The sequence below is a fragment of the Mixophyes fleayi genome, chromosome 10 (genome assembly GCF_038048845.1).
Source record: "Mixophyes fleayi isolate aMixFle1 chromosome 10, aMixFle1.hap1, whole genome shotgun sequence".
NCBI lineage: Eukaryota > Metazoa > Chordata > Amphibia > Anura > Limnodynastidae > Mixophyes > Mixophyes fleayi.
The window spans coordinates 45,583,845-45,655,933 of NC_134411.1; the positions used below are offsets into that span (position 1 = coordinate 45,583,845).

General features: G+C 41.9%; 1 protein-coding gene across 3 annotated transcripts; it reads right to left on the reverse strand.

The window, feature by feature from the left end:
• Positions 1-5,243: 5,243 nt before the first annotated feature.
• DPP3 (dipeptidyl peptidase 3) lies at positions 5,244-59,404 on the reverse strand. Of its 3 annotated transcripts, none has more exons than XM_075188659.1 (18): positions 59,321-59,404; positions 54,039-54,321; positions 51,923-52,012; positions 51,684-51,821; positions 43,630-43,704; positions 43,429-43,522; positions 43,199-43,332; positions 42,375-42,505; positions 42,104-42,162; positions 40,184-40,378; positions 33,000-33,112; positions 23,952-24,044; positions 23,646-23,708; positions 16,702-16,826; positions 11,301-11,421; positions 10,772-10,951; positions 10,486-10,648; positions 5,244-5,753 (listed from the first exon to the last, which is right to left on the reverse strand). In XM_075188659.1, exons 2-18 carry the CDS (start codon positions 54,309-54,311, stop codon positions 5,599-5,601), a joined length of 2,202 nt encoding a protein of 733 aa, XP_075044760.1. In that variant the 5' UTR covers positions 54,312-54,321; positions 59,321-59,404; the 3' UTR covers positions 5,244-5,598. The 3 variants fall into 3 exon arrangements, with proteins under 3 accessions (XP_075044760.1, XP_075044761.1, XP_075044759.1); XM_075188660.1 differs by lacking the exon at positions 59,321-59,404 and adding an exon at positions 57,185-57,256; XM_075188658.1 differs by lacking the exon at positions 59,321-59,404 and adding an exon at positions 54,767-54,890.
• Between the last annotated feature and the right edge of the window lie 12,685 nt (positions 59,405-72,089).

Sequence of the window (72,089 nt, forward strand, 5' to 3'; positions counted from 1 at the left end):
TAGCTAAAATAGCAAAATATAAGTGCTTGTGAATAAAAGTGATAAAGAGATTATAAAATCGCTGGATGCACTCTTTGTATAGATCAGTGGATGCCAAACTTTCTCAGTTCGAGGCACCCTTAGGGTCTCCATAATTTTTTCAAGGCACCCCTAAGCCAAAATAATTACTAAGTAGTCCCCTGCTTTGCTTACCACCAGCCCTTTCCGTGGCACTCCTGTGAAATCGCTGAGACACCCCATGGAGCCACAGCACACAGTTTGGGAACCACTGGTATAGATCCTTTATAACTGATATGACTGAAGGTAATTGCCTATATTAGAAAAGCTGGATACTATTATGATGGTACAATTGCTATAGGATTGACCCTATGCTGCCATAATTCCACTCACAATCTAATCTTGGATTGAGAACGGAAGTATGGTCTCCCATCTATAATCATACCCTATGATACTCACTGGATTTCACAAGGCAGACATAGCCTAACCACAATGAGTCTAATAATCTATCTTGTTCTCCTCTAAATCTGTAGATAGTCATATCAGTTATAGAGGATCTATATAAAGAGTGCATCCAGCGATTTTATAATCACTTCTTTACTTTTATTCACAAGCACTTATATTTCGCTATTTTTATCTATGTTTGCTTTTAATTAAGTTTATAAAGGTTATATTTTAATTCTTTGACATCCAGTCAACAATAATTATATATGATTGTTAATTCCAGGGAGATTAAGTGCATCTACTGTGTAACCAACCATCTAGTTTCTTTTTTCACATATGTCTTGTAATTGCGATCAGGATAGGGTAAGACAAACAAGTACGTGTTTTATAGATCTTTAGAGTAAAGTGGTGGTTTATTTTTGTAAGACGGAGGAATGGAGTGGAGTTAATGGGGGAAAAGTACATTTGGGAGTTAGGTAAGGTGGAGGAGGGGGGGGGGGTGCCTTAATCAGGTGTTCCCAGGTATTGGAGAGTGATGTGTGTGGAACCACCACCTGGTATTGAGGTACAGTGTTATTCAAAAGATCAGTACTATATTCCATGGAGGAAATGTACCAGATATGGTTGAGCAGCTCAGCCTTTAAGGGGGTGTGGGCTATTTCCATGCTCGGGCAATGAGCAATTTGGATGCCTGGCATATGTATGCTATTAAGCGATTGGTGGGTTTGCTAAAACCGGGAATTGATTGGTAAAGTAAAATCTTTAGGTGTTTTGAGGACTCTTATGCCAGTTGCCTGGTGGACAATATCCAGGGTGAATGCACAGCAGACCTGAATAATGATACATTCCCACCATATATGTAAGAAAGTACCCTGAGCACCAGAATGCCACCAAAATCGATCCAATACCGAGGGGTACATACATTGAAGTTTATCTGGTACAATGTACCAAAGTGTATACATTTTGTAACAATTTTCTTGAATACCTGCATTAATGGAGAACTTAGCTGACTCTGCTCGGATGATGGACCACTCTTCGCTGTCAAGGGCTATCCTGAGATAATGTTCCTACGCCACTTCATGAGGCGCAAAGGTTTGGTTAGGTGAGGTAGTGAGCATTTATGTGGTACATGACAGATATGATATTACGCTCCAAGGATGAGAATATACGTACTCGTTTAATTTGGGATTGTATGAAACTTTGAATATGTAGGTATTGGAAGGGTGTGGCAGGAGGAGGATGGCATTTGACCCGGATCTCTTCGTATGACACAGGGGCCAATTTTCCCTATAATGCTTATTTTATTAAGTAGCGCAGAGAATATGTATTCACATCAGTCTCTGCCCATTTGAAGCTTACAATTTTAATTTCCTTACACACACACGGTTCCATTTTGTCAGAAGCCAATTAATCTACCCGTATGTCTTCGGACTGTGGGAGGAAAGCGGAGTACCTGGAGAAAACCAATGTAAAAACAGCGAGAACGTAAAAACTCCACCCACAGAAGAAACAGATCATTGGATGAAATTGTGACCACATTTTACCTTTAGTGAATGGTTTTCTTGCACATTGAGATATAGATATATATCGATCTATATATATATATATATTTTTATTTTTAAGAATGTGAGTGTAATGCGCACATCATTCTGAGAAGTTAGTTGTAATACAGAACTTCACAATATGGTCACTCATATTTGAAATTTGAGGAGTCTCCACCTATTCCTCATTTTTGATTACAGATAGATTGTAAGCTTGTGGACAGGGTTCTCTTACCTCTCTGTCTGTATGTATTACCCAGTATTGTTTTATTAATGTTTGTTCCCAATTGTAAAGTGCTACGGAATTTGCTGGCACTATATAAATAGATGTTGATGATGATGATTTTTGCTTATATTTGTGTACTCACCCTTGTGATCTGAAGATCATCACCAATTGAAATATATTGAACATTTATTTTTATATAGCGGCACTAGTTCCGCAGTGCTGTACAAAACGCATTTACATCAGTCCCTGCCCTCAATAGAACTTACAGTCTAAATCCATCGCATGCACGCACACGAAGGTCAATTTGATAGCAGCCAATTAACCTACCAGTATGTTTTTTTGGATTGTGGGAGGAAACTGGTGTGCCCAGAGGAAACCCACACAAAGACAGAGAGAACATATAAACTCCACACAGATAAGAGCATGGTCGGGATTCAAATTCATGACCCCAGGGCTGTGAGGCAGAAGTCCTAACTACTAAGCCACTGTGCTGCCCATGAATATTTACTGTACTTGTCTAAATTTTTATATAGCTGTATATCTGTTTGGCTATTACTTGATCATACAGTTTACTGTCCCAAAGTTGTCAGTCTACAATAATTCTTAACAGGCACATTTCAAGTATTGAGAAGAATATTTGTGTTGTATGACTTGTTATACTGAGTAAAAATAAATTCTTGTTAAATCTCTTTCTCCCCAGGTTCATTGTGCTCCACCTCCAAGAAGGCAGAACACTGGAAAATAATGCTTTTACAATCTATATCTTCCTCCTACTACATTTACCACTAGCACAATAAGTTGAAGGATAAGGAAAGTAGAACAGAGTATGAGCATTCCCAAGTGGGTTGATCTGTGTCAGCCAACAGCCATATAGAAAGGGATTTAACAGTAATCAAAAAACATATGATGAGATGTCGCAAAGCCACCCCTGTCCAGGAGGGGAGAAATGCCTAAATAAATAAAGAACAGTTAGTTTAATAAGCAAGTCAGTCAATGCAACTGGAAGAGCCAGAGAGCTGCTGGTGCCACAAGCCCGCATTCCTTGATGCAGTAGAGTACAAGATGTGATTTAATCACAGCACCAACAGATCGATTTCTGGACACCCCACAGGATATCTAAATCAAGGGGAACCAAGCAACCACTCACTAGAGTCTAGGAGCTGGATAATTAGTAAAAGCCACCTCTCCACCGCTATAATATTGACTGGTGAGGTGCTCCTCCTATTGCAGAATCCAAGTCAGCTCCACCATGGCCAGGGAGCTGCAGGTACAATAGTTTAGGAAAACTACAGAAGTGGCATTTACTCTTTAGACCCTGACTGCTTGGCCCTTGAGAAGAAAAGTCTAGATGCTCAGAGCAAAATAAGGATAGTAGTCTCTGCTACAGTCTATGTCCTCTTTCACAGAATGGTAGCTTATGCAAACTGCTCCCCAGCCCTGAAGGCTAGTTCCTTGGTAACCACCTTCCAAGAAGCAACTGAGAAGACATCCCAACTTATAGATGATCTATACACTGCCCCATGAAGGCAAGAACCCTTGGAATGAAAAGGATGAGACATCCAAGAGATCTGTTCCACAAGCTAAGAAGTGCAATTTGGATAGAGTGCAGTAGCTTTCAGAGTAAAGACTGTTATATATTTCCCATAAGACTCCATGTCACCGTGCCAGAAATAACCTTTACAATGGTGGATATACTTCTTCTCCCAGGGCATAAGCAGTACCGAATGGTGGTGCATGGGGTAGACAGAAAAGGAGAAATTAAAAGTTGGAGGAAGCAGATGTTGTCCTGTGTCACAACATAGCCCCAGACAACCATAGAAGTTGACAGCACCAGGGAAAACTTTGGTCTGTTGCAAATCAAAATAGATTTCAAAGATCTACATGGTAGACTCAAAATATTAAAGTTCTAGTTTCTTTTAACAGGTGTTAACCAGATGTTGCAGTTAATGGACAATCATGATCCCCTGATGATAAAGAGCCTCCACGGAAGCCATTAACTTGGTGAAGATGCCACAGAACAGATGAAAGTCCAAAGGGGACACTTGAAAATGCAAGTGCAATTTAGAGGAATTGATAATCCTCCCAAACAAGGATGTGTCCATTCCATTATGTTCAGGTATGCCAGATACAGCTCCTTCTAAGACATGCCATTTTACAACCCCTCCAGGAGTTGCTCTGTCCATGGGGCAAGGGCTGGCCTAACTGTAGAACTGTAGGCCTAACTGTAGAACTCATGGGAAGAGAAGTATATATATTTTTTTTAAAGCCACTCGATCCTGTTGTCTAAGAGGTCTGAGTAGAATGCTTCCTCATGGAGAGGAATGGTAGTCCTTCTATATAGGAAGGTCCACTGCCAATACATTTTCTCACAGGTTTCAGGTTACCCTGTAAATTTCAGAAACAGACATCCACAGCCAGAGAATATGGTACATCTATAAACAATCATACAGGAACCAGAGATCTACAAAAATATATATGAACAGTTATAACAATGCATAAATATAACATGCATATATAAGCAAAAATAGACTTGATCAAGGTCCTCACAGGTTCAGAGATGGAAGGGGCATGCAATAAAAATTATGTTGGGGACAGGAGGTGGTGGTGGTAGACAAGGGGGGTATTTTTCTGAGCTGTATCTCAGTAGAGATGCTGCCAAGTATTGTCTGGAAGATGCATTAAAGTTTTTCTTAAAATTAAACAGTGGAATTGGAAAAAAAACACCAAAAAACAAAGTACAAGAGGGTAATAGAGAACTATTCAGCATTGTCCCAGCACTTCTACTTTTTACAGAGTGGAAAATATTAATATAATCCACTAACTGTGTCCCTGTACTTCAAAAACTGAAAAAACAAACAAAAAACACAAAAAACAGATTTACTCCAATGTGTGAGAAATACTTTGTTTAAAATCTACCACATGGTAAAGCCGAGAAAGCATTCTACCAATTACATAGCAATTTATGGAGGATTACTTCCCCAAAGATATAATACATAAATATTCTATAGAAGAATTTAACAATTGTTGGAGACAGATTTGGTAAAATGATTTTTAATTTTTTCCCATACAGCCAGGTTTAGACCTCATCTCATCCTTGAGAGCCACAGGAATAAGCAACATAATGTGCTATGTGGACACTTTCCTGCGGACATTCATGGATCGTTAAGGTTTGCTGCCCACCATCCTGAAAGGGATTCTTCAGATCAGTACTCGTCTTCTTGACACTTCTGCTTTAACTCATCGCTCTTTAACCATTGCAAATGATTACGCTAAAACCTGCACATCTCGCTTATTGCCCCTAATCCATGCTGAAAATCTGCAGACTATTGCTTTATGTACCATTCAACAGCATGGCCCTGGAATATGTTGCCTAATATTCTTGCAATTCATCTACTGTCGTGTCCCCCCCCAAAAGTTGGCATCTGCATAGCTCAGATCCAGCATTTCCCGCTCCAGCTCCTCTTCATCGCAAGGAAATCTCTCTAGGACAGATTGGATAAGACCTGAGGGATTGCTGTCATAACGCAAAACTTCCACATTATCCCCTGTGAAGAAAAACAGGATTAGGGTTAACACACACGTCAATTTGTACTGATCTACTGTAAATACTAAGGGATATATTAATAACATTCTAACTTAGTTTCTATAATGATACTAGTAAGTCTGTTCACATAGCTCACCATTATCCTATGTGATAATCCTCTGGCAATACAACAACTTGGGGCATGGACCAGCTGCAATGGTGTGTGACATCTTTGAAGCATGGTATTACACCACTGTGGGTGTGTCCAGGAAGGATAAAAATATAACAGATCAGGCAAAGAGGTGTCAGATATACCACCCAAAGTTTGCGCATAGCCTGTACAAAGGAATAGCACAAAACTATATCTAAATTTTTTTGGGGGCGGTCATAGTCCCAATAACAGCAAAAGTGTATTACTTCAGTTACATCTATTGTTATTCTTGGACATGGTTGGTGGCTATTCTGTGCTTTCAATACCTTAGTCTACATTATGGCTGGCCAACCAAGTTATCAGATGTGTCCTGCCAGACTATTAATGTGCCCTCAGCTTTCCCAAGTTGTGCTCTTTCATAAAACAGAGAATTTTTAAAATGTATATGTCAAGCATTTAGAATGTGCATGCAGCAAACCACATTTAAAAAGTTTTACAGATCTGGTTTTGGGGTTATGTTAGAACTGCCCCTTAAAAAGGAGAGTTCTTTGTAACGGCCATGTTGGTTACATATTATTTTACTAAAAACTTAATAAAAACCTTTTAAGTTATAAAAAAAAAAGGGAGAGTTCTACCGAAAATCTGCTTAATGTGAAAATAATTTAGTTTTGCCAAGCTCTCTTATGTCCGATAAATGTTTAATTGAAACTATAGTCCCCTGAGGATTTTGTCCCAAAAGCCCTCCCTCCCTCCTGCCCTATATGTAGCAAACACTACAGGAAGAAGCCCTAAGTTATGTTTACCCTGCAAGGAAGACTCTGAGGGCCTCTCCTGTAGAAATCTATTCCCCACTATGCCTGGCTAATTCTCTGTCAGTTGCCAGACTGCTTCCTCTTCAAACCAAGGATGACACCTTTTTCTTTTTCAGTGGCAACACACTTTAGTCCCCTTAACCATACATGAGCCACAGCTATAGGTTGTTGAGCAGTAGTAGCACCATCACTACATTAAGTTGTCCTCAGTTTTGATTATATAGTAAACCTCTAATCAGGCACTAGGAAGTGGCAAAAATGTGTAAAACACGCTCTCTCACAAAGCCTTACTGCAGCTGTAAATGGGGTAGTGTTTTTCCCACACAATATCAGCACAGAAATTCAGACTCTCTCAAGCAATCCATTGAGAAAGTCTGCATGTCAGCAGAGGAAACGCATTAGCCAGTAGATTCCAATTTATGTGTGGATCCGTAAGACTGCTCTCCAAGCCCTTCACCTCACAAAGTGGAAACCTGTATTACTAGGAACTCTTCTCAGCTGTTGGTAAGTGTTTTGCGCTGTATGTATTTTGACTCTCAGTTTTAATTAACAAAGCCAGGACTTAGAGTCAGGTAAATCACAAAAATCTATTGAAATAAAAAGAAAAACTACAAGTCAAAGATAAAGAAACTGATGGGTACTTCCTGTATTGACATTATGTTAAATCCTTTTCTTGGCGACACCTAAACAAAATCCTCTTTTGGAATGGTTCTCTTTCAGTGAATACTTTTGTGAACGTCCCAAAAGTCAAAGAACAAAGAGGGTGAGAAAATTAATAAAAGGTTAAAATAAACCATAAACACAAAGAGGAGGAGAGATGACCACATGACTACCTGACATCTATTTCGCTGATGCCATAGTGAACAGTTCCTAAGCGGTGAAAACCCCCAAAGTTGACTGAGCCCTCTAGAACAGTGCTCCTCAACCAGTGTGCCACGAGATGTTGCTGCAGAGCAATGCCTCCAACAGGAGAAGAAGCACAAGATTTATGGCAGTACATGAGTCACACTATGGTTAACTGGAAGACGTTGCCTTGAGGAAATAATTTTACCATTTTTTTTCTTTGTAAAATATTTTAGTGAAATAAAGATTTCATTTTCATTATTATTGTTACAGGGGTGGCACTTACGAATGCATCACGTACGTGTGACGTTCCCGCAAGCGGCAATTCCTGCTTTTTTATTGTATATTTTTGCTTTTGGTGTGCCGCAGAATTCTGGGAAGGGCTTAGGTGTGCCGAGGGTGAGAAAAGGTTGCTAGAGTACATGTCATAGCCCTCTACAAAACATGTAATTCATGAGGACAGCTTTTGAGGATCGGAAAGAAGCTGTATGTGAGAGAGTAGTGGAGAGCCCGTACTGGGTCCAAGGTATGGAACAACTTCTCTCATTCATTAAATGAGTGTGGACAAAACTATGGCAGGACAAACGTGAAACAAGTCCATAATCATTTTGGGAAAAAAGTAGATATTACATGGAATATTAAAAACTGTGCCTTGCAGGACAAGGGTCTTAATTCTGAAACCTTATGCACTGAGCAGATAGCCAGGAGTGAATTTCAGATTGCGCAAGACTCAAGTGATAGAGGAGTTGCAGCATCAAAAGGACAAGCTAGAAGGCCAATATCTGTCCTTCTTGCAGAAAACTGAGGATTGCATCATAAGATTGTAAGGAAAACTGGTAACTGTCACCACTATAGGAATGTTCTCCAGATGCGGTCATGGTCCATAATAGTAAACAATTTCTTGCCTTCAGTGGAGTTTTCACAACTTAGTATACTTCGTTTTCCAAAGTTGAGATCCAAATAAAGATTGAAAGTGATTTTTCACTAAGAGACAGCAGTACTGCTCATAATGGCTTCAGAATGTTTATGGGAAAATGAGACTACTGCTGAAACAGGTCAGCTTATGAATCATCACTCTCCAATCTCGGAGACTTGCTTTTATTGTGAAGACTGTCCAGATCTGTGAAGATACCCTCCTGGAATGATTAGCAGACCAGAGTGACTTAATGTTGGATTGCATGAGGAAACAGAGCTCAGGATGACAACTAGGTGATATCTTCCATTCTTCTTCTTGATCACAAAAACATATGAATAGTATTTCCTCAAATTCTTTACAGGGTAACTGGTGCAATGAGTTGTTTTAGGAATTCCTGTAAGTAGTGATGAAAAGCCTGGGCTCTTAGGGGGTTCCGGCTGACCAAAACACAAATCTTCTTGGGGATGTGGGTCATAATTGAAAGGAAATTTGGAAATCTCACAGTACTACATTGAACACAAAGGGAACTTTGATGTAATGGAGCCATTCCCATGGAAACAAAAAAAAAAAAAAGACTGTCTGCCCTGACCCACTGACATTCTTGGGGGGGAATTAAAGTTAATTGGGAGTATTCACTGGTATCCCGAGACCTCTTCTGAAATTTATGTTTAGGCTCCCAGAACTGTAATTGTGGCTTTGGTTGGAGAATACTGCTTGGTTCTGAAAGGAATAGAAGGGCCTGGAAGACTACGAAAGGTTTATTGACAACTATTGAAATCAGTACAGGAATGTTTGACAGCAGATTGGAAGGTACTTTTCCCAAATATTACATTCTTCCCATAGCAACATTTGTGAGGGAGAAAGGGGGGGGCTTGAACCTTCATTTTAAGGTGCTACAGCATCTTCTTACAACAATCCTCACATTTCCTGGAGTGGTGGATGAGGCAGAGGTATCCTCAACCTCTGAAGAAGGGTTTGTGAAATAGTGGCCTCAATAGAGAATATATCACTAATCGAATGAAACTCTTCCTCAATATCTTAGGAAGTGGGGCATGGTCTGACCTTGGTTTTTTTTCGTCTGTGATTGCAGTTTCTGTGAATCAGAAGTAAATCTTAAATCTAAGGCAGATAAAGCGTTGACAGATGACAACGGTCATAGACACCAATGTGTAGGGAAGAGTTAACAGAGGAAAAAGCTCTCTGGAGATAATACCACTTAGTAACAACCTGCAACATGAGTGTCTAACGGAGGACATTGAAGGAAGTGAGCTACTATCAAAAGAAGGTGTATCTAATTCTTGGCATGATGAGGGATGTACTAATGCTCACAGATAGGAAATTGAGGCCTAATGCTCCAGTAATTAATAGAGAATTATCAGGTGATTTAATGGCAAAGTAAACACCTGCAGGCTGTCTCTCAATGCTTCTAGAACCTGGATGTTGTACAGATGACCAAGGAGTTCGATTGTAGCTGCTTACAAGGTCTCAAACCAGAGTGGAGGAGTATACGAGAAAGTGCAGGCACAGAAACAAGGATTAGGTGTAGGAAGGCAGATATCAAAACAGAGTCCAATGTCTGAAACAAGGCAGGAAAAAGAGTCTGAGCAGCTGTCCCAGCATACCACTATTATCAGGTACAGAGGAATGCAGCAGGGGAAATGGTCCCCTGTAAGCAAGGGATGCTGCAATAGTCTGAAGAGGGGTTGAAGAAATTTGGATGCTCTTCTAGATGTAGCTTACAAAACAGGTAGTAAATAGAGTATGGGGCCTAAGGAAATGGCACATGACATGCTCTAGAAAATGTACAAAAAAAATAAAATAAATAAAATAAACCAACCAACTAGCAAAAATCTACATTTCAGAGTCTCTTCCTCTCTGAAAGGATATGTAGCACTGTACATATAACATTGTTACATACCAAACAGATCTAAATGCATCAGTCTTGACCTTTATCTCATTCTATTTTTTAGGCTAACACTGACCTCTTGTTATCCCAAGTGCTCTATGTATATGCTGTCATAGGATTGCTCACCTGTCACTTGTGTATTTATCTGTACAAACGATTTGCGTTCCTCTTTTCTCAGTATCACAATGTCACGCAGGGTGAGAAACTTATATGGTTCAGAGTCTGTGACTTTAGAGTATCCTTCATACATCTCACGAGCCCTTTCCACATCTGCTGTGGATTTATATACCTGTGGAAACAGAAATATCAATGTAGGAAAGGGATGGACTAATGCTTCAAAATAGGAGAACAATTAGTTGAAGGCAGAGATCATACAAAGATCCACTGGTACTATAATCCTTATTAAAAATACCTGCAAACGCTGCAAAAAGCGCTGGATTGCTGGTCGACCCACACTCATAATCTTGTTCCTGTCTAGTGTCACCTGTGCATCAGGACGTCCGTCAGTCCCAACTTTTTGTGTGACAGTGACAAAGTTTTCTTCAGCCTCTAGGAGGACTCGGAGAATGACAAAACGAGCCTGCATGTGAGCCTGTGTAAGAGGTAAAGTAGGTTAATACTATGCCCATTTTCCCTTGTTTGACAAATGTCAGGGCTTATATTAAAGTGCTTAAAAACTTATTTATATGCAGATTTCTTACTCAAGAGTTATGTATATTTATTTAGCTACCCCACACAAAAGGAGAAAGCCTGCAATTCTTGTAAGCAAATTCAGGCCAAGCATCATTTCTAGCAGCTAGTCAGCTAAAATAGTGGTGGAGAATATCATGTGATAGGCTTATGTAGATGTTTGTGATTGAAGGAATTACAATGTGTAAACTTTTACATACAATATGCATTTTTTGGTGTCTTCTGTATTCCGTAACAATGTTAATACAAACCTGCCTCCAGCGGCCAGTCTCTGGAGTATAAAACTCCAGCCCCATTAATCCTGCCCGGACCATGTTCAGCCAATTTACATATAGAACATCCTGTGCGGCCTCAGATTCATGGCCAAATATCCTGCAGGTGGTATGAAAGAGATTACTATTAAAGCCAACCCACTATCCAAACTGCAATAATTTATTTTTAATGCAAGCATGAATATAAATTAACTTAAAAAATTCTTACCCTGATCTTAAAGTGTTGAGAGGTCAGCTCTCCCCTACTACTATGTCCCCCCTAGAGGGAACTATCCTCAGTTCTGGACTTTGTTATTACAATAAACAACAAAACAGGAAACGGGCAACAAGCAAACAATCAGAGCAAACGGAGGGAGCACAACGACCCCAGTGGACTAAGAAAAATTAGATTTTACAGTGATTAAAAAAAAATAAATCCTCTTTTCTCTGGCATAACATAACATTGGGTGAACACTGCAACAATGGGGACATTCCAAAGGTACCCATAAGTGAGGGAGTGCTTCAAAGCCCTGCAACTTCTAGAATTTGGAGAAGATGTGAAAATAAGACCATGTAGCAGCCCAGCATAACTGTTCGGTCGAAGCACAGTGACGTGCTGGCCTAGCCGACTGAGCATAAGCCAAATTAATAGTCTAACTGATCCAATGAGCAAGAGACAGTCTAGAGGCCGGCCAACCACACTTGTTTGTACTGTACAATGCACACAAATTGGTAGTCTTACGAATCAAAGTAGTATGGTCCATATGACACCCGAGATCCCTGACCACACCCAGAAGCAGCAAAGACCCATCAGAAGAATGAGACAGGATAAAATGTTAAAACGACCCTGGTTTAAAGTGAAAAACATGAGACCACGTTAGATCCCGGACGAAGAGAAAACCTGAAGTGTGGGCCTATGGCCATCCGGAAGGTGTCAGAGTACCACACCAGGCGCGGCCAATCCGCATCCACCAGAATGGCAACTACTTCTACGTGGGAGCATGGGAATCGGAGGAAACAAGTACACCAAACGAAACTGCCACACAATCATGGCATCGATGTACATTGCAGCAGGATCCCTGGACTTCTCACAGAAAAGAGGGACCTTGAAGTTCATACAGGATGCCATGAGATCTATCTCCAGCTGACCCCAATGATTAACCAGAAAGGCAAAAACTCACGGATGGACTGTTGCGGCTCAGGCAATTGGCCTCCCAGTTCGCCACTCCCAGGATAAAAATGGACGATATCACAGGACATGGCCATGGTGCTGTGGGTTTCCCTCCTGATGGTTCAGGTAGGCTGTTGCATTGTCCGACTGGACTTTCGAAAGGCATGACAGTCAGAATCCCTTGAGTCTATACAAATCGCCCTGAGTTCCAGCACTGTGATGGGCAGCATCTGGTTTAAGGGCCTCCTGGGAATATCAGAGGCCCTGGAACCAGAGAGCACCAACAACCACACCCCATCCGGACAGAAATGCATTCGTTGTAACCAAGTCCACTTTCATGACTGAAAGAGCCGACCCTTGGCGACATACAACGTAGTCAACCACATGAGGGACTGAAGAATGGTTGAGGAAAACTTTACTAAACTGCTAGAATCAGATGAAGGGAGGATTTGGACCACTTTAAGAGAAGCTCCCTCTGGAGTGTCCAAAAATGAACCTAGGCTAAGGGTACTGCTTCAAACACGGATATTATGGTCCCAAACAGCTTAATGCAGCAGAGATGGAACACCTACTGCCTTGCCAGGAGAGGCCTGGTCTGTGATGCAATCGTTAGAACCTTGTCCTCCGGAAGAAACACCCGCTAACACAGTGTTGAAGTAGAGGCCAAAAAAAACCACATCCTTTATGCGGGAATTAAGGCAGACTTGAATAGGTTGAGGATCCAGCCATGTGCTTCAAGAAATGTTGTTGTCAGCTGAAGGTGTTTTAGAAGAACAGAATGTGATGGAGCCTTAAATGAACAGGTTGTCTTGATAAGGAACAGTGACACCATGAGAATGCAGAAGACCTGCCATGACGGTCATAACATTTGTGAAATCCTGTGGGGTGGTAGCTAGGCCAAAGCCTGGAACTGATAATGTGCCTCGTGGACTACAAAGTGAAGACAACACAGATGTCCCTCCCAGATGGAGGGGCATCTGAATAGCCTTCTTCACCCAGGAAGTAAACATACCTGGCCTAAACAGGCTGCCAGCCACCACATAAACTGAGCAAACCAGAAAAATCTAATTTTTTATATTTATTTCTTTTTATCAGTAACGCCCGAAGTGAAACACCCCCTGCAAACGGTTAGTGGTGGTTCTGGTTAAGTGGGCAATTCTCTCGTTTCACACTCCTTAAAATTTTTCCAGCATGTAAAAATTCTGGTCAGGCTTCTGCCAAGCTTCCGAAACCAACTCTATAAACTGAGGAGACGGAGGGAAACAGACCACCTGTTTCTTCTGCTGTTTAAAAAGGGAGACTCCAGCAGAGTATGAAACCTCAAGCTTGCCAAATCCCCAAACCAAGTCATCCACGCTGTGAGCAGTAGAGGAATTCTCACTGCCATAAGAACCCTCCTTGTGAGACTTCCTAAGTGGTGAACGAGGTATTAATATCACCTCAACCAGTCTGCACCCAATTTATCACAAGTGGACTATAAAACATACTTTTTCTAGCCCTCTGTTCCCCATATTTGTCAGTCATATTTAAATTAGTATATATTCTATATGTAAGTAGTTAAACATCTGCCAGCATGGTTTTTCTTATCTTGCAGACTAGTCCATTGTTTCAGCTTAGGTAAAAGGATTATTGTCCACGAGTCCTGTATGAATGTTAAATGTAAGGTCTCTGGATTGTAACCTTACTTGTTTTAAATGAATCCTGCCACAGAATAATACCTGTCCCTAATTGTATCTAGAGCAAATCATCTTCAATCTGAAAAGTTAAAACACATAAAAAGGACCAATCAGGCAAGGTCCTGAAACTCCTGAAAAGGTCATTTCTGCCTTTAAATAATTGGCAATCACTACCCAGCGATAGCGGACGTCAGGCTGGCGTTGAGATCCAGATCTCTGCACTGACAGGAAAGGGACAATTGGTTCCTGGATTACTGCCTTTGCCCTGATCTACCTCTCCAGGTCTTGAGGACCTGTGTGTCTGCCAAAACCGTAGTGACAGCAACTCAGGGCCACTGACTTGCTGGTAACCTTCCTGAGAGTGGCGGTATGGTGTTTCCATTATACCCTGTATGTTATTGGTGCCAGACTGTAGTGTTATTTGTTGCAGGTTATTTAAAATATGTTTAATGCTGTTTGGTACAACCAACTTATTTATTTTAATTTCGAATATTTGCCTGGGTGATTTTGAACATTGGATAGGTACCTGGTAGGCCAGGTGAGTGGCAAAGAGGTTACATTAAACCCGGTATCATCACAGAAGGGAGGTCAAAATTCGAAACAATTGTCTGAATCGTCTCTGATACATGAAGTTTACTTGTCATCCTATGAGGGGAGCGAAGGAAGTGATCCAAAGAAAAAGATACCCTAACAAGACCCTGGGCAGACTCCGCAAGAGACAATGTCAAACTAGCCTTCGCCTGGACATCCCACTAGTGGACGGTACCGGCTGCAAAGGTAGAATGTGTGGTGCAGTAAAAGAAAGAGAAGGGTAACCTACTTCTCTCTTAGACAATACCCAAGTGAATTCGGCAGAGGACATAGTCAGAGACTTAAGCCAAGCCGGTTCTTCCACAGCCGCTGGTACAGAACAGACTGTTCACTTGCTGCCTAATATATCTCTGCCCTTGACAAGTGCCACTGTAACAAGATAATCAATGTTATTCACTTCACTTGTCAGTGGTTTTAATGTTGTGGCTGATCGGTGTATATATAGTAACTATAAATGAAATAGATATAGATGGGTACATTCACACTATACAAGATTAACATAGTAGAAAGCATTATAAAAACAAACTAGACAGGTAGAAAGCCTAGTAAGTAGATTTAAAAAAAAAAAAAAAAGGTCACAAGTGGAGTACAGCAGGAGAGAGACAGGTTGTATAGAAAATGGCATTTCCGCTGAGGAAACCCGCCAAGGGGGAAGGAGGAGAAAGGCCTCCCCTTCCTAGTCAACATCAGCGAGGAACAAGAAGTCCCACCATGTCCCCTCTGGTCACGGCTTCCATTCTTGAGCGAGTGCAGCCAGAGCTGTACTCTCCGATGAAACAGAGATTTGCTGTGGCTGCTTGTCCCTCGGCAGAGTCATTTTCTGCACTACAGAACTGCTCAATGCCAAGGGGGATCCGACTGCAGATTTACCGCTGCTCCGAGAGTTACAGCCGCTCGCATTCTCATGCGCACTGAATGTAGGAGACGGCAACAGTGTGTCGGAGGTGAGGAAAGCCTGCAGACTACTCACTTCAGCTCAAGTACCCAGAATGGAGGAGGCTTCCTTGAGCCCATCAGAAAAAAAATAAAAAAATGAAGATAAAAATCCAAGGCAAGAGCCCTAAAAGCACACCCTACTACAAAAGGGCACTAAAATAAAATAAGGATAGTTCCCCTCTAGGAGGGGCATAGTAGGGGAGGAGCTGTCCTCTCAACACTAAATCTGAAAGTGCCCTTGATCCAAGTCCACCTACTATACCCCACTGTCAGTGTCCCCCAATTGTATGCCAGAGAAATACGATTCATCTTCATCCCTACATGAAAAATAGGCAGTGGGTAAATAAGAATTGATATAGGCAAACAATCTAAGCATATAATGTGAGTTATGTTTACGGATGCATCACTGGCTGTTCCCCAATGTGTGAATTCTCCCATTTATACAAAACATTTTTTTTTTTTTAGAACAGAGAAGCTGCAGCTGTGTCACCAAGGATTTGACTCCTGCACTGCCGCACAGTGATTTAATATAGAAGGGCAAAAACAATTGAAAATAGTTGTTTGAAAATGTCTGCTTGCAGAGCTATGATGTGACAGGTATACTGAACAGTTTCAGTGAAATATAAAAGTGACAAGGTTTACACATACAATCCATAGTACCAAGCCTGCTGGCATGGTTTTGTATTATTAAATTATGGATGTGCAGGCTTGCATTCTATTTTTCCATTAGTCATTTTTTTGTAAGTAGATCCTCCATGTCCTCACAGAAGCAGTCAAGTTTCATACTAACAATTTACTTGTTAAACATCTCCAGTTTCTCGCCTACACTATATGATTTTTCTAAAGGATCATAAACGAAAGACATTTATAAAATGTCTCACAAAATTGTTGTGAAGCCTGAAACTTTACTGCTTGTGCCACTAGAACATACAATTAGGATGAGGGGCATAGTTGGGTAAAAATTTAAATTATTTTTTTTTTTGTAGACATCTCTTCTTTCAGATTGTCAAAACCTTAACTTTCTTACCGTAGCACCTCTTCATTGACGCACAGGTACAGTCCAACACACTCAGCTCTGCACTCCTCATAAGAGGAGGCAATGGTGGAGAATTTACTGTCCCAAGTTTCACCTGGCATGTACCAACTCTTCACCTTCAAGAGGAATGTAAAAGTAAGAGATCAGAGAACATACAGGAACAACTGAAATAAAAGGGATTTTAGTACACAGTTAAATTTCTGTCTCCGAGGCTTTATGGGGACACAGATAGTGGGTTATGCTTCACCCCTAGGTCGCAGGGCACTGGAAAAAGAACACAGTCTCCTTCTCCTCCGTTTACAACTACCACAATCCTGGGTGCATCAGTCTTTCCCCGTACAGATACGGAGAGAGGGATTTAAAGGACAGAAATAAAACTTTCTGCACTATAGTTGGGATATAAAGAAGGTGGGATTTCACAAATGACTATACTTCTAAAGGTAGCTTCTGCGGATGGGGCAAAGACCACTTTGCAAAATTAGGTGAAAGTGGGGATGACCAAGTAGCATCCCTGTAAACCTGGTTCACCTACAACTCATGGACATAACGTCCATGGAATCACCACCCTGGTTGAGGGAGTCATCATCCCACAGGAATCAGGTATCCTCTACTACAGAATGGGCATCCCTTTCTAAAGGTCCACAGGAAGGAAAACCAGAACTCTAAGACAGAAGGTCTGTCTGAAGTAGAAGAAACCAAAGTTGACTGATCGAGATATCAACCAGATCAGTGTACAAGACCCATCTCAGTCAATCAGAGTTAAGAAGAGATGCCCACATCCCTTTTGGTTTGAACATCCACAGGATCCTAAGGAACAGTGGATTCAGGAACAGCCATGAAAACGCCAGTGTGTCAATGATACGCACCTGGGACCATAGCTGGGAAGCTAGTGATTTAGTCAAAGATCTATATCTGGGGGACCACAATATCCATACAAGCTCCTGAAAAAAACCCCTGAGATTATTGGACCACTCACTTGGATGTGGATGGCTCAGGTAGTCAAACTCCTAGCTGTCCACCCCTGAAATGTAGGTTCTAAAGATTGTTGGAACTTCTCCCATTGCAGAATTTGAGATGCTTCTCTTATGGCCTGAGTGCCATTGTGGTAGTTCAGTTAAGCCACCACTGTGGCAGTGTTTGTCTGGACCCCAACCAATCTTTGAGAATCAATTTCTTGGTGCTCAGGACTAGATAGGAGGTGGTCAAGACTCTGAAGAATATTTTACTGTGTGATGCTTTGGTAATGATATTTGCACATTTATGCTCGCACAAACAAATAAAAAAAAAAGAAGTGTAGTTTTCATTATCATAATTGTCGGTCATGCACGTATCAACATAACCGCGATGGTATGAATCAGCCCCTTTGCGTTCATCCTGTGTCTCTTTAGGGGCATTGCAACCTAAAAATAAGCCCCTATGGACTTTGTCTGGGGCCTCAGGGATTGGTTCAAAAGTTTAACATACAAGGAGAGAAATAAGCCTTTGTGGACCGAGTTAACATTTTCATTTCCATTCCTTTTAAATACAGAAATTTCCAAAATGGCCAATACCAGGCACACAGTCTGGATTAGATCATCTACCCCTTGTCGGCTATAAGGATCTTCTTCAAAGTATGAAGTATCCTCTAGATATGAACCCTGAATACTTTGTACTCCTCTTGGGTGACTGCCAGTACCTGACTCAATTTCACAATGGGGAAATCATACTACTAGGTTTGCGAGAGACCAGAGGAGCTGCAGAATCGAACATCTTTTCTAAAGAGGAGGAAACCTTGAATAATCCCAGTACAGAAGTTGCAAAACTTCTTGCCCATAACCGCTCCTCCTGGAATGCCTCCATGGACCCACTGGCTAGGCATGACCAAAGGTGACACATGTCCACAAAAATCTACAACTGAAGCCAAGAGAACCTGGGAAGGACTGCTCATGAGAGAGGGTCAACTGAGCAATCTTAGCAATTGCACTGGCAAGAGATTTTGCACAGGCTAGTTTAGTCACATTGGTACCAGAGCCTACTGGCGTACATGGCACATGATCCTAAGGCTGCGCAAAATACATTTGCATCCGACTGTCCCAGAGGTAATTTAACATGGTATTTACAACATGTAAAAATCTTTACAGAAGTCATTTTCACAGCCTTAGGTCTGCAAGAACTGCCCTTGTCAGACACAGCAGAAAGGCAAAGAATATAGAATACAATAGCAGAACACAATCAAACAAAAGAAAGTGAACCTGAAGTCTGCTGCTTCTTACATGCTTCAATAGCTGTGAAAGAGCATGACAAGGAGGAGAGCCTAAGGATCTACCCTTCCTTATGAAGAAAAAAACCCCTCCCCCAGGCCCAGCACCAAAATTAGGGCCTATCCCCGGGCTAATTAAAGTCTAATCTAAATGGGAAAAAAAAAAAGAAAAGAAAGTCATACAGCCCCCAACTTGGAGCCTCTTTAATTAAAGTGTTGCTTTAATAAAAAATAAAAAAAAATCTCTCGCAGCACTATGCTGGGAGAGAGTTCATTTACCTTGAGCTGTTGTCTGGTGCGCAGTGGTGCAGCAACTGCTATCCTGCTGGCACTGCAAGGGACCCCCGGTCACTCACTAAATGTGACGGCAGTGATCAGTTCCCTTGGAGAAATCCAACGATGGGAGCAGGGAGGCTGCATCGGAGGCACAACTCAGCACCCCACTCCAACATCACACAGCCGTGCTGTGCACGGTCATTCTCATCACTGTGGTCTTTTCTCAGCCTAAGAAGTTAGTCAATCGCCGCTATGCGGCATTTAGCATACAAAACAGAGGCACGAAGGGTACGTAAAAAAAGATAAAAGAAAACCTGATTCCTCTGGCAAACATGTTAAAATGTAAAAGTGCCCCCACTACCCCAATGTTTGGGGTCACCCAATCAGATGATAGGAAAATAGGGTTTTCGCCAAGGACATGATCTGTGCTGCCTCCTGCATGGCCATGACACTGACTGTTCCCCCCTGATGATTCAGATATGCTACCATATTTGCACTGTCTGACTGGACTTTCCAGCCACAATTCCCCCACTCCTTAATAGCATCCTATAAATCGCTCTAAGTTCCAGTATATTGATGGGCATTAAGGGCTCCTGAAGAGAGCAAAGTCCATGAAACAGGAGAGGACCCACAACCCCTCCTCACCCAAATAGATTGGCATCCGTGGTGACTAAGGTCCACTCCCAACTCTGGAAGTACCGACCCTTTGAGAGATTTGTTTTTCTCAACCACCACATGAGTAACTGGCGTGTACCCTGGGAAGAGGAGCTCCCTCTGAAATGGTCTGGAATCGAAAGGCACCGTCTCGAACACAGACCCCATGCTCCCCAGCAATTTCATGCAGCTGAGAAGGAACTCCTCCCATCTGGCCTAATAAGGCCTTGGTCCTGTTTAAGAGAGAAAGGATCTTGTCCTCTGGGAGGAACCTTCTGACACTCTTTCAAAGTTGAGGGCGAGAAACCTCATTTGTTGAGCTAGAATCAAGGAAGACTTGGGGATACTGAATATCTAGCCATATCTCTCCAAAATGTGAATTGTCAGACATGCAGAAGCAGAGCAGACTCTGATGACGCCCTTAATAACAGGTTGTCCAAATAAGGGATGACTTCTCCCCAGAGAATGCAGGAAACTTGCCATAAAAAGGTCATAAAATGTTTGTAAAGACTCTTGGAGTGGTAGCCAGGCCAAAGGGTTAAGCTTGAACTAGTAATGCTCGTTGTGCTATACAAGACAGAGTAGACACTGATGCCCTTCCCATATGGGAACATAGAGAAACATCTTTTATGTCTAATGAGGCAAGAAACTCTCCCTTTTTCATCTTGGCAATTATTGACCGCAAGGACTCCATCTTAAAAGCTAGGACCCAAACTTGTTTGTTTAGGGTCCTGAGATTCAAGATTGGACAAAGTGACCTAATCGGATTTGGGAACAGAAAGTGGTTGGAGTAAAAACCCCCAAACTTTCTTAAGGTGGAACCCTAGCTACCACTTCAGAAGCTTCTGGATAGTCCGTCTGAGCACCTGTCTTGACACCACAGGAAAAAAGGCCTGAGGTAGAAAAAAATCTGCAAAGAGGGAATTGCCCTCTTGTGATAACTCCTCGTACCTAAATGTCTGAGGTTGAGACCAACCACTAGTCCTAAAACTGCCATTACCACATAGATGTGGTGGATGATCACATCATACAAAGGTCTTGTCTGGTGGCTTGGGAGTCTCACGTCTGGCAGGCCCCATGCCTCACTGAAAACCTCCTCAGAGGGAGAAGATGGTCCTCTAGCAGAGGTTGCTCTTGTTCGTCCAAAGAAATGAAAGGACCCAAACCTAGGTTGCTTAGGTTTACTATTGTCAACAGGTAAGAAATAGCTTTTCCCTCTCATTGCTCTCTTTGGATCAGAAGTATATCATTCAGGTTGCTATACCATCAAATGGTAAGGACTCAAGAGTTTGTTTGGATTCTGTATCCTCCAACCAGAAAAGTAACCACAAAGAAAGCCTGGCCGCAATTATAAGTAGACAACCAAAGAAGCTTGACCAAAACACTCAGTATTGGCTGAACATATTCAGGAAGCACTATCGCAAAAAGATTCTCATTTACTGTGGGCACCCTTCAATCAATCACCATTTATTTATATAGCGCCACTGAATCCGCAGCACTGTACTCATTCACATCAGTCCCTGCCCCATTGGAGCCTACAGTCTAAATCCCCCAACACACACACACAGACATAGACAGACAGAGAGAGACTAGGGTCAATTTAATAGCGGCCAATTAACCTACTAGTATGTTTTTGGAATGTGGGAGGAAACCGGAGCACCCAGAGGAAACCCACGCAAACACAGGGAGAACATACAAACTCCACACAGATAAGGCCATGGTCGGGAATTGAACTCATGACCCCAGTGCTGTGAGGCAGAAGTGCTAACCACTGAGCCACTGTGATGCCCTTCTATCAAATTTATATTTATTCATATTCAGGAAGCCTCCAACATATCAGCTCAAGGTCTATTCTCATGAAGACTGCTAGCCAATTGCTCTGCCCACTTCTGAATAGCCTTGCTACCAAGGCCATAGATATAATTGGTCTGGATAACCTTATTGTCAAAACATATGCAGAATAAAGAAGAAAATCACATTTCTGTCAATATTGTTCCAGAGTACAGCTGCTCCCTGTATCGGTAAACCAGCATCTTTAGATAAATGGGCAATAGGAGGATCTACCGTTGGAGGATTCTCCCATTTAACACGGTCTACTGATGGTAAGGGGTAAAGAATTTTAAACTTTCCCGGCCTCTGATGTTTGTTTTTATAATCAGTTTTTTGTCAAGTTTCAGAAATCATTTCAGAAAGCTGAGGAGATGGTGGAAAAGAGAAATTCGGTTTCCTCTTTCATGTAAACAGAGAAACCACTTCAGGTTCAACCACACTTTGTGGTTTAGATATATCCTCTACAGTATAAATGTCTTCCCTCTCAGACTCAAGGAACAACTCCCCTTCTTCCGATGAAGAAAGATCTGAATCAGGGAGAATGGGTAAAAAGCCTCAGAAAGATGCCCTACTCCAAAGGGCACTTCAATTAAACTTAAGTTAGCTCCACATGGATAGGGCTATATAAGGGAGGTGCTACACACTGAAGAGTTTAACTATTAAAGCGCCCTAGCTCCAGGTCCATCTGCTATAGCTCATGGTCACAGAGTCCCCAAATGGCAAGAAAGAGAAATGGGCTTTTTAGAAGACCATCCAAACTCTTGTCTGAGAGGTCCTTTAAGGATGCTGCATTCAGTAGAGGAATGGTGGCCGTCCTATATAGCTGTGAAATCAGAGGATCCACTCTAACACTGGAGAAAAGTTGGCCACACAGGAGATGCTGTTCATCCAGAGCTCTTGCTATTCCTCTTCCATGTGAAGGACTCCCTTGGCCCTGGACACTAAGGGGGGGGAATTCAATTCCCCCCGAATTTGCGCGGCATTAAAACTATTACTGTTATTACTGTAGTTTTAACACGGCTTTCTGCAAAAAGCCAGCATTGAAACTACCGTAATAATGGTAATAATGCAATTGAATTCCCCCCTAAGCCACCACAAATCTCTCCTACGCATCACAGTTACCTTAAAATGCTGAAAAAAGCATTGCATTCTCGCTGTAAAGGCCTCCAGTCATGAAAAAAGTCCATGTACGGTGTATGCAGGCCTACAAAAGGCTCCTGTACTGTCAACTGCTACAGTAAAAGAAAGTGTGGCTGCCATTAAGTCCTCCCTGTCCAGAACACATACTCCATGATGGGAGGACAAGCGATGCTACAAGTGTCCACAACAGTTGATTACTCCTGCTGACTCTGGATTCTAAAATTCCACTAGACTGAGGCCAGGGACAGAGGTGGGGTTAAAGGACTCCTGCATTAGGAGCGAGTAGATAGGAGATGGTAAAACAAAAAACCACCTCTGACACATCCCAGGAAGCAACTAAGGCTGCCCATGCAATAGTACAGAAAAATAGATTAAAAATACAAAACAATATAAAAACACCTGGTACGAGGAAGCACTACAAAAAGAATGGAGGAACAGCAGGGAAGGCGGGGGGGGTTATAGGGAGAAGGCGGAAGCGTATTCTTTTTCCAATGCTGTACTTCAAATGGAGAAAATACTCACTACAGATGGAGAAAATTTTTGAACAAAAAAAGCTTATCCCAAGGATTATTGAAAATACTTTTAAGTTAAAACAGGTCTCAAAATAATTATGTGCAAACTGCTCCTCTTATACAAGTGTGTTTTGCTGCATGGAATTCATAATGTTTTCATATGTTCGAAAACCATGACATTCTTATGAGATGTACATAGGTATGAATAAGCCCTTAGAGAAGTAAATAGTGAAAAGAAGGGCATTTAATGGATAATATATGGACATGTTAGACTTGTAACTCACCAGCTCTCCAGTCTCGGGGTTAATAATGCTCTTTTTGTCAAAGTTGAAGGTTCCTTTCTTATCCTGTAAAACATGAATCAATTAATGTGTGTGTCCTTCAGAGAAGGCATGGGTATATGAGTCAGCTGAAAAGTTACAGCTAAATACACTACAGAACAGTTTTATTTCCTGGATATTGCCTACAATGTGAATTCTTAGTTATGTATTTTTTAAAAAACAAAAACAATGACTCTTCAGATAGTAAGTAGTCCACATCATACTGAGAATTAGCTGAGATTTATAGACAGCAATAGTTGTGTTACAGACCTGAACAAAGAGCTTTCCGCTGCCATGGCCTAGTAACTCATGTAGACCAACCTGAACTTCAAAAGAGGGACAACGATATTTTATAAAAACATCCTGCAGAGAAAGAATACTCAATCAATATACCAAGGTAAAATAACCAGTGTATCAATACCAAATACAATACAGTACATATGTAATAGAATCAGTTTAATACTGTATATATTAGGTCAGCATGTTGAAGGGCTGCTGAACTCCAACACATTCATCTTTAACTATGAAACATAAAAGTAAATCTGTGTTAATATTTCTACTGCAGCTCTTAAAAAACAAAAAACCCCAACAGATAATTATCTCCAAATTCCACTGCAGACAGTTGAAACCCCTCACACATCTTTAGAACTGTGTCCTAATGGGATGTGATACAGGCCAACAAGTGACACCGCAATCATTTGAGATGCTGGGACATCACTGTCCAATCCATCACTACACCAATCCGCACAGTGCATTTCTGCACAACAAAACTGCCATGTTATAGCTGAAACTCAGCTAACTCAGACAGTTATAGTGACGGTTTATATATACACAATTTAAAGGAATACATGGAGTGGATTTAATAAAATACAAGTAAAACATGTTGTGAAGATACCAGGTTTATCTGGCCCAATGCTACCCACTTCACGCTGGCTGGCCACCCACAGGTGCCTTCCTATGCCAGGGAAGTCTACCCAGTACCTTCTAGGATTCGTATGGTCACTCAGGCAAATGCAGTTATAAAAATACAACAGTATATTTATTGTCATATAAACACTAGAATATTATGCACACACAGTAAATAAATGCCAGGCAGGTTTACCACATTATCTGTCCCTTACCCCACTAGCTTAAGGAGTTATAGTCACCTGGCTGCCCAGACTTCACGACCCATGGATCTCTCTCAGCTGCATATATAGACTCTAGTTAGAGAACGGCCAACTCAAAACTAGATCTTGCACCTTCATGAATAAATTCCCAGAATGAACACCCTTCCCCCCTGGAGTCGTTCCTTATATCTCAGGTCTAATTTCCACAGTCTTTCCCCTCCCTGGGCAAACCCCTGGGTCTATTCTTCTTAACCATTGGTCAGTGCAGGACTAGGGGGTTTGGACAGGGCAGTGAAGATGAGCTGTCCTTTCACAGAAGCCCCCTGCTGGGATGCAGACAGAACATCTAGACTAGTCCTAAGGAGAACAATTGATGCCAATTGGCTTCCCTTACTTCCAAGGATAAGGTAGCAGTGAGCCCCTTCTAAAATTAACCCCTTACACTACTTTGTGATATCAGAGGGTCCCCAGCTGTTCCATGCTTCCTGTAGAGGAAGGAGGGGGGAGAATGAATGTATTGTGGACACCACCTGATCTTTACCCATAACCCTCCTGGCTTCAGCTTAAGGACAATGAATAACATTACTGCAAGTCATCAATATATAATACACAATATACATATTTACATTGAACTACAATGTCCCCTTAACCACACGCAATTGGACAATGCAGTTGTAGTCTGGTGAGCTGGGGAACAAAAGCAAGGGCTATAAAAAGTACTATAATCCACATTATGTGAAACGAGACACAGAATGGTTAGCGTAGCACACTCGTTTCGTCACACATGTTATGTCATGAGACTTGGAGCCAAGCTGTATGAACTGGTTTTATGCCTTAAGGGGGTGGGGGTGGGGGTGACCCACCTAAATGGAGACAGACAAATGGTGGTAATGTCAAGCCCACAATACTCATAGGAAGAGGTCCTGAATCTGCCTTTTGATATTCTTTTCCAAGGCCAAGAAATGTATCATAAGTCATGTTGCAGTCCCCATCTGAGGACTTCTTATAAGCTAGATAAATGCTCTCCAACAACTCTGTTGCCCTGTTATCATTTCTGAACTAGAGATGGGGTTCTAGAAAACTGCAGCCAACTCTCACTTGTCTTTTGGACACGCAGCCCTTGTGTGCAAATGAACGGCTATGGGAAAACAGACATAACTTGTGGCATATGAAAGGAATTACTGTCTCTAATGATGAAGCTGAAGGGGTTGTCTGGATCATCCTCCACTGTTAATAGGCAGCTTGTAGAGATCTCAGCACAGTAGGATGATAGTGAGGAGTGTGCCAAGTAAAGAATCTTGTAGATCTCCATGTTGAACGTCATGTGAGGGACTGACAGATGAGAAAAGAGGATTTTTATACTTACGATAAATCAGTTTCTTTCGATTCCATTTGGAGGGGGGGGGGGGTTGGGGGGACACTGCTACCCCGGGTTGTATGAGGGGAGTGTGGAGTTGACACTTAACTAGTTAACTTTTGTTAAATGTATCAAGCTGACAAACCCCTCCCCTCTGCAACCCCTGTGGCTACTCAGTTTAGTTTAGTTATAAAGCCGCAAGGAGGGGGAGTCAAACAATCAGAGAACAAATAGCAGTAGGTAGGGAACGCAGTGTCCCCCAGATGGAATCAGATAGTTATCGCAAGTATAAAAATCCTATTTTCTCATGCATTCAATCTGGGGGACACTGCTACCATGGGGACGTTCTAAAGCAGCCCCCCCCACCCAAGGGAGGGACCGCTCCAACAGAGCCCTATGGACAAAATGAGCGTACGAAGACGCAAAGACAATGAAATGATACATTTTTTGTAAACGTATGGACAGAGGACCAGGTGGCTGCTCTACAAAAATGGTCCGCTGAGGCACCATTCCTCGCCACCCAAAAAGCTCCCACTGAACAGGTGGAATTTGCCTTGACATATGCCTGCCTAATAGTTGAGGTAAGCCATCAGCAAATAGTTTGTTTTGAAGCTGGCCATCCTCTTTTATGGGAATCGAACAAACCAATAATGAAAATTGGTCTTTCGAATATTGTCTGTCCTCCTGACAAATTCGGAGGGCTCTGACCACATCCAGGAACTCCATAGAGTTAGGTCCAGAAGAAGACGCCCCCTCCTGGAACACTGGCACTACTGTTTTCTGGTTTATTTCAAACCTGGAAACCACCTTTGTTATGAAGGAAGGGACCGTATGGAGCACTGCTTGATCCCCAGGAAATACCAGGAAGGGTTCGCTACATGAAAGAGACCATAACTCAGACACTCTGCGAGCCGATGCAACAGCTAACAGGAACGCTACCTTCCAAGATAGAAACTGAAAATCTGCCGACTGCGAGGGTTCAAAGGGCGGGCCTTGCAGCATATTGAGTACCAAGTTTATATCCCAAGGTGAAGTGGGTGGAACATATGGAGGTTGTATATGCAGAACACCCTGCAAAAGAGTCCGTATATCCGGTATATCTGCCAGTCGCAGATGGAAGAATACCGAGAGTGCTGAGACTTGGACCTTTAAAGGAAGCGAAACGAAGTCCTGTCTCCAAACCATCCTGGAGGAAAGAAAGAAAACGAAGGAGATGGAAGGAAGCAGTGCGGCAGGGATTCCTTTCACACCACCTATTATATGTGCGCCAAATACAGTGGTATATTCTTGCAGACACAGATTTTCTGGCCCTCAGAATGTCTACCACCCTTGGGGAGAATCCTCTTGACTGCCAAAGGCTGGCTTCAACAGCCATGCCATTAAAGCCAGCCGAGGCAGATCCTGGAGTCGGAATGGTCCTTGAAGCAAGAGGTCGTGACGAAGAGGCAGCCGAAGACCCTGACCCACCGCCATAGACAGAACGTCTGCATACCAGACCCGACAAGGCCAAGCGGAAACCACAAAAATTACTGGAAGACATAAGCATTGGAATGGGAGGGGGCTGGTGGGGGGAGAATACAGGTAACCTAACCTGAAGCTTCAGGGCATAGTCATGACATCGACAGCAATCACCAACGGGTCCCTGGCTCTTAAGCACACCTGGGGATCCGCCAATTGTTTCTCAATGCCATGGGGTCCAGGTCTGGAAGTCCGCACCTCAGGACCAGCGACTGGAAGACTTCCGGATGAAGCGTCCATTCCCCTGGCATTATCGCATGAAGGCTTAAATAATCTGCCTCCCAGTTCTGGATGCCTGGTATGAATACTGCCGAGATTGAGGGAACCTGGCCTTCTGCCCATGCTAGGATCCGAGATGCCTCCCTCAGTGCTGCAGAACTTCTTGTCCAGCCCTGTCTGTTGACATAAGCCACTGCCGTGACATTGTCTGAATATAGACAGACTGGGGACCCCTGAAGGATGGCCAAGGCCCCTTGGCAGGGCCATCTGCACGGCCCTCAGTTCTAAGATGTTGATAGGAAGGGAGATCTCCTGACACAACCAATGACCCTGAAGCTGAAAATGGAGGATGACCACCCCTCCAAGCTGGCATCTGGTCACTATGATCCAAGACCACTAGGCAAAGGACCTGCCCATCTCCAGGTATTTCTGGAGCAATCACCACTGAAGAGACACCCGTGCCGCCAGGGACAACCGGATTAATTGGCAGTCCAAGAGCAAGTGGGTTCCTGACAATTTCCTTAAGAGGTCCCACTGAAAACAGCAGAAATGAAACGGCCTGTAAGGAAGAGTCTCGAAGGTGGCCACTATCTTGCCTAGGAGGCACACTGATTGTCTGTTGCAGACCAGAACTCGTTATGTTGTGTTATGAACTGATCTTGTCCTCTGGGAGGAATACTTTTTGTATGCTGGTATGCATTATGAGCCCCAGTAAGGTCATCCTATGGCAGGGAACCAACTGGAATTTGTGGTGGTTGATTATTCAGCCGTGGTGCTCCAGGGTGCCGATGGTAAGAGTCAGGTGCTGCAGTAGCAGCTGGGCTGAGGAAGCCTTGATGAGCAGGTCGTCTAGGTATGGAACCATCCTCACTCCCATAAAGTGAAGACAGGCCGCCATGACAGACATTAATTTTGTAAACACCCTTGGCGCCGATGAGAGGCTGAAGGGAGGGTAGTGCCCTGAATTGGTAGTGTAAAGCGCCTATATAAAGTGAAGCAGGGCCTGGTGTCCCTACCAGATGGGGACATGCAGATAGGCGTCTTTGATGTCTATCAACGCTAAGTATTCGCCTGCTACTAACTCATTTATTACCGCAGGTGAAGATTTAGCATCTTTAAATTTAGAATTGAGTCGAAAAGGGACATCCAGCTTTGGCACCAGAAAGAGCTTGGAGTAAAACTCCTGTCCTCTCTGGTTTTCCAGGAACCGGAGCGATGACTTCAGCTGAAAGCAGAGGCGACCCGGGGCAGGTTGGTTGAAAAGAACCGACGAGTGGCTGGACCAGCAAGATCTTTTATGTAGCCCCTTGTCATGATGCCATGAATCCAACCCTCATTGGAGGACGCCATCCACTGGACCCTGAATAGAAGCAGACGTCCTTCCACTCCTGCAGCTGCGAGAAGGGGTGGACAACAGTCAGTCTATTGGCTTCTCTGAAAGATTGAGAGAGGGATGTCTCACAGAGTAGGAAGACCTACCTCTATGAGAGTGACCCCTGGTCCTGAGCGGTCTACCCCTTGAGGCCTGGTCGTTCCCGAAAGGGCTACCGAAATGAACCAAATCTTGGAATTCTAGACTTCGGTGCTTTTGCCGCCAGCGACCTGGCAAATAATATTGTCCAATTCAAGACCAAATAAAACTTTACCTGAGTAAGGCAAAGATTCTAATGACTTCTTTGACTCAGTATCTGCATCCCAGGACCTCAATCAGAGTGTTCTTCTAGAAGCTACAGCTGATGCAGATATAGCAGATGAAATGGAGGCTACGTTCAGGGCCACCTCATATAAGTATCCCGAGGCTTCCTTGAGGTGCAGGGCCAGCGAGAGCAATTCAGAGTCCTGCAGTCCAGCCGCCAACTGGTCAGCCCATGCCTCCATGGCCTTAGCGACCCATGCTGATGAAAACATTGTTCTGAAGGAGGTGCCTGCCCCTACATAGATGGATTTCAAAAATCCCTCTACTTTGCGGTCAGTGGCATCCTGCAGGGCGGCTTTGCCTGGCACTGGTAAAGTAGTGTGGAAAGCCAAGTGTGCCACCGGAGTATCCACCCTTGGGATCTGTTTCCAACAGGACAGATCCTCTTCCTGTAAGGGATATAGGGAAAGGAATCTCCACAAGATAGTAAATCTACAATCCGGCTGTTTCCAAGCTGCTTCCGTGATCTCAGCTAACGGAGGGAAACGGATCGCATGTCTTCTAATATTTTTAAAAAGACCATGATCAAATGCCTTCAATTCTTATAGATGCAAAAGGTCTAGAGCTTGAAGTACTGCCAATACCAGGTCGTCATTATCCCGATATCTGTGGGACTCGTCCAGGTCTGTTACCTGTGTGGAATCAGAATCATACATGAGTTCTCCCGCTCAGATTCCGAAGGACCATCAGAGGAGAAGAGGATGGGTAGACCGCTGTTGTTTGTTTCTTGACAGCATAGGTCTTGGCGAGTCCAAGAATCGTTTTATCCAATCTAGGCCTCTGACCAGGTAATGAGGACCAAGCCGGTTCTCCAGGAGGAGGACCTGGGATAGTGAGTGAGGATGATGTGCCAGCAGGCCTAAAATTCACTGCCTTGGCCATCCCTGGTAAGATGACGGACACTTGGAGGGGTCAATAGCTACTGATGTAGATAGGAGAACAGCAGCAACCGCTGGGATCTCAGCTAGCTTAGCAAGCAGCTGAACAAATGTTGCAACAGATTGAACCAGAGAAGATGCCCACACCAGTTCCTCCGACAGGGGTGGTACACCAACGTGGGCCTGCACGAGCTGGACCCCTGCGTCACAGTCAATGTAGAGGGCCCCCGGGGCCTGTTGTCCAATAGGTAACTTAGCTTTACACTTTGAAGTAGTAAAGTAATTTGCCTTTCCCTTGTTAGACATGTTTATGAATGGGATTAGTGTCACCACAGAAAGAAACAGAATGCAATGCAGATAGTCACACAAGAAACAAGTTTAGGTATAGATACAACTAATCTCTGTCCCTAGTCAAAAGTAGTATTTTGTAATAATAGAAGAGTATAAGCAGAATATTATATATCCCGGGCATAGTTTTTGGCACCCTTGGAAGGTTCCAAAGTTTTATATGTGGTGGGGGAACTATATTTTCGTTAATTCTGCCCCCCAAGACCTTCCTGCTCCTGTACAAGTGATCGATAGACTTAGAAGCTGCAGTCTATTAAGCCTGCAGCCATCGCTCCATTCTGCCTCCGACTTCCTGGTGGTTAATAAGAATAAGCAAGTTTCTCCCCTCCTATTCCTGGGGGGGAACTTGGTATGTTCCAATACGTCAGCCACTACTGATCCGATTATTGGTGCTCCCTGTCCCTGATGGTAGTGCCCGTAGATCAGAAACTCTCAGTGTGACAGCGGCTTCTCAAGCTGCCTTTCAACACTAAACAGCCGCAGAGGTCGGTAGAGAGAGCCATATTTCCAGGACGGGTGCCCTCTCGGAGCACGCTACCTGCATTCCTGAATAAAATAAAAAATAATCTTTAGATCTAGCAATAAAAAAAAAATAAAAAAAAATGAAGCCCAACTTGGGCACTTAATCTAAAACCGAGGAGCTACAGGGGCTGTAGAGGAGAGGGGTCTGTCAGTTTGATACATTTAACAAAAGTTAACTAGCAGTGTTCCCCAGATTGGATGAATGAGAAAGTTGTGTGATCAGGTCATGTCCAACATGGAACACAATAGAGGGGAAGGGGGATGACTTCTTGTTCTACACTATGACATTTAAAAACATGGTGGTCGATCTTTGTATGGTACTGTCCGATTTGTAATGCGTATACTTTACCCTTCCCCCTCCACCTGTCTGGTCCCTTCCCTCCTACTCTTCATTGTCTTTTTGCTTTCTGTACCCATAATTGAATGATTTATAATAAAAACTATTGTTGGCATGGTGGTCGGCACAGGAGGGAGAGAATGACATTGCAGGAAAATACTGAGCAGTGGCTGGTCCCACAACCTTCTGTGCTGACAGCGCTTAAAAAAACCCAAAAAACCTGGTGTTTCCCCCACGGCTAGTGTACAGAACAATAATACTGTAATGGTTCTCATCCTATTCAGCACTAGAGGGGCACACAACATACTTGTTTCAATCCACTTCTGTCCTGATGTTGAAGAGCTGAGGTTGGAGGACAAGGTATTCTTGTATTCTACTGAAACACTTCTGTACCTGGCTGATGCAGTGCAGTTGCTGAAGGCTGCAATGGAGCCAATTGATAACTATGGCCACTTCACATAAAGTGGGATAAATACCTAATGTTTCCATTTGATAAGACACAGTCTCTATTGGTGTTGGTGGACCAATTTAAATTTAGATAATGTACTGTATTAATTCTGAAACCTTTGAAGGATGTATTAGCTAGAAAGTGTGCAGTGTTGACTCCATTTCTGCTGATGACTTCGTATAACCTACCTAAACTAACATATTTCCAGTCTGGCTTCCTCATGTTTTTCAAACAAATTTATGCCATTATGCTTTCCTTTATTTTGGCAGGGGGTTAAATTTGGTTTACTCCCCACTGATGGGGTGGGGGTCTTCCATTTCAGTTTTTACAATTTGCTGGTGGCCCTACTGGTGATGTGCACCAATGGTTTGATCTTAGATCACACAATACCGCTGTGGTCTTGGAAGCAGGTGTCCTAGGTTCATACTCGAGACTAAGCCAATTAGCTGCAAGTGGCTCATGCATTAATGTTATCCTTATTACTTTTATAAAGGACTACCTTAAAAGTTTGGTACTTTGAAAGCAGGCACTTTGTTAAGGATTCCTGATGGTCCCCATTTATTCCCATGGCATATTTTCTGACTATCCTAGACCATCATATCTGAGCAAGATACACGAATAGCCAACTATTTATCCATATACACACACACATACACAAAGTAGGTAGCAATGTCCAAGTGGGATACTATTCAATTATCAAGTAACCATTGTTGCAAACTTTTTTTTAACGAAGCTTCCTGTCTCCTATTTTGTACAAAGGAAGAAGCAAAAAAACTCAATCCTTTAAAAACTGCAAAATGATGTAAGATTTATTGACAGGGTGCAAACTGAACAACAAACAAAATAGTGGTCCCTCCCCATTCTCATAGCTAAAGGTATACTTTACCTTATCTTCCTCAGATAAAAAGGTCAACTTCTCACGCTCAGTGGCTGATCCAACTGATAAAACATTCCCCAAGGAGACATTTTTAAATCCAACACTTTGCCGGATTTCATCATCTGGGTTGCAAAAAGAAAAAGTGATAGATGAACAGTATGTTTTAGCTTCCCACAGCCAATCAGACATTTGTTTCCATTAGTCTAAAAGCCAATATTTGATTTAGACTGTAAGCTCCAATGGGGCAGGGACTGATGTGAGCGAGTTCTCTGTACAGCTCTGCGGAATTAGTGGCGCTATATAAATAAATGGCGATGATGAGGATGATGGGCAACTCTTGTTACAGGACATCTGTTTCACTTAAAAAATGATTGTCAGAAGTAAGCAATCTGCACGTGTGTGGCTAAGTGGGACATGCTGACAAATCCCATCAGCCAACAGCCTCGTCTGTGCGGACACTAGGACGATTACTCAGCATGGTTCCTTGTAAGAACCGAACTGCCAAACATATTGATTTGTGGAATTAGGCTCACTAAGGATGGGTCTTATTGCCAACAGATACAGTCCTTCAGAGACTGGGTTATTTACACACCATCTTCCTGTATGCTATTGTAATTACTAAAAACAAGGGCAGCCCTCCCTCTATACATTTGGCACCTCACTTATGATCTGCAAATTACACATTTCACTTACTAGCTCAAAAGGACTTATTAGTCATATTTAGACATATTAGTCATATTTTGACTGAAACTATTCTTTAGAGAGAATACTATAAATTACATTTGTATCACATAGTAATATTTTAGGCTGTAAATAGAATGTAGATACAGTGAAATTAAACAAATCAATAACTAGTTATGTCGTATAAACAACCATCACAGTTTGATAGCACAGTGGTGACACACTAGTGATTTATTTAAGCTAGAAAAATAAACTTTTAATTTAATGAAGGGGATAATTCTAAAGTGGTACGAGAATAGATTCTGATGTGACATTTACACTTAGCATAGTACACCTCTTCAAAGTTTTCTTCCTCCCTGCTACCTAGCCGGTCTAGAACGGAGAGCAAGCATGCACCTTGAAATGTGCAGGCTGGCCCATTTAAATACACCCACCATTGTTAAACAAATATTCTGTATTTGTTTTAGGACAAAAGGTTGTGTTTGAAGGTACAAAGTGAAATTTTTTATTGGTTTGTACTAGGGATGAGCGCGCTCGGATTTCTGAAATCCGAGCCCACCCGAACGTTGCGGATCCGAGTCGGATCCGAGACAGATCCGGGTATTGGCGCCAAATTCAAAAGTGAAACTGAGGCTCTGACTCATAATCCCGTTGTCGGATCTCGCGATACTCGGATCCTATAAATTCCCCGCTAGTCGCCGCCATCTTCACTCGGGCATTGATCAGGGTAGAGGGAGGGTGTGTTAGGTGGTCCTCTGTGCTGTTTAGTTCTGTGCTGTTTAGTTCTGTGCTGTTTAGTTCTGTGCTGTTTAGTGCTGTGCTGTTTAGTGCTGTGCTGTTTAGTGCTGTGCTGTGCTGTGCTGTGCTGTGCTGTGCTGTGTTCTGCAGTATCAGTCCAGTGGTGCTGTGTGCTGTGCTCTGTCCTTCTGAGGTCAGTGGTGCTGCTGGGTCCTGTGCTGTGTCCTGTTCAGTCCAGTGGTGCTGTGTCCTGTGCTTCTAAGGGCATAGTTATTTCCCCAATATTCCCCTGTGTTTAAAAAAATAAAAAAAAGTTTTTTTTATAAAATACCAAAAACTACTTTAATATTTTTTAATTACCACAAAATTTTCACAACCAATCCTGCAGTATAAGCCCATTGGTACTGCAATATTACCAAGTTCACACATTCAGCAGTAAAAGTCCAGTGGTACTGCAATATTACAAAGTTTACACATTCTGCAGTATCAGTCCAGTGGTGCTGTGTCCTGTGCTCTGTCCTGCTGAGTTCCGTAGTGCTGCTGGGTCCTGTGCCGTGTCCTGTTCAGTCCAGTGGTGCTGTGTCCTGTGCTCTGTGCTTCTAAGGGCATAGTTATTTCCCCATTATTCCCAAGTTTGTAAAAAATAAAAAAAAAGTAAAAAAAAATAAAAAATTTAAAAAAAAAAAAAAATATATAATAATTATAACCAAATTTGCAAAACCAATCCAGCATTATAAGTCCATTGGTACTGCAATATTACCAAGTTCACACATTCAGCAGTAAAAGTCCAGTGGTACTGCAATATTACAAAGTTTACACATTCTGCAGTATCAGTCCAGTGGTGCTGTGTCCTGTGCTCTGTCCTGCTGAGTTCCGTAGTGCTGCTGGGTCCTGTGCCGTGTCCTGTTCAGTCCAGTGGTGCTGTGTCCTGTGCTCTGTGCTTCTAAGGGCATAGTTATTTCCCCATTATTCCCAAGTTTGTAAAAAATAAAAAAAAAGTAAAAAAAAATAAAAAATTTAAAAAAAAAAAAATTATATAATAATTATAACCAAATTTGCAAAACCAATCCAGCATTATAAGTCCATTGGTACTGCAATATTACCAAGTTCACACATTCTGCAGTATCTTGTGCTACATATAATGGAGAGCAAAAATTTGGAGGATAAAGTAGGGAAAGATCAAGACCCACTTCCTCCTAATGCTGAAGCTGCTGCCACTAGTCATGACATAGACGATGAAATGCCATCAACGTCGTCTGGCAAGCACGATGCCCAATCTCCTAGTACAGGGCATGTAAAATCCAAAAAGCCCAAGTTCTCAAAAAACAGCAAAAAAAGAAACTTAAAATCATCTGAGGAGAAACGTAAAGTTGGCAATATGCCAATTACGACAAGTAGTGGCAAGGAACGGCTTAGGCCCTGTCCCGTGTTCATGACTAGTGGTCCAACTTCACCCAAGGATCAAAGCCCTCCTCCCCCCCCCTACAAAAAATTTAAGAGAGTTATGCTGTCAGCAACAACAACAAAACAGCAAAGAACTCTGCCTTCTAAACAGATGACATCACAAATCCCCAAGGCGAGTCCAAGGGTGTTGTTGGTTGTGAACCCTGACCTTCCCATCACTGTACGGGAAGAGGTGACTCCATCCAGCATTTGCAGCACGCCCTCTGCATATGCTGGAAGGATCACCCACAGTCCAGTTACAGATTTGGCTAATGAAGGTGTGAATGTTGTGCACTGGGAGGAGGATATTGATGTAGCTGGCGCTGAGGAGGATGTTGATGATTATGATGCAGACAGATACCAAATTGCATTTCTCAATTTCTATTTATATTCTAGATTATATAACGGCTGAAAAGTTTTCTGTTTTACTCCTAGTGGAGAGGGGATCTGATGCAGACAGATACCAAACTGCCTTTGTCCATTTCTTTGTATATTTGAATTGCTAGTTCTACAGTCTATGCAGGCTGCTTTATTTATATTCAACTACAAGTGTAGGGCGGGGGGGGGGGGGGGCATAGATAGCCACCAAAGTAACGTGGTCCATTTAATTTCACTTTCTAGCTCCACAGTCTGTGCAGCCTGCTTTTTTTTATCTTCAAAGTATTAATATTTACAAGCCTTGCAATCTAAATTAACTAGAGGTAGTGACGTGGTAGAACTCCAAAAGGCAGTTTGGAAGCCCCTGTACAAACTGGCTCTATTTTTTAACTGAGTTGTCCCCCCTCCAGTGTGTACTCGGAAAGAGTTTTTAGTGCAGCGGGGAACCTGGTCAGTGAGCGGCGAAGGAGGTTGCTTCCTCACAACGTTGAAAAAATGATGTTTATAAAAATGAATAATCAATTCCTCAATGAAGTACAGCACTGCCCTCCAGACAGTACAGAGGGACTGTGGTTGTGGAGTCCAGCGGGGACGAATTGATAATGTGTGAGGAGGAGGAAGTACACACTGTAGGGGGAGAGGAATCAGAGGTTGAGGATAAGGACGACATCTTTCCTCAGTAGAGCCTGTTTAGTTTGTACAGGGAGAGATGAATTGTTTTATTGGTGTGGGGGCCCAAACAAACCAATCATTTCAGCCACAGTTGTTTGGTAGGCCCTGTCGCTGAAATGATTGGTTTGTTAAAGTGTGCATGTCCTATTTCAACAACATAAGGGTGGGTGGGAGGGCCCAAGGACAATTCCATCTTGCACCTTTTTTTTTGGCATTATGTGACCATTCAACAGTCGTTTGCCATGTTCAAAAAGTAAAAGAAAATGCCAACAAATTCAATAAATTTAATCAAAAGTTAAATGCCCTGTCATTATTTAAAACAAGAGGTTTTGACGTGCTAGAATTAGTGTAGTGTTAAGATGTTATAAACACTACACTTGGAAATTGGAGGAGGTAATGTGGCCCCGGTATCAAATTGGGTACCGGGGCCACCCCACTATGCAGTCCAGATACTTGTTTGGTGGAATTCCGACACGTGGAGGGTTTTTTTAATTATATTGTGGCCTCGGTACCAAATTGTGTACCGGGGCCACCACACTACGCAGTCAAGATACTTGTTTGGTGGAATTCAGACCAGTTGAGGGTTTTATTATTATATTGTGTGGACCACTCTATCTATACCACACTACAACTCTATACCACTCTATTTCCTACTTTAATTCTATTTAATTCTATTTCCTACTTTAATTCTATTACTAATTAATTAACATAAAGAGGAACAAAAAAAACCAATTTTACCAAAAGTATAATATGACTTAGACTTACAAACACTACACTTGAAAGATCGTGCCTTTAAATGAAAAAGTAAGTCTTCATTGCACGACTATGTGCAACAGGGACAGTTTTTTTCTTTACAAAGTCAACTAATAACACTTGGACCCTGTCTGTCTTTAACATACTTAATGGGATCTCAATGACGAATTGTCTGTAGCATGTTTGGAGGAGGTATTGTGGCCCCGGTATCAAGTTGGGTACCGGGGCCACCCCACTACGCAGTCCAGATACTTGTTTGGTGGAATTCTGACACGTGGAGGGTGTATTTATTTTATTGTGGCCCCGGTATCAAGTTGGGTACCGGGGCCACCCCACTACGCAGTCCAGATACTTGTTTGGTGGAATTCTGACACGTGGAGGGTGTATTTATTTTATTGTGGCCCCGGTATCAAGTTGGGTACCGGGGCCACCCCACTACGCAGTCCAGATACTTGTTTGGTGGAATTCTGACACGTGGAGGGTGTATTTATTTTATTGTGGCCCCGGTATCAAGTTGGGTACCGGGGCCACCCCACTACGCAGTCCAGATACTTGTTTGGTGGAATTCTGACACGTGGAGGGTGTATTTATTTTATTGTGGCCCCGGTATCAAGTTGGGTACCGGGGCCACCCCACTACGCAGTCCAGATACTTGTTTGGTGGAATTCTGACACGTGGAGGGTTTTTTAATTATATTGTGGCCTCGGTACCAAATTGTGTACCGGGGCCACCACACTACGCAGTCAAGATAGATAGATGCGTATCATAGATAAAGTACATTCAGTGGTGTGGGGCAAATTGAAAAATATTCAAAATGCACTGACATTATCAAAAACAAGAGGTTGTCACACGCTAAAACTCCAACATGTATATGATGGAGAGGATGGAGGAGCAGCCGTATGTGTAGTGTAATGCAGACCTGTTGAAGGTTTTTTATATATTTTATTGTGGTGCCCAGTGCCCACTCCTCTACGCAGTACAGGTACATTTATTGGTGCGATTCATAAAAGTTCAGGGTTTTTAATATATTGTGGTGACCCACTCCTCTACGCAGTCCAGGTACATTTATTGGTGCGAATCAAACAAGTTGATGGTTTTCTTATTATATATATTGTGGTGACCCACTCCTCTACGCAGTCCAGGTACATTTATTGGTGCGATTCATAAAAGTTCAGGGTTTTTAAGATATTGTGGTGACCCACTCCTCTACGCAGTCCAGGTACATTTATTGGTGCGATTCATAAAAGTTCAGGGTTTTTAATATATTGTGGTGACCCACTCCTCTACGCAGTCCAGGTACATTTATTGGTGCGATTCATAAAAGTTCAGGGTTTTTAATATATTGTGGTGACCCACTCCTCTACGCAGTCCAGGTACATTTATTGGTGCGATTCATAAAAGTTCAGGGTTTTTAATATATTGTGGTGACCCACTCCTCTACGCAGTCCAGGTACATTTATTGGTGTGATTCATAAAAGTTCAGGGTTTTTAAGATATTGTGGTGACCCACTCCTCTACGCAGTCCAGGTACATTTATTGGTGCGATTCATAAAAGTTCAGGGTTTTTAATATATTGTGGTGACCCACTCCTCTACGCAGTCCAGGTACATTTATTGGTGCGATTCATAAAAGTTCAGGGTTTTTAATATATTGTGGTGACCCACTCCTCTACGCAGTCCAGGTACATTTATTGGTGCGATTCATAAAAGTTCAGGGTTTTTAATATATTGTGGTGACCCACTCCTCTACGCAGTCCAGGTACATTTATTGGTGTGATTCATAAAAGTTCAGGGTTTTTAAGATATTGTGGTGACCCACTCCTCTACGCAGTCCAGGTACAATTATTGGTGCGAATCATAAAAGTTCAGGGTTTTTAATATATATTGTGGTGACCCACTCCTCTACGCAGTCCAGAAAGATACCTTGTTGCAACGTTTTGGACTAATAACTATATTGTGAGGTGTTCAGAATACACTGTAAATTAGTGGAAATGCTTGTTATTGAATGTTATTGAGGTTAATAATAGCCTAGGAGTGAAAATAAGCCCAAAAACTTGATTTTTAAACTTTTTATGTTTTTTTCAAAAAAAATCCGAATCCAATACCTTAAATCCGAACCGAGACCTTTCGTCAAGTGTTTTGCGAGACAAATCCGAACCTCAAAAATAACGAAAATCCGGATCCAAAACACAAAACACGAGACCTCAAAAGTCGCCGGTGCACATCCCTAGTTTGTACCTGTCCGCATCTAACTAACTTTTATTATTGTTTTTTTTTTATTTTATTATCATGACCATTATGATCCAGGTAGTTGTTACACATTGTCCTTTGATATAACATAGAACTGCTCTAAGAATACAACCGTATCCCATGCAAAGTATGTTACCCAATGCCCAGGGGCAAAGCATATCATCTATTAGATAAACACTAAGCTTTTCTGTCTATAAATCAAAATATGCTGGTAAGCGGTATACACAGGAACAGATATGTTGTTATGTAAACAAAATATTGAAAGTTTAGCAGTCTCACAGTTTGGTATGTTGATTCCAGCTGGGATGCCACTTCCGCTGAATGTTACAACATCTAAGGAAGTGAAGTCTGGTCGGAGGAAAGCATCCTTTTCAAAGGAGGATGGCCACGGGAGTGATGCCACAAGATTCTCTGCTGCAGAGACTAGCTGAGTAAAGCGAGCACTCACTAATTTGTTGACCACTGCCACAAAGCCTGATGAAACCGAGAGATAGAAACTTGTTACAAAAGGAGTAAGTCAAGAAAGAGTCATAACAAGATCCCACACAATACCGCGGTATATGATTTAAATGCTTTAGTTTTCCAAAAGTTGCATTTTTTTGTATGAACAGAATCTCCCTGACCCCATCAGGCCTCTTCCCAAATTTTCTTTTCATCAATTCCCCTCCCATATTATTTCTTGATGTTAACGAGAGCTGTGGTTACAATCAGACAAGCTTAGGGCCAGACAGAATTGTAACTGCGAGAGAGAACCTGAAAAACACCTTATGTGTCATGGGGCACTCATAGTATAATGGAATTATATTAAAACATATCAACCCGGGTTGGGTTGCCTTGATAAAGCTTAGCAGAGTGAAACGCACGTCGGCGTTACACGCGCTGTTTCTCCTCTGCTTATACTATCCTATATATTCTTATGATTTTTGGATGCTCTAGGGATTCATAATATCTAATACTAGTTGTCTCCTATATTGGCTATCTACACAGAAGTAGATTCCTCTAGCATACTATACCAACATAATAGCTGCCGCTATATGGAGCTCATTATGGTCTCCTCCTGAAAGATCAGCAGCTTTGCATTCTCATTAGACCATATTCTGAGGACTTAATAAATCATATATTCATCCTATATGAGAATGTTTTGAGGATCTAATAAGTCATGTATCCATCTTATATGTGAATATTGTGGAATGAAATGGATCTATACAGCAGGGACACTAGATTTAACTACATAATATAACAGCAATTTTTGCTAAGGGTTTCTCTCCTCTCTGCATATATTTAATCTACGGATACAGTCGGACTTGGGAGTGATATGCCCCTTTATATGTAGCTATTATTACATCTTTAGTCCAATTTCACTTCTGGTACACTTGGGTAGACTACCTTTATTTCATTTAGTATCCAGTGTGTGCATCTAGGTAGAGAGCCTATGACAGCTCTCTATCTCATTTAGCATCCAGTATATGAACTATATAAATTATCTTGTGGAGAAACAGCGCGTTCCGATAGTTTATCTATCGGTTTTATCAGTTACTCATTTCTGGTTCATTTTGTCATATACTCGTTTTTAATATTTCACTACTTCTAATTTTCTATTAAGGGATATAATTTTTAATTGAAATTAATAAAATTTTGATATGTTTTAATATAAATTCCATTATCCTATGAGTGCCCCATGACACATAAGGTGTTTTTCAGGTTCTCTCTCAGATTTTGTATTTTGTGTGGTAGCACCTACCTCCAGGTGTTTGATACTATATGAAGCAGGATATTTATTTAATATATTATATTCCTCCATCTGGAGTATTAAGGATTATCCTGGTGCGATTGGGTGGTTCTTTAATAATAGAATTGTAACCGTGGCAGCCCCCACTCCTGGCAGGTTGACATTTTCCAGGAGATCATAGTATGCACTTCCTTATGTCAGACACATACTCTTCATAGACACATTTTTCCTCTCCCAGCAAGGACCTACCATGCTGCTTGCTTGGCCGATAAACAAATTCCAATGGAACAAAGCATCCAGGGGGGCAGATTATGATGAAAGATTAGTACAACTACCAAGCAAGAACTTTTAAATAAAGCATGGGCATACCCTAGTTTTATTCCGACACCTGCAGAATACAGGGGTCGGCACTCAACGTAATATATAATGGCCTTTAACGCACAGCCCTTTTACAATTATGCCTCTCTCACCTTCAAATTCCCCACGGGAACCAAATGGGTCTCTATAGCTCTCGATAAATCCAATGTAACTGGAAGGAAAGGTATACTGTCAAAACATGCTCTGAAATTCTACATTTTCCCAGCTGATTTCCAAACTAATATCACATTTACAATGTATATTCTGCTGTTAAACCTTCATATCAACAAAAAATGCTGGTATAACCCATCTTTACTATGAGACACTCTTGACCACGGTTCTTTATTTCATTCATTCCAACCTCTCTCCCGACCCATTTCCTACCTCTCGACTATTGGTCCTTTGTCTTGGACCCAGTGCTTGGACCCCTCCTTATGAGCTTGGACGGATCCTTCCTGAAAGCTCCTCCCATATTCCTCCAGCATTCTTCTCTGGTTTTCATTGGAAGCATAAGCCTAGAGAGGTTAAGGAAACGCAAGAGGTTGGCTTTAAACAGTAACACACAATACATGTACATCAATGAGTCCGTGCCAACAGGTTTGTTCAAATATCAACAGTTCAGTAAGCTGTGTGTGCAGTGCAGTCTCATTCCCCTGACCTCTTGCGCAGAGAAAAAAAAAAAAAAAAGATAGATGTCGGAGCATATCCTTAACACTGCATATTTGTGTGTATCTAGTAAAATAAAAACATGAGGTGAGTATGTGGCACGTTTTAACACTGCTGCTTGCATGCACAGCACTGCAACCGTGTAACATGCACTACAGAGCTAGGCACCAAATGCTTCTTGTGCTTTAATATGCATTAACATGTGAACAAAGATGTTGTGTTGGCCTTGGGATCAAGAATTCCAATGACTGCTGTTTTCAGTTCTTTACGAAAGAAAAAAAAAAAGCCTACGCCTAAAATCATACAGATGTAGGATATGGCTTTAGAGTCTAGTTTGATAGGGAACTGAAACTATGCGACATCCTGGGTAATTATTAAAGGGCTACTAAAACTAACCTGAAAGCAGAAGTTGGCTCTAGTATCCTGCTGCCTGAGATGACAAGTTAAATGTTCTCATCTCATTTCTTTCACAATCATTTGTGTTAGTGTAAGAAAAGAGCAGTGGGTTTTGTCCATTTATAAACTGTGTATGCTACAATCACCTTTGCCTTCTCCAGGTTTTCCCTCACTCGAAGAAGTAAAGGAGAGTAATCTCCCCTTGTGATGTGGATCTCATGGTCTTCAAACTCAAATTGTCCAAAGGAGTCTGACAGATCAGATGAATCAGCAACATTCCCTGGTTAGAGAGACGTAGGATCTTTTTTTAAGAAGGACAACACAGGATGGATCAATGACAAAATACATTCAGAGCTTTCAGCTTCTGATACTTCACCTTCTTTGTTGACAGAAGCCAGCCGAACCTCATACTTGGCCCTGCCACCTCCTTCCTGAGTTTTAAACAGTCGAGTGTTGTAGGCACTAAGATTCTGTGGGGAAAGGCAATAGAATAATGCTCTGTAAGTGTGAAAGATGTGGCAGTACTTACTCTGAAAGGCTCAGCAGGATAGGAACAAGGGGTTTATTATTTGTATACCTTTGAGTCCAGGAACCTCTGAATCAATTCTGCATCTTCCATAGTGCAATTTGCAGAGAAATAAGTGCTAATTCCCTAAGAAAAAAAAAAATAGAACATTGAGAAAAGTCTCATTTTCTGGAGCAAAATTATGCATATTTGACATTAATAATGCAATTTCATATTAAATATACTAGTCCAATTATAATGTTTAACTTTTGATTTTAACAAAAAAAAAAAGTTTAATAACAATCTTAAACAATTGCCTATTATATTTGCTTTTCAGGCCTGTGGTCTTTCCATGCAGAATTTCAAATGCCCAGCACAATATCTTTTGTCAATCCGCAAGTATTTTGTACTGATGGCAACAACTTGTCGTTATAGTGTGCAATACAGCTAATTATCCAAAGCACCAAAGCCCAGACTAATCTCCTGCATGATTTGTAATGGTGAAACACATCTTAGAGGATTAATGGAGAGCTCCCACTTTATTAGAGTTGTCAATAAATATGCTGTCAACAACCTGGAATGGAGTCTCTCAATAAAGCTTTATGGAACAGTTACCATAAAGCTAAGGAAAGAGTTCAGTCCTCCAGCCTTAACAGATACGGCTTGAGAGAGCTCTGGGCTGGGTGTAACGGGTTGCTGTTTATGGTGGGCAAATTTAATTAACATCAGCACCACTAAAATGGAGCTGTCCATTATTATGTCAATCTGACAAGCATGCAAGATTCTGCAAGCTGACAACAAGGGAATTTTTTCTCAGTCAATATAAACGTCTGAAGCCAAGAAGTGTCCCAGAATTACAGTCCGTGTAGGGCTCCACCTACTACTAAAGACATCCAACAATTTGTGCAGTGAAGGTGCTCTCATAGCGAAAATCATTGTATTCAGCAAAAATAGCACATTTTATAGATAACAAGACCAACGGTCAGAGAGAACCTATGCTATATCTGCCATAACCGTTACCAGAAAACCAGACCTCCTGAATAGGGCAAATAAAACTTTCTACTACATCTGTTGGTTCAAAGGAGAATAGGAGGTAAAGCTTAATTTCTTTAGTAAATAAAAGAAACCAGCAGTACCAGTTTTTAGTAAAAATGTCTAATTTAATTTCTCTGGGCATTTACAAAAAGAGGATTTATGTACTTACGTTAAATCCGTTTCTCTGATTCCGTCTGGGGGACTCTGCTTACCATGGGTTGTGGAGGGGAGCTTGGGAGTTGGCACCTAACTAGTTAAACTTTAGTACTGCTGACAGACCCCTCCCCTCTACAATCCCCCTGCCTCTTCCTGTTCAGTTAGTTTTTAAAAAGCCCAAGGATAAAAAAGGGCAGTCAAACAAGAGCACACAGAAGAAGAAAAACAGAAGTGAGGGATCGCAGTGTTCCCCAGAAGGAATCAGAGAAACGGATTTAACGTAAGTACATAAATCCTCTTTTCTCTTTCATTCGGTCTGGGGGACACTGCTTACCATGGGGACGTTCTAAAGCAGCCCCCTAAGGGTGGACTACTCTGAAAATCCTGCTTGTAAAGCACTACGAGCGAAATCTGCATCAGCTGATGCAAAAACATTAAACTGATAACATTTTGTAAAGGTGTGGACAGAGGACCAGGTGGCTGCCCTACAAAGCTGGTCTGCAGAAGCTCCATTCCTTGCTGCCCATGAAGCCCCTACCGATCTGGTGGAATGGGCTGTAAGTCTCTCCGGCACAGGACAGTTAGCCTTTATATATGCTTGTCTGATGGTGAACGTAATCCATCTTGCGATGGATTGTTTTGAGGCTGGCCAGCCTCTCTTATTAGCGTCATAAAGGACAAACAGAGAGTCAGTACGTCTAATTTGGGAAGTTCTTTTGACATATATGCGGAGAGCCCTAACAACATCTAACTTATCCATAGATTGTTTATCTGAATGAGAAGAAAATGAGAAACCGGAACTACAATTTCCTGGTTAAGATGGAAAGCTGACACTACTTTAGGGACAAAAGAAGGAAGGGTCCTTAACACCGCTCTGTCCTCGTGGAAAACCAAATAAGGTTCTCGACAGGACAAGGCTCCTAATTCAGAAACCCTACGAGCTGATGCGATAGCCAAAAGAAAGAGGACCTTCCAGCTCAACCACTTTAAATCTACCTGGCTCAAAGGCTCAAATGGAGGCCCCTTGAGCATATCCAGTACCATGTTGAGATCCCATGGAGCTGTAGGAGGTACATAAGAAGGCTGTATGTGTAAGACTCCCTGGAAAAAAGTTCTAATATCTGGCAAATCAGCTAATTTCATTTGAAAAAATACTGAAAGTGCCGAAACCTGTACCTTTAGGGAACCTAATCTGAGACCTGCTTCCAGGCCCTCCTGAAGAAAAGCTAACAAGCGAGGAATACGAAAAGCGGACGAATTGCATGTCCTGTTTTCGCACCACCTAATGTAGGCCTTCCAAATCCTGTGATAGATGCGAGATGTAACAGGTTTCCTAACTAACATCATAGTGTTAACTACACTGGAAGAAAAACCTCTAGACCTCCAGAGGCTGGCTTCAACAGCCATGCCGTTAAACTGAGCTGAGGAAAACTCTGGTGCTGGAATGGACCCTGCAGAAGAAGGTCGTCTCGATGCGGAAAGTGGACCCCTGGTCCTTCCGCCATGGACAATATGTCTGCGTACCACACTCTGCGCGGCCAAGAGGGAGCTACTAGTATTACTGGCAGACCGCCCTGCCTTACTCGTTTGAGGACGCGAGGAAGCATGGGAATTGGAGGAAACAGGTATCCCATCCTGAACTCCCATGACAGTCATGACATCCACTGCTACCGCTAGGGGATCTCTTGCCCTTGCGCAAAACCTTGGAACTTTCCTGTTGTGCCTGGAGGCCATGAGATCTATGTCTGGAAGACCCCACTTCTGAACCAGGGACTGGAAGACTTCCGGGTGGAGTGATCACTCCCCCGGCGTCATCTGGACTCGACTTAGATAGTCCGCCTCCCAGTTCTCTATTCCTGGAATGAAGACTGCTGATATTGCCGGAACATATTGCTCTGCCCAAACAAATACCTGAGCTGCGATATCCATGGCAACTGCACTCCTGGTTCCTCCTTGCCTGTTGACATATGCCACGGATGTGACATTGTCGGACTGAATTCTGACCGGGAGGCCCAGAAGAAGGGACTGTGCTCCCCTGAGGGCCAAGAGAATGGCCTTCAATTCTAATACATTTATTGATAGGGCTGATTCCTGAACCGACCAACGTCCTTGGAGCCGGAGGTGCAGGATTACCGCACCCCAACCTTTCAGGCTGGCATCCGTCGTGGCTATGATCCATGACCATGGAGCGAAGGATCTGCCCACTTGTAGGTGATCCTGAAACAGCCACCACTGAAGAGATTCTCTCGCTCTCGGAGATAGAGATATCTTCTGAAGTTCCAGATGTAGGTGTGATCCCGACCACTTCGACAATAGATCCCACTGGAAACATCGAGAATGGGCTCGACCGAAGGGAATGGTCTCGAAGGAGGCCACCATCTTTCCGAGTAGCCTCATGCATAAATGCATTGAGGGGCTGTGGGAAGACAAAACCTGAGACAGTCTGAATAGAGCTGATCTTCTCTACTGGGAGAAACACTCTTTGTTTGCTGGTATCCATAATGAGTCCCAGGAAAACCATGCGCTGACACGGAACCATCTGGGATTTCTTTAAATTTATCAACCAACCGTGGCCCTCGAGGACCGCCTGGGTGAGGGATAAGTGATGAAGTAGGCAATTCTCTGAGGAAGCCTTGATGAGCAGGTCGTCCAAATAAGGAACGACCTGAACTCCCTGCAGGTGAAGACATGCTGCCATTATTGACATAATCTTCGTGAAGACCCTTGGCGCTGTTGAGAGGCCGAAGGGGAGGGCCCGAAACTGGTAGTGGAATGGTCCCACCGAAAATCTGAGAAGGGACTGATGGTGGATCCAAATGGGAATGTGGAGGTATGCGTCCTTTATATCTATGGACGCCATATACTGATCCTTCTCTAGGCCGTTTATCACTGACCTCAGAGATTCCATCCGAAATCTGTCCACTTTTAAGTGAACATTGAGGCCCTTTAAGTTTAGGATGGGACGAAAAGAGCCGTCCGCCTTCTTGACTAGAAACAGATTGGAATAGAAACCCTGACCTTTCTGGCAATCTGGAACTCTGCAGATGACCTTCTGAAGCAGAAGAGAGGCGACACAATCTTGTATAGCCTGTCTTCTTAATGGATGCCGGGGTAGCGGGGTCTGGAAGTAACGGTGTGGAGCCGGGCCCAGCAGGTCTATCCTGTACCCTTCTGAAATAATTCCCCGGATCCAAGGGTCTTGGGAAGACGCTGCCAACTGTTCCCAAAACAGAGACAGACGTCCCCCCACTGGCGCCCCCTGTGGTACAGGGTGGTCGTCAGGACGCAGGCTTCTCCTGGGTCTTGGGGGCCTGGCGCTTAGAAGCAAACGAGGATCTCCCCCTAGTAGAGGAGCCTCGAGAATTAGATTGTCTGGCTCTAAAGGACTGTCCCCTATGAGAGGAGGTCCCCCGAAAGGGCTGACGGAAAGAGCTGCCCCGAGGGTTGCGGCTCCTGTAAGAATATACTGGCAAGGAAGTGCTTTTGCCCCCCGTTGCCTGGGAAATAAGGGTATCTAATTCCGGGCCAAACAAACCTGCTGCAGAAAAAGGAATAGTTTCAACAGACCTTTTTGATTCTGCATCACCTTCCCAGGATTTTAGCCATAGCGTCTTTCTTGCTGAAATAGAGGCCGCCTGAATGGAAGAGGAAATCGCCGCTGAGTTCTGGGCTGCCTCATAAAGGTACCCCGAAGCTTTCTTCAAATGCAGGGCTAGGGGAAGAAGTTCGGAGTCCTGTAAGGCCTCTGCCAGCTGGTCTGCCCATGCCTCCATGGCTCTAGCCACCCAGGCTGAGGCAAACGTAGGTCTGAAGGCAGAACCCGCAGCCGTAAATATGGATTTGAGCTGGGATTCAACCTTGCGGTCATTGGCGTCCGGAAGGGACGCTGAACCAGGAGCTGGAAGTAAAGTATGTTTTGCCAAGCGAGCAATAGGGATGTCTACCTTGGGAATACTCTCCCAGCGAACCAATTCTTCCTCCTGTAAGGGATACAGGGAAGAGAACCTTTTGGGGATAGAGAACCTTTTCTCAGGTTGTTTCCATGCCCCTTCCGCAATATCTTTAAGTTCAGCGGAAGGGGGAAAACGGCTGGCCTTTCTTTTGGCCTTTTTAAAGAGACTTCTGTCTCTGGGAGTAATATCCTCCGGCTCTGGGAGATCCAGCGCCTGTCTTACCGCTAAAACCAAATCATTAATAAATTGGCTTTTAGGATACTCTCCCTGTTCCAAGGGATTACCCTGGTCAGGATCCGAATAAATTTCTCCCTCTTCTTCAGACTCTTCCTCAGAGTCTGAAAGGACCATAAGGGGATTAACCGATCTAGGCCTCTTTCTTTTAGCAGGCGGAATATGAGAGGAATCAAGCAACTGGTTAAGCTTGTTCAAACCCTTTAGAAAGGCTGTAGACCATGCCGGATCTGTAGCAACAGGGGCTGGGTCAGTCTGTAATGATGAAGGTCCCGGCAAACTCGAACTGCTAGAGCCTGAGGAAGCCGGGAGGTCTAACTGCGTATTAGCATTACTAGCCACCGAAGTTGCCACAGTAGATAGCAACTGATTTGATTGAAACACCATCTGAGCTAAAGAGGTAACCGACTGTGTCAGGGAGGCCACCCAGGCCGGTTCCTCCGTCGGTGGGGCTGTAACCTACTGGGTTTGCGCAGTGGGAACCCCTGCTTCGCATGCAGTGCAGAGCGCCAGAGGGTCCTTTTGGCCACAAGGTAATTTTACATGACATTTGGAACATGTGAAATATTTTGCTATAGGGCCCTTTCCCTTATCTGTCATTTTTTATAAAGGAAGGCACACCAAACACACAGACAAAATTATCAATCTAGCTGAATAAACAGATAGAGAGAAGAGAGAGAGCGAGAATAAAGTATGGAAGGAACAGAGTGAATAACAAGTAATCAACTGATATATTTTTTAAAAGTTGTACTTGTAAATTTAAACACCATAAAATATTTAGGCTATTAGGAGACTATAATGTAAACCTGCTAGCCCAGTATTATAACATCAGAAATGTGTTTAATTAAAGCTGATACTTAGCCCAAGGGCCACAAAGGGGAGAAGTCCAACAGCAGTCCTGTGCTTTCTCCCTCAGCTCTGTTCCTCTTCCCGGGCTTCTGCTGGCGCCAGAACCTTGGGAAAGACCATCTCTCTCTCAGCAAGGAGGGGGGAACTCTATGTTTTAGCCCCCCCCCTTCCATTTTGGCGATATTCTTGTCAAAAAAGGTTGCAAATAAAAACCTTGCTTTAAGCGTGGCAGAGTAGTGGAGACCTCTAGGACAGAGGTCTCCGCAGCGGAAGATATCCGACGCCCCCCCCCCTATGTATGAGGGGGGAATCTTGGTATGGCCCCCTCCCTCCGTTCAGCGCTGCCTGACGAAAACCAAGATGGCCGCCGGCGTCTTCACTATCCGATAACCGGCGCTTTATGCCTGTAATGGCAGCGCCGGTTAACGGGGAGGCTAGAGGAGTGCAGCGGTCCCTTGGACCGCTTGTCACTCCTCAATCAGGCACCCATCTCCTTTTCCTCCAGTCCCTGTCAGTGAGAGCCGCTGGCTCTCAGCTGACAGGGGAATGCCTGCGCTGCCCTGCTGTGAGTGTGTTCTCTATAGTAGAACACACTCCAGCACTGCCACCTGTGAAAAAAAATAGAAACAATAAAAGAAAAAAAGAAAATTTCTTAAATTTACACTAGTACTAAAAAACACTGCCCAACTCCAGGGCACCTAAAAAAAACTGAACAGGAAGAGGCAGGGGGATTGTAGAGGGGAGGGGTCTGTCAGCAGTACTAAAGTTTAACTAGTTAGATGCCAACTCCCAAGCTCCCCTCTACAACCCATGGTAAGCAGTGTCCCCCAGACCGAAAGAAAGAGAAATCTATTTTTCTTTATTCACTAAGGAAATTCCCAGTTTGCCTGCCTCTTTTCTTTAGACCTACTATTATACAAAGATTGTGGAGAATATCGCTTACCTCATCTTGGGAGAATGGTTTTCAAGCAGCATTTTTGTATATGTTCACTCTAACCATCGGTCTTGGCAGTATAAAATAATTATTCCATACCAGTTCATTGCTGAACAGAAGGATTCACACTACTGGGCTGATGCAGAATGAGTACCACACCAGCGCAATATAACTTGTGTGAAATTGCTCTGTCCATGCCCAGCAAAGTGGCTGCATGCATTTGCAGACTTGCGTAATTCTGACACTTAAGCCTGCTTGCACCTGAAGAAGCAGGAGTACAGCAAGAGCGTGTTCGCGCAATTGCAAACAGATGCAGACCAGGACATGCCCTTTCCAAGCACTAGTAGAGCACACTCGGTTTTCTCCGTTTCTCCCGTGGTTTCTGAGATTGGAGTTTGGTGTTGAAAGAAGTGGCCAATATATCTGAATGGTGACATCAGATCTCAGTGGTGGCAGATACAGATCCACCCCTTCACGATTTGTCAAATGTACATTTAAATGACTTTGTGACCATCATTACTGCGAGTCAAAGTACCAATAATAATGTAATGTACTTTGCTGTTGACATACTAAACCAGGCCTGTCCAACCTGCGGCCCTCCAGGTGTTGTGAAACTACAAGCCCCAGCATGCTTTGCCAGTAGACAACCAGTTGATGGCTGGAAGGGCATGATGGGACTTGTAGTTTCACAACACCTGGAGGGCTGCAGGTTAGACAGGCCTGTACTAAACCATAAGCTTCAATCACTAGTTCTGAGGCAGATATCACACCTGGTTTACAGCTGCTATAAAATATCTTACTAGATCATTTGGGAAACATCTATTTAGAAGTTTATCTCAACTTATATTAACTTTTCTACAAAAGTTCAGAAAGAGGAAATGGTTATTCTGCACTCTTTAAAAGGACTTGGATCTGCCAAGAAAAAATTACAACAACATATTCTTGTGACCTTTCTTGGTACTTACATGATCACCTAGTCCTAGCTGCCTTTCTCGTGGTTCCAGTGAATACATGCGGTCCTCAACAGTTTTCCATAGTGACTCAATTCCCTCTGGGTCCTTAGCAAAAGCTTCACTTGCACGTATTAACGTCTCCAATTTCTCCTGCACAGAGATGCTCCAATTATAGGTAACATTCATTGGAAACTCAAAATAAAATAAAACAAAATAGAAAAAGTCTCAGGTATCACATACAAGGAACTTACCTTTGGAATATTAGGGACAAATTTAGTATCCCCAAAAGATTTATAGTTCCCCATGTTGGCGAAGAATCCAGCCGTGTAAACCAAGAGAGCCTGTGGAGTTAAGGGGGAGAATGGTGAAGGAAATATGGGATGTATTATGAAAACCAAAAAATAACTTATGGTTAAATCCCTAAAACATTGCATGAGGAGGGTATCTGAGAAACTTAAATGTCTTTTCTTCAACTATTTATATAGTATTAGAAATAAAGTCCCTTTGAAGATATCATCTTATGAGTCTACATTCTCTTTTGAGAGATCTGGTTACCTTCTTTACAAAGCGTACAGGGGTCATTTCTCTAGATGAGCAATAAAATATCTGTTATAACTGAACGACTTTGTATAAAAGCTATAATGATGTTTCAAGGACCACTTCAACCTAAAATACAGTGACTTATATAAACTACTACTAAAATAATGTACAAATATATTTGTAAAGTTTCATATTCTCTGTAAAGTGGAATATTGTATTGCTTATAAACAATAATAATGATTGCAAGTTACATTTTTTTTCCCCTCTATACACAGCAGACAGTCAGCAATGCCATCAAATTTCATTTTACTGAAAAATCGCCCTAAACAATAGGTTGCACACAGATATACATAGAAAATGTAAATACAATTTTTACTGCATCATAACAGGCAAGTTTACCACCCAATTTCTACACAATGTGACAGTTTGATAGACAGGTGGTCCTTTATTTGTTCGTATACTGAATGTTATATTGTTTTTGGGGACACATGGGACTTTTGTTTGGCATCAAATTAATAAACAGGCTTTTCATTTTTTAAGAAAAAAAAAAAAAGTGAAAACAAGTTCATCTATACACACTTTCACACTTGCTCGATATTGTTCCATCATTGATCGTGATTTTTAGGAGGTTTATAACACCAAATCAAATGATAGGATGTTTTTGCAATGATAAAACATGACTGTGGGAGCGCAATATCTGCAATATCAATACACACTTCCAATATCTGACCAAATGGTCGTTTATTGAGTGATCTGCAGAATAATTGCATCAGCGTGTACCCAGGTTTATACTACTGTGGGCTGCTTACTTACTGTACCCTCATACTCTGTAACTGCCCTTCCTGCACCCAATCGCTAGTGCTCGCACTCTGCAGCTCTCATCCATGCAAATTACTGCTAGCACAGAGCAATGTACAGATGTCACTACCACCCTGTTCTACACTCCACTACTTGCCCTCTCTGCTTGAGGTTCTTCATAGTCTAAGAGGCCTATTTCATACTATTATTCATACTTTTGCCGTGTTAATTATCATCCGTCCTTGCAGCAATGAGTTTATGAAGTGACTGTGGTATTGTGTAATAATTTACCAAATGCAAAGTCAGAGGTGGCTAATGGGTCACTATCCTATACTGGCTTAAACTCTAAATCTAAACCATCTATACTGCTGTAATCATCAGGCAGACAAAGCATTTCATATACCTGCTCAAGGGCACTATGCAATACAGTTATATGGCATATATATAGCCAAGGACAAACCAAACCACACTAGAAAACCTATGGTGCTATAAACAGATACTGTAACAACTAAATAGCTATACAACTAGATTCTAAACACTATCTAATAACTAGAACGCTAAAACCTTCCAAAAACACTGGAAAAAAAAATACCTACCCAAAAAAAAGGGTAGCAGGTAGTCAGTGTTCATTTATTTTGTGTTAAAGATAGGAATGCTCTACCTTGCTGTAAATGTGCTGTGAGCAGCTCAGAGGAGATTAAATAAATTAATTTCTATCATAGATGGTGACCTATGTTTTTAATCAAGGTTATCAGTATCCCTTATATATAGAAGAAACTTTTAGGATTTAGTAGTCTCTTTAAAGATGTCAGTTTGGTGCAATACTAAATAAGCACTGGAACCTTAATACTAGGTGCATAAACAATTATAGTCACTTGTTGTTTCAGGACAATTTCATAATTACTAACAAAGTTGATACAATTTGGTGCATTTCAAAATCTTTTCGTTATTTTCTTCTAGTGAAAGCCCAATAATAATTATTACAAAGGGCTAACATCATTAAGACAAAAGATAATACATATATTATACCTGGTACTCATCCTCCGTTATTTTCTGCAGCAGAGCGACTTCATGCAGTACCGAAGGCCCCTGAGCCCTGAAAAGCCTGTTCAGCAGAATGTATATGGCTGGAGATTCAGGCGAGGTCTGGAATAGGACAATCAAACCACCGTAAAATGATGCCCGAGACAGAAAATGGGTGTAAAGCTTCTCCTCTACCGACAGAAGTGAGAAAGCCTCCTCACAATCAAGCAGAGCCACAGGTAGATCATTAGGGAGGCTGTACTGCGACTGGGTGGCCATTGTGCTAGTCCTGAGAGAAGGAAGAGACTGTCATTATTTAAAAAGTGGCATGTAAACCCAGGATGCAGTCATAGGAGGCGCTCTCCCAGTCCACTGCCCCCTATATCAACAATGACCTCTCCATTCACACTCCTGCCCGCTCTCTGCGCTCGGCCAATGACCGTCACCTCTCCTCCACTCTGATTACCTCTTCCCACTCCAGAATCCAAGACTTCTCCCGCGCTGCCCCCCTTCACTGGAATGACCTGCCTCGCTCCATCCGTCTCTCTCCCACTCTTAGCTCCTTCAAACGGGCACTAAAAACCCACCTGTTCCTCAAGGCCTACCCACCTTCCACCTAACCCCGCCTCCCCTCCTTTATACGCCAACTCACTTCCTCTGTACTTGTGTTTTGTTCACCCTCCCTTAGGATGTAAGCTCATTGAGCAGGGCCCTCCTCCCTCTTGTGTCCTTACCAGCTCTTCTGCTCCATCTCTACCGCATTAGCCTGCTTGGAGCTCCTGAAGTGTCAGTATTTTTTGTTTACTGTTCAGTAATGTAATACCCTGTACTGTCTACTGTTTGTGCATTGTACGGCGCTGCGGAACTCCTGTGGCGCCTAACAAATAAAGGATAATAATAATAATTTTTATATAAATGAACTACCAAAAACAGTCACAATTATGTATGGAGAAATTTGTGAGCTAATCAGAATTTAATTAAGATAGGTAAAAATGCCCTTCCATATTGAACACCCTTTCAGTAGGGCCATAAAAGTTGTTGCAGTACTATGTTACATGTAATACATGCTGCTAAAATATGGGGGGGGGGGGGGGGGTACAAAAGAAAACAAACACACACAGATTTTGCACAATGTATCTTTTTCCCCCATCTGTAAATGACTGCCTGTCTTATGGCAAATCAACTAGTGTTTAACCCATTCAAGACTCGAGTCTTCATCCCTTTATAACCAGACAAATCTTTCAAGCTTAGTTAGTGATGTGCTGTTTCAGATGGTAATAGTTTTTTTTGCTTTTTATTTCTTAGTCCAACTAGGTCAAATCAAAAAACAAAACAAAAAAAACCCAAAACTTAATTTAAGACGACAGATAGGGCTTTCTTTTGGTTGCACATTGGAAGGATTATTAGATTTTCACATGATTACTTGCATGTAATAAGCACAGCCCAAATAGTTACCTATATATTTAGTGAAGTTGTATGCCCAAATATAGGCAGCATTCTGTGCTTTATGGAAAGTTTGACACGTACATATCTTAGTGAATGGTTTTCCCTCTGCTGGTGCTTATGTGTATATTGTACCAGTGTGCACAAATTTTGAGCTTTGACAAAAGTGTGTGGTCGGGATTAGAAAGACAAATGTTGAGGGCCGTCATAATTTGGAGAAGGTTTTGGGGAAGAGATGAGGCAACCTTCATTCTTTTTATGCATTTTGCAAAAAAAAATAAAATAAAAATAAATAAATAAATAAATAAATATCTGTGATACACTGCATGGCCTAATTATGCTGGGAAAGTGACATTTTTATTGTTCATCATAGTTTTTAACATTTGCCTCATTATTTATTGTTAAAACTTCAGAAACATTTTTCCACTTTGTATTTTTTGAAGATACCATTTAGTGCAGGAATAGTCAGATGGATCACCCCAGCATAACAACACTATTAGATCCAAGGATACTTAGATCTAATAGCAACTTAGATGTGAGCTGTTGACCAGTTACAGGTTACAGTGGATCTAATTGTATTAGTGGAAGAGGAGATTCAAACATTACACTGATCCGTCACCCAGCAAATGAAACTCCATAGTATGGTCATCATGACCATTGGGTGGGTGGGGTTGGATTAAATTCCCCACACAGAGTGCTGGCGATCAGAGCACCAGGGATTGAACTGATCAACTTCTGTTCCTTCAAGGAACTCTTGGCCTGTCGTTGATCAGGAGTGCACTTTCGCCACGCCATTACCTGCCATACTGTAGATCAGATGTATACAGCCACCAGCCTGCCATATTTTTCTATATTCAATCTTGGAATTTAAACTTAATTAATTTTGTCAAAACATTATGCAGTCATGACAGGTGCACCCTGGCCATACCTTTACTCACTGCAGTTTTAATAAACACCAGATAGATCATATAGGCCACTTGTTACCTCCATGATCTGACTATTCTTTATCTCAGACAAGTATGACAACAGTAACTGTTGAACTGTTATTAATGGTCGGTTGATGCCTAACTTTTAGTGCTTAGAACATTTTCTTCAAAACATTGTGTTTCCTCACTAAATTTTGTTTAACAATATTGTCCATTGTGCTATTTAAGGTTTGCATACCTTCTTAACAGATACAGCCATATCCTAAATCTCAGTTATCAGCTCTGTTGTTCACACCAGTCAGACTGATACATTTCTCACTTTTTTGAATGCTGTAGCAGTTCAATATCAGGAGATGGCAAACTAAGGAAACTGGAAGTTACCAACAAAATAACTTAATATTTCTATACAAGGGCTTATGCTGACCATACATGGGCCACACATGTAGATGCCTAAAATGGGTGAGACGTGGCAACTTGATACAAAGACCAAACAATCTAGTGAGGACACAGGTCAATGGTTGTCATCTTCAGACTACATTTGTGCAACTACATTTACCAACATGCCATGATATCTATTGGATTATTATTGGGCATTGGACCTGTTTTAGGGCCTCACAAGATGCAATATCATACCAATATCCAAATATTGCTGCCAATATACGTGTGGATGTCAAGCTGTAAGAGCAAATAAAACTGGGTAAACTGATCCCCAAGTTAATTCAAATGAAATATTTTCATTTTAGGTGAAGCTTAATGAGAAATTTAAACATAACGCATACTTACCTTCCACACTCCTCTCACCAGAGCCGCTAGGCTCACCAATAGGTCTAAAATGTCCACTCTGCACTCTACTCTTCTCTTCCAGCTCAGCCTCTTTGAAACAAGCAGAGCAAGCATTGATGCCTCTACTCATTGACGAAACACCTTCCGGTGTGTAGCCAAACAGGTCAAGAGAAAAGGAGAGTGGGGTGTGGTGTGAGATAGGTAGAACAAGCAGGGACCCAGGGAATGAGCATAGTGTGCAGACAGTTAATACAAATATTTACTATTTTTTAGCTGAGGGTGGAGTTATCCTTTAAACACCTCAGCAACAGTAATATAACACGTTATAATGCAAAGCTAACAATTAACTAGCAAAATATGTGCACTAATATTTCCTGCAATGAACTGCATGTTAAATATTATGTTGTGTAATAAAATTAAAGTCAAACCTGTTGGAGTAGAAACCCAATGTTCGTTTGGGTGTGCACAAAAATTGCACCAGGATAAAATAATTTCTGGCTACAAGTCAGTGACCAGCCCAGCGCAAGCATTTTCAAACTCTTTATCAGCCCGAATTACCAGTCTATAATGCAATGTGCTTTACAGTACTCAATTATAATGGTTTCAATAACAATTCCATGTTTAAACACTTGGATAACTTCAGTCTCTACAAAGACATTTCTTCACTTGCAACACTTCTACCACCCCACTGTATAAACAACACCAGTGGGAGAAATCATCCAACGGTCTGTTCCATGCTGGTGGAACATGAACACATACTGAATTATTAGCCTTTATTTATAGGGTGCCACAAAATGTCCACAGCGCCGTACAGAGACAAAGGGGCATATTTAACAAATTGTGATGGTGCACTTAACGTAGAATCCATGCCCCGATGTGTCCCCCGCATATTTATTAAAGGTGCATCGCAGCAGATATTGTGGATATCTGCTGCTTTGCATTCTGCTTCGTTTTGGGGAGCAGTCACCATTCAATAGTATGGTGACTGCTCCCTCTTGCAATTTAACAAGTTCCGAAGCTGGCGTACATTATCATAAATAAGAAAACTCAGTGCTGTCAGCTCTGCTCCGAAGCTGGACAGCGCATGTGTGGAGGGATCATGTGATCCCTCCCTGTCACTCACCGCTCGCTCTCTGCAACTATAGTTGCAGAGATCGAGCGAGATGTTTGTGCGCATGTGCAGTTCTTCGAACTGCACATGCGCAATTGCTGAAAGAAGACGACTGAAGAGGACGAGGAGGTGATCCAGGGACATCGCGTTCTGAAGAGGCGGTCAAGTATGATTTTTTTTATCACAGAAACAGCAGTTTTTCGGAACTGCTGTTTTTGTGCAGGGTTGTACATAAATGTGAGAAATAGTTCAATCCTTATCATTGCGATAAGGTTTGAAAACTATTTTTCACTTTATGTTAATATTGATAAATGTGCCCCAAAGACCATACAGGGTAAAGAAAGTACTGAACATTAAACAAATACTACCAGGACTTCAAACATAGCTTGCATAGTGAAGTAGGACCAGAAGAAGAGGTAGAGAAACAAGAGGGAAGAGGGCCCTGCTACATTGCTTACAGTGGTTACTATCAACAAGAAGGGAGAGAAAGCCTACCACTGTTTAAAGGTAAGGAAAGACATAACTGGAACAGCCTCTTATTAGATGCGCTATCGTAGGATGATTTTTTTAAAAATGGAGCCAAAATGTCATCTGTCATTGGTGCAATAATTAACAGGACAAAACTCATTAGATTATTAAATAGGCCCTTAGTAAAGATATTTATTGCAATAATGCTCAGAGTCCAGGTTAGAAAAAAGCAAAGAAAATAGTATCACCAAGTAAGTGATAAAGCTAGAGTAGCTCTGTATTAGGACATTACTAGAATAAAACAGTAAAAAACAGTCATCTATAAGAAAACTGCATCCATATAAAATAGATAACACACCTGTCTCATTCAAAGAATATTGCAAATAATACACAATTTTAACTGCCTTGTCTCTTTACATTGAACTGATAGATTCACTAATGATGTGAGACTCTCCAGTATTATGCGAGCTCACAAAAACGGGGGAAAAAAAGTATAAAACGCCGTAAACTGGAAGACAGGAGATTGACTTTGATCGTTTCCAAAGATCTTCCCTCACCTGCTGCTGTCCCAGACGGCTGTAGTGAAGCCACATCCGGGTTACAGCGCTATTCACTCACAATCTCCAACCCACACATTAGTTATTGGCACCAACCAATCAGTAGTCTCGTAAAGAATATTTTAATCAATGAAATAAAGGGGCGTGGTTTCGCAATGTACCTATAGAGCCAATTAGAATGCTGGACTGTGTCTTGGGCTCTGTAGCAGATTGTGTAGGTTAGGTTAGTCGGGAATTGGTGGTATACGAACTAAATCATGGGGCTAATCGAGGCCGAGGTCTGTGGAAGTGGGGTGGGCCGCATCCGCATCTGGACGCAAAACAATTATAATGAGTTAACACACTATAGTGCTCTGCATCTAGTGTTAACTCCTGATATCAATCTAATGGGCGATCACATTTGCAAAAAAATACATCCAAGTCTGAAGCTCTACTTTATAAAATGTACTCTGTCTCTAATCTGGAATTACTTTATGATATATGATATTTAAAATAGTGTTCAAAGGGAATAAATAATTTGATAACAAATTATCTGATATTTAGAGACTGCTGTGATATCAAACACTGGCAAATACAGTATCTCAGCATTTAGAAACGAACATAAAGATGATTGCAAGACTTCATTCACTAGAACCAATACTCTGTTTGATCAGCACATGCTGAGTTATATATATACAGAGTTACAGACTATTATAGTGTTCATTCTTCATATAAATCCAATGTGCAATTATAATTACAAACAAAACATTTAAATCTAATGCTCTATTCTATTTCATATAACTAAGGCTGGGTATACACTGGACCATTTTCGCCCAATCGGGCAAATCGGCCAACATACGACCGTTCGGTCGGAAGTCGGGTTAGTGTGTATAGTGACACGATGGTTTAAAGTCGTTCCAAAGTGTCGATTGTCAGCTCATTTGGTTGGTCGTACTATTTAATATTTTCCGACCAGTCACCTAACGATCATAGTGCATACACATACACACGTAGTGTGTATGCACTCATGTTCACCATCCCCATAGAGTTTACAGAATTGTGCTCTTTTCAGCCGATGCTAGTAATGAATGTCTCTGTGAATAAATGTAAAGAAAGCTGTAGAAGGAATAATTAATTTGTTCATTCTGAGACATAATGTTTCGTTTCAGAGTCACAGAAGCTAGCGAAATTCGTTAGGATATATGTATAGCTATAACAAGGCGTTTTAATCAGTGTGACAATGTGACAAGAATGAATGAATATTGTGCTGTCATTCTTTGAAGACTAGAGGACCAAATGAAGGACCGGATGAAGAGCACAGATCTGAAGGTAAATCATGTTAGTGTGTGTGTCTGTATCGCCAGACTGATCTCACCTTCAGTTGTAAGTACAATTGTTTGAGATAACACGTCGGTCGGAAAATTTTTCAGTGTGTACCTAGCCTAAGGCTGAGAATTTTACGACCAATGTGTTATCTATTTTACCACGACTGTAAAAAAAAAAATGTCACGATCAGCATGCCAATGCTTGCTTATACCACTTTCATACTGCCGCCCCGGCAATATCCCGGGTTGTTAACCCGGGATATTGCCGGGGCACAGGGCAGTATAGATAAGAAGATTCCCGGGTCAGGCGGGTTCATACTGCACCTGCCCGACCCGGGTTTTAGACCTGGGATTTTGTGGTTGGACTATTCATACTGCACCAAGACCCGGGTTTTTCAGCGTGCCTCTGCAAAAACCCAGGTTTTTGGTGCAGTATGAATGGGGTATTACACACTATACATACTTCAAAAGATTTACACTTATATCTGAGCTCTTCAACTGTCATAACCATCGGCTGAAAAGATCATGAGTATATTTACTAAACTGCGGGTTTGAAAATGTGGAGATGTTGCCTCTAGTAACCAATCAGATTCTAGCTGTCATTTACTAGAATGTACTGAATAAATGATTTGGAGTTGGGCAGAGACAACCATGTCTCTCTCATGCCCCCGGGTGTGGTGCAGATAAATTCCATTCGATCTGAGTCCATTAACAACTTAAAGTTTGTATATAATATTTAAAAACAAATTCAAATTATACTGCAACATTTTTTATTTTTGTCTACATTTATTTAAGCATATTTTACATATACTGAGGATAGCTGCTTGTGTGTACTACATGGAGAGCAGCTAAATGCACACCATATGAAAAGAGGCACTCAGGCTTGTAGTCTTTAATTTGATTTTTCAGGCAAACAGCCCTTTCTTAAGATGAAATAAATGTAAAAAAGACACCATTTAAATATCTAATGCAGTCTCAAAATTATTGAGGTCCTGGCACCAGTGATCATAGTTTTCACATGCTTACCGTATTAATTAAGGATTAAGTGATTACCTGAAATGTTGAATACAGCTCATCAACTAAGTGCTAATTAAACAAATATGCTTCCTATATTATGTGCACATATCCTCAAAACCATATCTTATTGGTATAAAAAAAAGACATGGACATCTGCTAGATTTGTGCATATTACACCAGATGATCTTGAAACACCATGTGAGGACATGCAAATAGAGTACAAAAGCAATACTAACCTGTACAGAGCTACTTGTTTTAAAAAGTAACTTTATTTGTGTAAAGGTAAAAAACACGATACATTACATTCAAGTGTATGCAGTACACCATGAAACATAATCATTCATACATTTTAGTATAATACAAGGCATAAAGTACAAGATATGACATCCTACAAGGCATAAAGTGGAAACAAACACATAGGTTAAAAGTAAAAATAAATAAACGAATGTATATATTTGGGTAGAAAATGTACTAGCAACTGAAGTGATGACGTGTGCTTGGATGATTCAGACGCATTTAGGTAGTATCTCTGGCTTCCTCAGTGAACAAAGGCTAAAAATCTTTGGTCCTTCTATCTCAGCTCCAATCTTCTTCCTTCTTGTTTCCTGTACTAACACTCGGGCAGGCTGGGCAGGGGGGTATTGCCCCCCCCCTCCCCGGGCTGCTCAGACTCACCGCTGTTAGGGCCAGCGGCCGGCCGCCCCCCGGATGCAAAATCGCCTGATTTTTACTGCATCACATGACATGCGATGCGGCCGCGTTATCAATGAAATCTGCCAGCCCGCGCCTGCTAACACTCCCCTGTTCTTCCTCCTGAACCCTCTTTTCCTTTATGAGAATCTCCTACTAACTTTGATTGTTACTTGATTATTTAGTCATTAATGAGTTAAGGATCTAAAGGTACTTACAACATCAAACAAAAAGGAGCGCTTCCATGGTGTAATATCCAAGTAAAATGTTTATTTCCAAACAGTAGAATTTGCACGTACCAGAGCTTAAAAGTTTTCAGGCATAAAACAATGAGCGTCTAGTCTCCAAATGAGGACATCATACCCATGCGGCTCTCACAGAATATCCACAATCACCTCTACGCGTTTCATCCTTGGGGACTTCATCAGTATTTATTCTATTTTTCTCTATTTATAGTAGCTGCCGGTATTTTATTATGGATATGTTATTTAGAATGTCAGGTTTAAATACCAAACGTTTGGAGCAATGTATTAATGTGTTTGAGGAGGGATCAGTTCATTCAGCTGGGTCTAGTCCTCAATCTCAAAGAGGGTTGTCTAAAGATTTGTTTGCACATATCGAACACCTATTAGTCAAAGAAACAAAAGCCTGGTGGGAAAATCACCAGTCTTGAAAATTATCTTAAGGTTAAGAGGATACCTCGAGGTTTAAGATTACTAAAAATGCCTACTTTCGGACAGTCGAATGAGGAATTTTTGGGAGAATGGCATTGATTGTTAGATGATTGTTCGTTTGGATTAATGAAATTAATTATATCAGAGAAAAAGAAGATTTTGGAAAACATTAACATTGAACTTAAAGAAGTAGAGGATCAATTACGGTCTATTAATATTCCAGCTGAAGTAGAAAAATTTAAGAAGGAGATTGATTTAAGAGTTAACAAAATTGAAAATGAAGTTATAGAGTCCAAAAAGAAAACATTTCTGAGAGATAAAATTGATTATCAAAATAATAAAGTACGGAGTTGGGGAAGAATTATAGGTCCATCAGGGAATACCTTAAGTAATAAGAAATTGTCGAAGTCGTATAATTGGATGAACGAAAGTATATTGGTTAATATTGTTTTGCTGTGCGATTGCGATCAGTACCTACTCTACAAAGGTTTAACTATTTATAGGTTGTTACCAATTAATTCACAGGTGGAGCATCCCCACTCATTAACAAAGAAAGCAGGCACATATTGAAAAAATCAATGTAGTTTTAACAGTATTATAAACATCTTTTGAAAACATCTTATAAAAATCAACTTATAAAAGTACAGTTTCTTATAAAATTATATAAAATTATAAAAATAATGTGATCTCACACCCTTCATTTAGACCCCATGGGACAAATGTATTCAAAGTATATTGGGCAGCACAGTGGCCTAGTGGTTAGCACTTGTGCTTCGCAGCACTGGGGTCATGAGTTCGATTCCCGACCATGGCCTTATCTGTGTGGAGTTTGTATGTTCTCCCTGTGTTTGCGTGGGTTTCCTCCGGGTGCTCCGGTTTCCTCCCACACTCCAAAAACATACTGGTAGGTTAATTGGCTGCTATCAAAAATTGACCCTAGTCTCTACCTCTCTGTCTGTATGTATATGTCTATGTGTGTGTGTGTGTGTCTATATTAGGGAATTTAGACTGTAAGCTCCAATGGGGCAGGGACTGATGTGAATGAGTTCTCTGTACAGCGCTGCGGAATTAGTGGCGCTATATAAATAAATGATGATGATGATGATGATGATGATATCCAAAAAGTCTCTCTCTGGGCTAGTTTAAGTAATCAATCTCCTCCTCTTTTATTTATTTCTACGTGTTCAATCGCCTTGAAACGGAGAGATTCTGGATTAGCATTGTGACAAGCAGTAAAGTGTTTAGGAACACTATGATTATCTATCTTGTGCAGGATGTTTCGTAGGTGTTCAAACACCCGTATTTTGACTGATCTTTTAGTCTTTCCCACATACCTTTTTCCACAACCACATTCCAACAAATATATTACATAGGTAGTGTTGCAATTCATGCATGACTTAATGGTTCTTTCTTATTATTCGAATCAAAAAAAGATTTGTGGTCTTTGTGGACATATTTACAAGCTTTGCAATGTCCACATGCAAAAAAGCCTTGTGTCGGAGCTAGCCAACTATTGTTCTTATTAGTAGGTTCCTTCAAATAAGAGGGGGCCAAAAAAGATATTAAAATCTTAGGTTTTTAAAAATGATCCGTCGTTTTGCTGGTAACACACTTGTAAGAGACTGGTCCAATTTCAAAACTGCCCAATGTTTTTCTAAAGTTCTCTTAATTTGTTGATTTGCTGTGTTGAATGTAGTGACAAACGCACAGTCAAATCTATCAGAATTAGTCTCTTGCTTTTTCTTATCTTTGTACACAAGTAATTTAGTCCTATCACATTGTCTAGCTTTAGTTAAACTATCCACTAGAATGTTTTCGGGATACCCACCTTCACGGAATCTATCCATTAAAACAGCAGCTTGTGTTTTAAAAGTATTTGAATCTTCACAATTCCTTCTAATCCTTAACAGTTGTGAAACAGGTATATTATCTTTCCACTGTTTCAAATGACAGCTCTTGTAGTCAATATAGCTATTGCTATCAACTTTTTTTTTTAAATACATTTTATTAGTAACATCTTATCTTGAACAGCAATACAAAATATAAAACTCTTGAAAGGTACAATAGTAAGATGACAAATGTACATACAAATTTAACAGTGTATATAGTACTCTTTCACATAGCTTTTACAAAACAAGTTTAGCTTCATATGAACATGGTACCATGAAGATGTTATTTTGTTTTAAATTATACAAATAAGGGGGAAAAGAGGAAGAAGAGTGGGGGTAGGGACAGGGCAAAAAGGGGGGAAGGAGAGAGAACAGATTGGGAGGGTTAGGGGAAGGAAGGAGGAATTCACGCCTTTATATTTTTAGCAGGAGATAATAGTTCAATCTAGTATTTCTAGTAATGGATAGGGTTTGACTAAAATTGGAGCAGAGGTTGGTTGCAATACGAAGACCAAGGAGACCAGACTTTGTTAAAGGACACTGAGGAGCCCCTAAGCACGCTGGTGATGTGTACCATCTGATAAGTGTGCCAGATCCGACCACAGACCATTTTGAGCGTTGGAGGAACAGGGTTCTTCCAGTGTGCAGCTATCTGACAGGTAGCTGCGCTGATTATATGCCGAAGAAGCTTATGGGTGTGTTTTGGAAGGTCTGGGAGAGGTAGAGGTAATAATACGTGTTTAGGATCAGAGGCCACAGGAGTATCGAGGACAGCCGTTGCTAATGCGAGAACTTCTGTCCAGAACGGGCGCAGTTTGGGACAGTCCCACCATGTGTGTATGAAGGTGCCTGTATGGCCACAGTCTCTCCAACATGTTGGACTTCTTTGAGGGTATATGATGTGAAGCCTAGAGGGAACATAATACCATCTATGTAGCAATTTAATGGCGTTTTCTTTGGTACGGACATTTATGGAGCAACAAGCTGTCACTATCAACTTTTTTAATAAAGGTATATGTATCAATATTAGGTTTCTCTTCAAATAGATGTGTATCCAACACCAAATCTAAAAATTATATTTTATCTTTGTTAATCACAGATGTAAATTGCAATTCGTAGTCATTCACATTGATCTCTTCAACAAAAGATTGAAAATCTGTTTCAGAACCCCTCCAAATTACCAATATATCGTCTATATATCGCTTAAATAAGACAATATTCTGCATATACATACTATTTGCATAGATCACTGTCACTCACCGTACTGTGAGTGCCTCTTCCCGGACATTTAGGAACCGTGGCCGTCCTCCATCCTGAGGGTCTGCGCATGCGCAGCCCTTTCCTATACTTCAGTGTATGTCCCTTTAACTCAATTGGCAGATCAGGCAACACTCCCTATATTAAGCACCTGTGGTCAACACCACGTTGCCTGATCTTGGAGTCTCATTTCCTATGAGTCTCTGAAGGTGTTCCTGTATTCCTCGTGTTTTCAGCGCTGCTGATTCCTGTGGTTTCCAAACCACTTCTACCTCTGTGGTTTCCAAACCACTTTTACTACTGTGGTTCCCATACCACTTCTACCATCATCTGTATCATCGTGACTGTTTGCTGATTCCTATCCGCTGCCTCCGTGCACTACAGTCCTCTAATCCTCATCACGCTATTATATTTCACTGTGACTGTTTGCTGGTTCCTACCCGCTGCCTCCGTGCACTCCAACCTTTACTTTACATCCACTCACCTGTTCCTCATCAAGTCCGTGAGCTGATTCCTATCCGCTGCCTCCGTGCACTACAGCCTCCAGCCTACAACTCGCCTGTGTTCATTATCGTGACTGTTAGCTGATGTCTATCCGCTGCTTCCGTGCACTACAGCCTCCAGCCTACAACTCGCCTGTGTTCATCATCGTGACTGTTAGCTGATGTCTATCCGCTGCTTCCGTGCACTACAGCCTCCAGCCTACAACTCGCCTGTGTTCATCATCGTGACAAGTTAGCTGATTCCTATCCGCTGCCCCTGTGCACTGCAGTCTCTTCTCAGCTCTCCTGTGTTTCCTCGAGACTGCTGCTCTCATTGCCATTCGCTACTCTCCGTGATCAACAGCTCCTGGTCTACTCTGCTCTCCCGTGTTCCATCGCTACTGACACCTATTGGTTGCTACTGGTTACCTCCGTGTACCGCAGAGTCCTGCTGCTGCTGACCGCGCTATCACCCATCTACCGCTGACCCGCTCTCCACGCCTTCACGTGTCCCGCTGGTCTACTCTCCTGTCAGCATTGGATTTATATCTCATCAACTACTCCTCTGCTGGATCATCTTCACTCTCCTGGGTCCTCCTTGAGTCCAGTTCCACGTGTTACTGATTCCTGTGGATTCGGGTCCCTGTTGGTCTCTTATCTGTGCGCTGCACCTACTAGACCGCTGCCTCATCTATCCTGGGACTTTTCATCCAGCCGGCCTCCTGCCGCTCAGGTATCGCTGCACTCCTATCTGACTGCCTGCTTCTGAACCACGGTATGCATACTTCTCATTGACTGTGCGGGTGTATTGCATATCTTGCTGGACTGTGTTGGTTCTCCTCTGGAGTCTGCTATCCGCTGAGTCTATTGCCATCATTGACTGTGTTAACTTGTGCTGGACTACTTCAAGAGACTTTCTATATTTGCAGACCTGTTCAGTCATTTATATATATATTGTGCATGTTACTGTGGATTGTGTATAAGGTGCCTGTGTATATCCTGTGTTGCAGTCTCTCCCCGTGCATCTCCTCACATATATATTCAGTGGTACAACTTGCTAGTAGCAGACCACTGATCCCTGCTTCCAGTATCACCTGTTCCAGTATCCTCTCACGTAGCAGTGGTACAACTTGCTATCGCAGACCACTGACTCTCCGGATACCTCCACTTGGATTCCATTCCTTCACTCAGACAGCGGTACCACTTGCTATCCGCAGACCGCTGACTCTCATCACCTCCTCGTTTCTGTTGGACATTCCCCCTCACTATAGCAGTGGTACAACTTGCTATCGCAGACCACTGACTACCTTCACGTGTCCTTGTCCTACAGTTCCTCGTGTACTATTACCTCCATATTACCAGTGCTGCTAGTCATAGACTTTCCTGAGCATCTCATCATCTGCTGTTTCCTGTTCCGTGATCACCCAGCTACCAGAGTACCCTATTACCATCTACATTGCTCTGGTAAGCCTACCACCTGGTGATCCCTGGGTAAAGACTCCTAGTGCCCGTGACAATCACATGGTTCTCCCAGTGACCCATATATATATATATTCGCAAAACTGGGTGCGCAGGGACTGCCCATCGCAGTCCCTCGCACCTGATGGTAAAATTGGTTCAAGAAGATAAAAAAGTTATGTTCCAATACATATTTAATACATTCTACAATGAAATCACATTGCGTAGTATTTCATTTTCTATCGTTATTAAGGCACTCTTTAACTGCCTGTATCCCTTTCAAATGTGGGATTGCCGTGTACAACGATTGTACATCTATAGTACACCAAAAATAGTTGGTTTGCCATTCCACATTTTTCACAATTTGTAATATCTGGGTAGAATCTTTGATATAAGACTCTAAACTTGGTACATAGCTCTTTAAATAAAAATCTACAAATTCAGACAGATATGCCGTCAAAGACTCAATACCCGAGACTATTGGACGTCCTGGGAATTTTATTAACCGTTTATGTATTTTAGGTAAATGGTAAATTGTAGCGATTCTAGGATATCTATTCAATATATAATCAAATTCGCTTTTAGTAATGCAATGATCATTTAATCCCTTTAGGAGAAGTTCTTCTAATTCTTGCAAAAATACATTGGTTGGATCTGTTGTTAGTTTCTTATAAAAAAAAATCTTGGTCTTTCGTCAATATAATCTTTTTTATTTAGAATCACCAGCCCACCACCTTTATCTGCTGGCTTAATTATCAGTTCTTCATTATTAACAAGTGATTCTAAAGCTGTCTTTTCATTTCTTGTTAGATTGGGTTTGACTTTCAATTTAGTATTGGCTATCACAGCAAGATCTCTTTTAACTAATTCCCCAAACATATTAATATATGTCCCTCTTGATTCTACTGGGTAGAAACTAGATTGTTTTTTTAAACCTGTATTAGACAGTGGATTACTCATTATTAATGGTTCCTTGTCTCCTAACCTTCTGTCTCCTTTCAAAAAATGCCTTTTTAATGTTAACTTACGAATGTATTTATTTATATCAATAAACAAATCAAACCCATTAGGGAAACTAGTCGGAGCAAATGACAAACCTTTAGATAAAAGTTTCAATTCATCTACAGAAAGAATTTTATCTGACAGATTAAAGATTCCTTCTATAGAAGTGTCACTACCAATTATTTCTTTCTGTAATCTCTTTTTGTCTCTCTTTCCTCTGTGTCTTGTCGGTATATTTTCCGAGGTGAGTAGACCATATTTTCTAGTATAGGACTTTTGAAGTCCATACGTCTGTTCCGCTGTCCTAAAAAAGTGGATGAGGTAGTAGATGGAGTATTACCTCTTATCTCAGATTCACCATTAACTTCATCTAATACCTCAAATTTGTTACCAATATCAATTGAAATTTTTTATCATCAAACTTTTTATATTGTCTGAAATCAGATGATTTTTTTATATGGAACAGTATTCCAATGCTCTCTCTGATCGTATCTATTACCCTGTGGTATCTTTTTCCTCTGTGCATTGCCATAACTGGGATGATCTTTATTTACCATAGATTTTATTAAAGTAATTTTATCGTTTTCAAATAAGCATTGCCCAATCGATTGTATTGTGTTTCCAACGCACAAAGATTTACTTTAGCAGATGCAATAATTTAACAATTCAATGCATGATTATAATACAGTACAGCCAATACCAAAAGATAAATACATACCGCGCTCGTATGCGCTCGCACTGGCACCAGCGAACAGTATTTCAGTCCAGAATACTGTGGTCAGAGTAGACTGAGGCTAGTGCCAGTTTGAGCTGATTATATACACTCAGTGTTACAGTGAAAACAATGCAGATGGTGTGGCTTGCTTCTATTGGTCCAGGTATAAGGAAGGTCCAGTGTGCTGCAGGTCATAGGCTAGTTCAAACTAAAGAATCCAAAGGTGGGGGTCATCTCTCCAGAGGATGTGCTCCAATCTTCCCGCCTAGACTCCAGTTACAACTAGTCCATTAGCATTGTATAGTCAGCATCATATTAAAGGTTTATTCCCTAACATCAATAACTAGAGTATGCAATGTTCGATCTCTTCGCCAAATGCACCGGACAGCTGCTGATGAATAGGGGTTTAAAATGATATCAGACATGACACATTTCCTATAACCTGAACCTTAAATAACACTGAAGTGTACGTATAATCATAATATATAAACTAATAATAAACAAAATACTATCTACTCATAAATCACTGTGGATTGGAATCAATATAGATATGAAATATATAAATAACTAAATGTTAGAGTGCGCGTGCAAGGCAATTTTACCGTGCGATCGCGCCATGCGCTGTGTTACATGGCGTACTGATCGCAATCGCATGGCAAAACAATATTAACCAATATACTTTCGTTCATTCAATTATACGACTTCGACAATTTCTTATTACTTAAGGTATTCCCTGATGGACCTATAATTCTTCCCCAACTTCGTACTTTATTATTTTGATAATCAATCAAAATCTCTCAGAAATGTTTTCTTTTTGGATTCTAGAACTTCATTTTCAATTTTGTTAACTTTTAAATCAATCTCCTTCTTAAATTTTTCTACTTCAGCTGGAATATTAAGAGACCGTAATTGATCCTCTACTTCTTTAAGTTTAATGTTAATGTTTTCCAAAATCTTCTTTTTCTCTGATATAATTAATTTCATTAATCCAAACGAATAATCATCTAACAATCAATGCCATTCTCCCAAAAATTCCTCATTCGACTGTCGGAAAGTAGGCATTTTTAGTAATCTTAAACCTCGAGGTATCCTCTTAACCTTAAGATAATTTTCAAGACTGGTGATTTTCCCACCAGGCTTTTGTTTCTTTGACTAATAGGTGTTCGATATGTGCAAACAAATCTCTAGAAAACCCTCTTTGAGATTGAGGACTAGACCCAGCTGAATGAACTGATCTCTGTCACGGTTCTCAAACAGAAGTACAGCTAGGAGTCATGAATTCGGTGAAAAACACTGTGTTTATTTGCAGAGAGGTGATAACAGGTAATAAGGAGCAGTGATAAATACCAGGTTCCAGCTGATGCAGCAAGAAGCATGAAATGTCCAGAAACAATCAGGTAAGGACAACAGGAAATGACATCAGGATTAGGACAACAATAACCAGCAATGTGAGCTGGGGGAAACAGGTTTAAATGGACCACACCCAGGTGCATAGAATGATTGGTGAACAGGAGGGTTAACCCCTAATGCACACAATAGCAGCACCTCTGGTGAGTGGAGGTACTGCCAATACAAAACAATAATAGGACAAAAAGGCAGGAGCTGCCATGCAAAGCAGCATGTAGCACATAAGCTGAGGGCAGATCGTGACAGTATCCCCTCCCTTAAGGGCGGATTCCAGACGCCCAATTATCAAAAATGTCTGAATTCATCGGAATCATAATCCAGAATTGGGGGCCCGGCAGAAAAGTCCTCGTCCAAGGGCGGAAAGGCAAAGGAGACCATGCCAGTTGCCAGTTCAAGAACTGCAGAACCTCCTCTTCTCTTACGTCCTCCTCTCTTACGGGACTTTCTCGGAATTGGGGCCTGAGCCAACTGAGTGGAGCACAAAGATATCTCTTGGCCAGGTGAGATGGGTGGACCTGCTGACAATACAGAGGCCCCGTAACAAGGCATAGCGGGAGGTGTTGGTGAAAACTTGTTGATCACTGCCTCGACAAATAGTTGTAAGTCAGAAAGAATGGGGTGATCAGACTCAACAAAAGGGTTTGCCCATTCCATAGCCTCTCCTCTAAAATGTGTTAACAAAAACAAAACTTGCCTCTTTGGGTCACTTTCAAGGCTAGGTACTGAGGGAAAATAAGAAGCACAAAACCTCAGTAGAGCACTAAACTGAGAAAGGTGCCCATCAAAGGTAGATGACAGCTCACACTTGGCACCCTTGGCAACGGATGGTTCGGACTTGGCAGCAGGCTTGACAGGAGACCCGGACTGGGCGGCA

Bases quoted from the DNA above. Each gene is read 5' to 3' on its own strand.
- DPP3 (XM_075188658.1), bottom strand. The intron at 51,822-51,922 runs GTAAGTTCCTTG...ATCTCTGTGCAG, and splicing joins TTGTCCCTAATATTCCAAAG to GAGAAATTGGAGACGTTAAT. The intron at 16,827-23,645 runs GTGAGTTACAAG...TTCCTCTTGAAG, and splicing joins ACCCCGAGACTGGAGAGCTG to GTGAAGAGTTGGTACATGCC.